The following is a 70,789-nucleotide window of genomic DNA, read 5'->3' as shown; positions in this document are numbered from 1 at the left end:
GGTGACGCAAGTTGGAAGTGCAGGTGGAGGCAGTCAGGTTGTTCTGCCGGGGCCCCCGCTGACCCTTCAGCAGGTGCAACAGCAGATACAACAGGTGCAGCAGGTGCCCGCCAACGGACACGGTCACGGTCCGGCTATGATCATTCCTCAATACATACCGTTCACGCAATTCCCAATGCCAGCCGGTAGCCACGTACAGCCTAATGTCTTGGCCAACGTTAATGTCAATGTGCCGCTAGGCCAGGTACGTACACACAAACAACTCATGGTATAAACTCAAAACAAAAACTAAATGAAAGATCTTGTTGAAGCTGCCTCTCTTTTTTCATTTATAATATAGGCAACTATTGTGTAATTTGTTCTTTATTGGCTACATACAATACAGAAAAAGATACGACTATAGCAATTGTTCATAGAATGACTACGTACTATACCAACGGGGTGGGTTTTCAAGTTGCATACTATTATTGCTTCAAAAATGACTGGATTCTTCATGCTGAGGGTCGTAGATAATTAGGCTGTATGTATATATGGCCTTGCTGCTTTGTTCTTATATAGAGTTAGATACACTGACCCTTACCAATTTTTCAATGACTTAAAAGTTTTCATATATAATTATCGATTTAATATGTAATTATTGTTGTAACTAAATCCGTTTTGTCAGTTATTTTAGAAAATGACACCATAAGCTTCCGAAATGAAAAAAAATTAGGTCAAGCACAAACATTTTTTGGTTTGTTTAGGGCCGGTTTTTATAGAAGGATGTTTTGCTTCACAGGAGTCGAACTTGTGATTATTATTGTGATATAATAATGATTATTGTGGTTCTGCTGTATGTAGGTGCAACAGCAGGTGCAGGCGGCTGCCGCCGTTCAGGCCGTTCAGGCCGCGGCGGCAGCACAAGCAGCCGCTCAGGCCCAGGCTCAAGCGCAGGCGGCACAAGCGGCACAGGCGCAAGCGGCGCAGGCACAGGCCCAGGCTCAAGCTCAAGCTCAGGCGCAGCAAGCTGCGCAGGCCGCGCAGGCCGCGCAAGCTCAAGCTGCGGCTGCCGCAGCAGCTCCGTTTATGCCTGGCGAAGTTCTCAGGTCTTCGGGCAAGTTTGGCAAACCGGCCAAAGTTCCGGGCCGCAACTTCCTCAAGGACGAGGTCATTATACGAAATGCTGACTCCGGAAAAGGTGTGAGCTCAATAAGAGCAGTGATAAATAAACTCACTATTTTTCGGCTCTGGTCTGATTTATCCAAAAATACATACTTAAAATTGTTTTCGCTAGAATATGTTTGCCTTGTTGTCTCTAAAATATTATGTAAGCACTGTTAATATTACATACTCCTTTGATACGTATAACATTTACTTAAGAACTTGCTCATATTGTTTGACCATGTTGTGCTTTGGTGAACCAAAGTTATGGGAATCAAGGGTCGCCGTGTGCATATGATAGAGGAGCTCAGCGATACAGTCATCTCGTTCCAAAGAGGTACGTCAAAACAATGATTTCCGGAGCAAATTCATTCAGTCAATCCTATACTCGTTATACAAATTAAAAAAATGTTCTATATAAAACTATAACGATTACGCGTATCAATTTACAGTAAGTCCAGGGGCCCGGGACCGGCTGGTTCAAATCACTGGACCCACCGAAGAAAGCATTCAGTAAGTATCTCCTAATAATTTACACTCACACTCTATTCCGGTGGACTAAATATTGTACCAAAACATTTTAGGAATGATTGCTTTGCTACTCTCAAAAACTGTACCTTTTTTTCCTATGGATAAGATCTTTGTTTCGCCACTTTTTCTACTACTATACCTCTATGTATTCATCCTCTTTATATCTTCTATATGCAGTCAAGCGAGACAACTAATTGAGGAAACGATCAGGCGCAATGCATCACCGGTGCGCGAGCCTTCGTCTCAAGAGGAGGAATCGAGTGGGGCTGGCAGTTACGACGGTGGGCCGCAATCGCCTCCGGCTGGAGCTTCTTCGCCTTCGGCGGGGGCCTCAAGTCCTCACGAAGGACCATTGTCGCTTGGTTCTGGCGGATCGACAGCTGGAGGCAGACTGCCGCCACCTCTGCAGCACTCACTCAGTACAGGAGACGCCACAGCTGACCGCGATTACACCTACATGGTGCAGGGCATTAAGATCAGTGCACCTAAACAACAACTTGCTCTCGTGCGTAAACACCTTTTCTGCTCAATGTATCGCGGTAAATCAAGTGCTACTTACATGACAAATGTTCCTCTCACAGTGTTTATTTTTTTGCAGGCAGCAAAGGCTGTGCTTGAGCAGCACTTTTCGGCAGCAGCCCTAATGCTGACCGAGCCAAATTTCATTCGAGTTAGTCAACAAGGTGGAGGGGGTCAATTGCCCCTTGTGGCAGGCTTGGCTACGGTGGGATCTCGGGGAGCCGGAAACTATTTCGATGGCAGTGGCAAGGGCAAAGCGGGTGACGGCTGGAGCAGTTCGAGCTCCAGTGACGAGGACACTTATCGATGCGACAATGTGACACCAACTGTCAGTACCAACTCTGATGGAGATCGCCAAGGTGGCCATCATAAACCGGCGAGAAATCGGGCCAGGTCGTTGGTATCATCGGAGTGCATTGGTGAAGTCGAGCCGAAATGTGAGGCCGAGGTCGAAACGACCGAAAGCAAAGAGGAAAATATTATCCCCACTCGTGGAAGTGGGAAAGCCGCTAATCTTACCAGGGACCAGTTGCTCGACCTTGCCGGATCGGAGCTCACAAAAAAGGCACCCGAGGATCTCGACAATCTTGACCCAGACTTTGCCGTCGTAATAATGCGACAGGTGGGTAACTGTTTGCTACTTGCATTTTTAAATGGACCTTTGACAGGATAACGAATGTTCATTTTTTTTTAATTGGCAGTGAGTACTAATGGAACTGGATAAAAATTTAACACATAAAATCTAGCACATTTTCTATATCGTTGGTTGTTACAGATTAGATTTGTCGTTTTATTGCTTCTTGTTTCTGTTATTTGCCTCTCAAGGATTTAACAACATTTGATGTCGAGGCGTTCCGCAAGTGGAGTCCGTCTGGCTCCGGGCCGTCATCCGCCTCTTCGAATTCTGGTGGCCATTCTGCTCACCACAATCAGGCACAAGCCTCTCCGCCAGGAAGATCCCCACCTTCGTCAAATGATTCCGAAGAAAACACCTCATAAAAGATCAGTTTCCCATCAATAAATACACAAAAGTAATATATCGACAAATACTATACTACATAAGTATTGACAAGACAAAACGAACAACAGCTGAAATACGCAAACGTTACAATAACAAATACACTATGAAGCTGCCATGAAATGATCAACGAGTCAACGGAGGCAGGTGAAACTTCAAAGCGGGCTTCTTGTGTCTTTATCTCCACCCAGCAGTTTGAAGTACAGACACCTTGATGGCTAAGGTCCTTGGCTGAAGACACCCCATTTATCGTGCCCCCTATCGTTGCGATTCCGCGAATGCTTGCATGCACACAGCACAAAATATTTTACGTAGTGTTCGTTTTTCCTTTACAAGAGCAAACGCAATTCAGCGATGTGCCAGGCGGTGCTCTGCTAGGCTGACGCTTCAGTGTATTGTTCAACGATTTGTTATTACGAGTTTGTATTTTTTGTGCCGGAGTCAACGTAATAGATGCCCTAGATATTGTTAATGATGCATTTGATTTTGATAACTTTGTTATTCGCTTTGTTTACCTATACACAGAACATCTCCTAATGTGGTCCTTTACACCCCTTCCAACGTTTCTCCCGCACGACAGCCCACCATGACTTTATGGACGTTGTTTCCCTGCTTTATTTATCGACGATGTGCAGTAGGCGTCGAAACGGGGGCAGTTGAAGCAGCACGTGGGCGACCCATTAAATGTAGGTGCCATTTATTATAGATGCATTGCCATCGTTTTTATGGATGGTGGCTTCAGCTGAAGTGGCAACGACAGCAGTACTAGTAATAGTTGCAGTAGTTGTAGTAGTAGTAAGAGAGACGTACTAAAGCTAGATGCTATCTTATTGTAGCAGCTGTGCATTAGTGTGATCATATCTAGTGAGCGCCGGAAAGATCCAACAGTCAATTTGTAAGATCGAAAAGGGCTGTGCTTCTGATCGGACAAGGTGATATTCTTTCCTTTTGTTGTTGTGCAGAGCATGCCCACATGTGGGTGTACATCGGTCGGCATCTATCACCGAATAGACAAAAGTAGAGTCGAAAACGACCTGTGCAAGACGCGTTTTTTTGCACCCTACTACGAATTCTATCCTTACATTACACTTAATATCCTAGTAGTCGGACGTATAGCAACCGTTATTGTGTGTATGTAACAGTGTGTGTATACAAAAAATCCAGTGCAATTTGGCAAGAAACAAAGAAGATTAGGAATACAAAATATAAATATTTCATAGTGGACACTATAATGTCGATGAACAAATGCGACTCTGTTTTCACATTTCATCAACAACCGCAAAAAACACAAAAATCAATTATTTGGATAAATGTCTAGTTAATATATTGTTATAAAAAGAATTAACAAACAACATACGCTTAGCACCCATCAGCAGAAAAAAAGCATGTTATGTTTAAATAAACAACAAAAAAATATGCCATACATATGCGAAAAATGACACATTGACTGCGGACAAACACACAAGTAACACATTACACAAAATGACTAAGGTTTTACAGATGTTCTACATATATATATATATATATATATATATATATATGTATTTACTTTATTTGGACAGGAATGGTGTGACGACCCATCTGCGACTGTCGTAGTGATATCTAGAACACACACACACACAGGCGTCGGATATACAAACAGTAGAGTAATATGTATCTGATCCGCCTGCGCGACCACTCTTTTTATACTACGAATATATATATATATAAACATACAAGGTGTATGTGAAAATGAAGGTGAAAAAGATTAAGATATATATATATATATATACATATATATATATACATGCGCAATAAATCCCGACGAAAACTATTTGCTGATCATATATGAATACGCGTCAGCGTGTTATACTTCAAGGTGGCGAAGAAAGGCGGGGGCCCAGGTACGAACTCGTGCGTTTGTTCGCGGTGTCTCGAACGAACCTAGCTAATAAACGATACGTGATGAGTTCTAAGGATACATAAATTAATATACTGATTGAATTTACTTAATCAACGCCATCTCATGCAGCACAGCCCAGTGCGGTGTCACATATTTGTATGCAATAAAGTAACACGAATAGATGGCTGCCATAACGATTGCTGCACGAATCAATGTGTAGCATATCGCAAAAGCATGGCGGCACATCATGCATCGCTTGGTATTCGAAACGCGACTGGGTAATCAATCATGAATCTAGCACTGTTCTTTGTCACCTTTCTAGTTGCTTGTGCCGTAGTCAATAGATTGTCACTCAGAACCATATATACCGCAGGGCTTAGGGCGGAGATGTGGAACAGTCGGTCAGTTGCTTGTCCAAGGATGTCCTCGTTACTTTAAGAGTCAGACTATTTCTTCTGTATTCAAATTATCTCTATTGTATTAAAAAAATACGGCACTTTCAAATGAGCTAAATAATATCGGTGGATTGTTCACCTGCGACGCTCTTAACGAAGGACGATTGGGAGTTGACCTTAGGCAGTACAGGCAGAAATCAAAGCCTTCGTAACGCGCTCGTGAATGTGCCTAATAGGGCAACTCCCCATAAAAACATGCACCATTTTTCGTGTTTTGTTCTAAAAATAATTAAAACTCGTACTATTATCTCAAATGGCACCCAAAGGCAGCAAGTCAACCTTTCCTCTATTTCCATTTATTTGCCCCGAAACATTGCCGCGGTGAACTTGACCTGTATTACAAAGTCAATGATGATAACAATAAAAATATTGAAGTGGCCTCGGATTAGTATACGAAAACAACTTGTTCAACACATGCAAGGGTGCACATATCATGTTCACTCTTCAGTGGCATGTCCTGTACTAATGGGAAGGTCAAAAGTCGATTAAAAAACTCACTTTACCGACTCGAAGATCCAATCTCCCTAAACTTTCTCTTTGATTGATTGTTAGAAGCAGTATATGCTACAGATAGTTGTTATCATCACATTCAACCTCTGCTGACTTTAGAACTCTTTACTCTATATTGCTGCTCTATATTCATAACAACGATGTAGTCGAACATCGATAAATCGAGGGATCTTACATAAAAGAATAGCAGCCATAATGTGCTATTGGTCTTGAGTTACTCCCTGAAAATATTGTATCGAAAAGATAACGAAACTAACAAACCAAAATTTCAACCATATAGGGTAACTTATTATCAGAAGGCCCGTTATGGAGATAAACCTTCACTGCTCTTTTTTGGAAAATTTCTGATCAAAAAGCCTTGAAGCTGTCATCTTTTTTTTGCAAGTTCAGTGGTACCAATGATGATCCCTTGCTTGAATGAGGCGTTTCATTTTTATCTTGTAGCGTTATATTGCCCAGTAGCATATGGCTGTTATTGTTTTAGATTTACAAAACCAGATTAATCCAAAATGGAAGGTACCATACGCGGACAAAGCGAATGGGTAGCTTAACTGCTCGAAACGAAAAATGCAACGATAATGTGGCGGCAATAAGTGTAATATTGTTTCAAGATTACATCTGAGATGATGGGACTACCGATATATATGTGGTGCTCCTTAACTACTAACACTAATGGATGCAAAACTGTTGTGCGCTAGTGTTTTTGACAACACGTAAATAGTATGAGGGACACCGATAACAGCTTGGGAAATACTCGGTCCTTTATCGTATTGTGCACGGAGCAACACGGAAGTTTAAAAGAAAAAGGCAAAGAAAAAATACGGGAGAATGACAATAGGCGAGCAGAAAGCAATGAACCTTTCAAGTATTGCAATAAAAAGAAATTAGGGAGTTTTTTTTAGATCAACACCTATCTGACTGTGTTTTATTTGCTTATTGACGTTATAACACTAAAAAACAAGATTAATGAAGGGCGGAAGACCAAAGCGAATCTAGTTAATTTGAACTTGAAAAGCCTCGTTCGCTTATTATTATTAAGTAAATTGTTAACAATGACCTATTTAAGCGTGGAATGTAGTACTTCTGCTTTTAAACAGACCACTCTCGCAGGTTCCGTGTCTACGTGTAAAATCCACCACGAGTTATGAAAAGGATCGTAAAAAATTAATTTTTTAAAGCCCTAATAAGATCGGTATCGTATTCACAATGCAATGTTTAATAAGAACGAGGCTGCCTATTACATTTTAGTTGAATATTTTGATCATTCATAGACTATTTTCATAGGCCTAAAAAACTACACCACAAAAATTTATGTGATGAGTACATCCATCGAATACAACACTTTACCTTTTTATGTGTAACGTACCAAGACAAACAATTGGCACATCTTCCGAGTAAACGAATTTTCGTACGTTAGGGTTTTGCAAATCATCGTATCTAAAATTAATTACAATTATATTCTAATTCCATTTTATCGAAGTTGACGTGTTCTAGTTGGAGGAAAACGAAAATACAAATGAATATCATGTTAATACATCTTTTAGACAAACCAGAAGTTTTGCATTAATGCTTGCTGGACCATAATATAAAAATCGGAAAATTATTTGTAAGAGTTGTTTCGGGTACTCACCGACAATGGTAACACTACGCCCTAAGTGACGAAAATCACTTAGGTTATACACGACGAGAGTGCTCGAGATTAACTTAATATATGTCCAAAAACAAGATTTACTAAAGAGCGGTTTAACAAATAAGCATCCTTTATGGTTTCTAGGTGAGTTTTTAGTCTTAGTCTCCATGATGGCTTTGTGGATAAAGTATTTGCTTGCTTATTTTAGGGGCACGTTGTGGTCTAAGTTTGCATCCGAGCATAGGCAGGCTTCGTTTTGTGTCAAGAGCCAGCCGTTTTATGGAATGCTTAAAGGCCATACCGGACGTGGAACTCGAAACATAGAGAGGTTAACTAACCAATAGTACATAAAAAAAAACTTCAATCAAGGGATGTTCTTTAGTGGGTTTTTCATATTTCACGCCTCGTGATTAAGGTAAGGAAGTATTGTTCCAGACGGCTTGCTGCTTAACATGAAACAAAGTCTGTTTACGCCGAGATTTGAACCTAATCCATGAAGTCATCTTCATTTTTGACATACAAATAAGATACCCACTGCGTTAAGAAGGGGATAATGAACATAATAACGTGCATAAAAACTAAAAATTAAGTGCCAGACAGAAACATCATAACTCGCTACTGCATTTGGAATAACATCTTCAATGCAATCGAAGAAGTCTTCCCCAGATATAGACAAGTCAATCATATCTAAGCGAATTATTTTTGCCTTTCCTAAACAAATAAAATATCCAACCTATACAAATGTCCTGAAAGTGTACAGCTCTTCAGCAAGCATCTATTAACGGTTAAACGCATACGACGCTAAAAGGAACTGAGCTTTACAAACTGACTACGTATCTTAACAAATCGCTCCAACATCAAGATTGTCTTCGTTTAGTTAAAGAATATTTAGTACTTAGCGGTAAGTTAAAACGCACGAAGAACTTCCTTGCATGAGATTAATATATATAGCTAATATATATAATAATAATAAGATATAAGGAACGAAGCTCGTTTTGAGAAGGCAGTTTAACTTCTTATATATATATATACCTTCTCAAAACGAGCTTCATTCTTTCAAAATCAATTGGTCTTCCGCAAATTCAAAGAATTGCGGGTCTGCCGCTCAACGTTGAATTCCCAATACAGTACGCATATCCCCCCGTGTAATCTTATCATCGAATAAGCGGTGGGGTTAATTATACCACACCTAATGCATTTTCATAATGTTGATATCTGTATCTATACGGCAAAGACCATTGTCGGCAGGCGCTGCCATTGCCGATTTACTTTTTGTAGCGAGCTATAACGCTCCTCCGAAAAGGTGGCCTCTTCCTGATCTTGCGCCGGGTGCAAGACAAGTAAGAACATCTATATACAATAATAGAAACCTGTGTTTCAGCGGATATTTGTTGGGCTTTTAAACGTTCACCCACTTTTTAATGGTTGGCGTCTTTTTCGTGATATGACTATGACAAGAATTGAATCATGAAAATTCTTTTGCACGAATGCTTGTGCTCGTATAACTTTCCCTCAACTTTTAACAACTGCTATTATTATCGGATATAATTAGTACTATTGTCAAGCTTGTCGGACAGTAATTTCTGAAATTTTGCTACTTATGTACTTTTTCTGATTTACTTTTCTTTTCTAAACTTTTCTCTGCTCGGTGCCGAAGCGGTCTGCATTTTGGGTGGGTCCGTCAGGAGCAAATTTTAGCAAAAACACGGCTTTAAAATACCGCGTACTCGACGTCGCGTTCCTTACGACTTCCTCGCTGGAAAAACATATATAGGAAAACAAAGATCGTCTCTGAGACTGGCAGTTAATGAGCAATATTGGGCAACGCTTGCCGAGATCAGTTTTAACATTTCCAAGTTGGCGATTCCAATTCTAACCACAAACCATGCTTTAAACAGCAGTAAGAATGTCAACAGTAGGCTCTATAGCATAAAAATTAAAGCCAAAACGTTAATAGCTATTTATCTCTCTCAGGGAAGGTTGAACCCTTGTAAAAGTTTGCTGTACTTGAAATGATTTAAAAACAAACGCTTGGTCGATTCAGTATAATCGTATCTTAGTAATCGTATCGTATCGTAAGTTAATTGCTACCTAATTACTTTATTACTTATTCCACAGATAAGAAGCTTCTGTGGCCTGAAGGCCGTCGAAGCGCCTCTATTTACTTTAGTCATTGAGCTTCCGTTAAAAATGATAGACCTTGCACTAAAGGTTTATATGGCTTATATATACTTATTTTCGGGACCTCTAGGGTGCTCTTCTGATTAGAAAATGGGTAAACGTGCATAATTATTATAATGAATCTATTACTGTCATGTACAAAGTGGAATTACATTATGTTATTGTCTCGTATGACCTTTATGAAGTTATCTTCTTTGACAAAATCGATCCTTGCAGCCGCTAGAAACTCACTTGTTTAGAAGCAAAGTATCAATGTAGCCGTAAAATCATAGTAAACTGAAATTAAGAGTAATTTGTGAAACTGCTATTGATAGCACTATTTTTGCATCTCTGTCCTCTAAATAGATTCGAAAAAAAGGTAACAGTGTTGGGCAATATTTTGAAAAATTTTGCGATTAACGTCCTTCAATTGTACCAGAGACGGGGCTATCCCTCATCACTGAAAAACGGAGTCGGAAGCCGAGGCTTCAAAGCAAATATGTTAGATTGACTAAGATAGTTTTTACAATGTCCTCTTTTTAACTTGTTGGTTTAAATTGATTGACTTACTCGTATATATAATTCTATGAGCGCAGTTGAATTCGAAAATGACTTAAAAATAATTTAGTGTTACATTTACATGAATATTTTCTGCACTACTTTTTCACTCATGCTATGGCTTGACCGGAATACACTTCAGAGATTGTTTTAAAGAACTGATTGAAAGAACGCTTAATGTACTTCTACTGCTGAAACTTCACGGGTGTCACGAAGGACCGTTTCGACACGAAAATCTCCGTCGTAAGCGTTTAGCGCGAAACATCTTAAAATTTTGACCTGTTTCTTAGTTTTAATCAACTAGCAAGGATAAAAGCTCGACCCAGAGTCAACATTATACATCTGATGGGGTGCAAGAGAAACCCAATTTATTTCACTAGCACTTATGTGATGCCATATATAATCTATGCGTCCATAAACATTTAAATACTTAGCTATACATTGTTTTTCGGTAGATGTTTGTATAACAGGCAAACTTTATACTCAAATCTACCTGATGAAACTTCTCCTATTACATTGGGCTGATCTTATCTAAAGATAGCAACATAAACGCTATAACCGTTGCTGGATTTAAGTCAAATACGCGATGGTTCTAAATCTCCGAAATTAGAACATATCATCATAGTAATATATCATCATGATAAAAAAAACAGTAATAACAATAAAACCACCTGATAACGGTCACCGTTCTTTTGTTATTATCGTATTTATTTGAGACGCTTTCACATAAGCTCAACATGTTGTAACTTTTGCTTCGTGTCGATATCACGTTCGTTTTTAACAGTATCCGTATATTCAAATCATTATGATAAAACTATTTACAACTTCGCGAAAATATGCTATGCCACTTTGGCTGTTGTTAAATTGCATCAATGACCATTTGATACTCAGGTAAGGCTTGGTTATCTCGGGTGTCTGTCACTTTCGAGCATAGACACAATAGTTGCAATTCATAGAAACATGCTCAGTTTAACAGGTCTTAGTCTACAAAACCTCTACCAGAGAAAGGCAATATGCACAAAATTTTTAATGTTGTTGCTGGTGTTCAATAACTTGCTTACTCCATTTTCTCGTATTTTATCATTTTATCATATTTTGTGTCCACTACACAAAATATGATCGTCGTTAAACCAGAAGTCAAGACCAGGATGGAGCCCTGAACTTTCCATAGAACAAATATGAAGTGCATAAACCTGGTCTAAAGGTCGAGCTTAGCATAGGTATATACCCCTATATCATGAGTTGCATATCGGACGCGTATACAAATAAATATACTTCATCTAATTGCTTGAGGTAATGTAACGACATCTTTTTAGGACATAATATAGATACAGGTATTCTATTCTGTATAAATAGAAAAAGCCACCATGAACCTTAGTCAGAAAACGGCCAACTGTTGTCTATCCTCTTGATCTCAGTATTTACATTTTGATGTGCACCTTCCATGCGCGATTTGTATGGAAGAAGGCGTTTTAAGAAATACAACACGGGTATAATAATTCGTAATAATAAGAAAAATAAAAACGATAATATCTCAATTTAACAATAAGTATACAACCGAGCAATCTAACCCACATAGATCAACCAACGACATGAGCCGCCCTCTCCTATACACTCATAATCACATCAGGGGTTACATAAATCAACGAAAATCGTATCGACAGATATCCCATAGTCCATGTTCGTTTTTGCGGAAGAAGTGTGCTGTATTGTCGGGAAAGACAGTGACTGTGGGAAATGGGTTTTGCTGGATGAACTTGAAGGTGGCGCGAACGTTCATGACAAAATGCGCGGGCTCAACCTCAGGGGAAGTCGACAGGTTCTGCAAGATGAAGTCGTCACTTTGCTGCAGCCACAGGTCCACACCTGATACAAACACAAGCATACCGCAGTTCCAATGCCATGTCACATACGCATTGATCAACAAAAAAAAATTAGTAATGATAGTGATATTAATAACAACAATGTGAAAAGCAGGGCCAAATAATTGGCGAAAACTTAACAACAGAGAGAAATACACGGATATGAGAGTTGAATAAGTGTAAAACGTATATGGAACGAACAATGATACAGAGGTCTGCTTTCAGTAGCTGCCAACTACTAGTGTTATGGATGCTCCATTGAACAATACGCAAATTTATAAATATGTAAAGTTAACGCACTCGGTAAATTAATGTTATATTATTGTCGACACATCGCCTGATAGGTTTAGTTAGAAATATTACAGAGTTACTTAATATATGATAATGCTTTAGTCACTCACCCCTCATGGGTTCATAATTGAACGGCCCAATCTTCATTAAGCCTAGTGAACAGTCGTACACATCAAACATTACATGCTTGACGTCTCGCGATCCCGTGAAGAAGACGGCACTCCTAAGATCTAACTCTGGACCCTTATCAGGAAATGAGGCAAGGAATATTTCACCGGTTTTGATTAGCACCCCAACACCTGTCACGATCGGCCAATTCAACGCATTTCTATGCGTAGTGTTGAGTTCACCAACGCACATTTGTACCAAATGTAAGCGTATGGCCTGTTTATGCAGAGCGTATAGCACCTGCATGCTGATTTGCTCAGACAATTGACGCTGATCTAAAAACCCTCCAACAATGGTAACCTCAAAACGATTTTGCTTGCTTTCAGGTTGCCCATACTGAGAAACACAAGTAGCCAAAGGAACGCGTTATAGCAACAATATTAAGAAATGCTGAGAAACGTTTCAGACTTTCACTTAAACCTTGGATCACATTTCGGTTGGTAAATTCAATAGGTTTTTATGGCAGAAGGCATAACTTTTACGTCGGAGAGGTTATTTCTTTAGTGAGAAATAGTTGTCTAAAGTGCTATATGAATTTCAATATACAAACAACGACAAAGATTCAAGCAAATTTCGAAATTCTGCTTACCTGGTACTGTTCGTGCGACAGATCATGCAATTTGTGAATTATCTTACTGACGCCATCCTCAATACCGTTTCCATCGAAATGACCTAAACCAACTGCTCCATTACCCGTGTGGCGAATAATTACGCATTGACACGTCGTCATGTCGTCCGTACCTATGAAAAATGATTCAGAAGCACTCTGCTTTCAATTGACTTTGTCGTAATAAAATTTCAGATTTTGTGTGGGTAATTGTGTAACGTTCACTAGATAGGTCTTTAATAATATACAGTTAGTTTAAAAGCATCTAATTGGCTTCTAATGCTTTTTTTGTAAGATGAGCTGCTTCTATTATTCTGTCGAATTTCAAAGTGTAAAACGATATTCCCCACGTTTCTTTGCACCGAAAAAGAGTTAATCCAAATCTGTGATTTAATGAACTTCTGAAAATAGCGGTTTTAGCTTTTTACCAATGATTGAGACATGTTTATCAGATGCAGCGGTTACTGCCAACTCCCGTTGGTGTATGTACAAGAGTCCGTGTGGGCTAACCACTTTAGCCACTTGCGATACCAGGAGTGAGCTCATATCCTTGAAGTGTGGAAAGCGCTCGAATAGGCTGTGTGTATCCACTGGCATGAAGTCGAGAACCTGGTCGTTAATGACCAACGGCATCTTGTCTTTACTTAATCTCGCGGTATTCTATTGTATAACCACTGAACACCGCTGAAAATGATTGAAAGTAGAGCATAAATTCGTATCTCAGAATTTTAATTTATCTATACAAAACCAACTTTAGGTAGCTCCTGTAATATGCATAAAAGTTAATTGGTACCAGGAAGCAGATAAGGTTATATTAAGCGCTAACGACCACAGGTAAAATCATTATATTGTGCTACCATAGTCACTTCTTTATGTAATATATGATTCTGCATAAATCGAGCCAATATGAAATTTTTCCCTGATATTTGCTACTCTTGAGCTTGTCTTTGTTCGGTAAACCGTGACAGAATGCACGATTTTGGTTTGAGATAACGGATTGATGTGTAAATCTTCACAAGTAAATCTCTGTAATATAAAATAGGGCTGATTGATTCGCCAAGCATACCTAACCCACTAGGCCTCTGCTTAAACCGATGAACTTTTAGAGTACCATAATACATTGCATATTTCACTGCATTTCCAAGACAAACTATATATCCTTTTTCCACAAATAAAACAATACTAAAACAAGCTGTAATGGTTTAAATTACAAAAATATGTATAGGCAGTAAAACTCTGTAATATATCATAAAAATTTAACAGGCAATGACGAACCCATAGCCAAAATGAGAGACTGGAGGCCACTGTTCTGTGTATCTCGTCAAATTCAGGCTACAAACGACGTTCATTTCTCAAATAACAGCGCGAACGTTCGAAATGATGGAATACTTGCTGACGATACGGCTGATTTTGAAACGAGCGGCACACAGGATAACAGAGAAACACGAAGTCCTCCGACTGAATGTTATCTATTCTACCTAGAAATGTGTCGGCTTTGTACCGTGCACACGCACGGATACCTATTATATTAGTAATAATTTAATTTGGGTTGACTAAATCGATATGTGCATCACACCTATACTGCAAGTTCCTCAAAAAAGTTGATGTTGTTCAAGGCGTCAAATTTTGATTGCTACTTTTCACAAAACTCTACGATAAACGTACACAGACAGAGAAGTATAAGCACACGCAATCCTTTACACTATAGATACGTAAAATAGCATGGGTATTCGAATCACTTCAAAGCGAATGTTTAAATCCTCTGTTTTCATATCAGGAAAGTTGGTCAGTCGTGACCAACGAATTGCTATCAACTGTCAATTGTGCCTGACTCATGAGCCTTTCCCGGAAGATCAGTGATGACTGAACTCACTTGTAAGAGCACCTGAACACTCGCAGCTGCTGTTGCCGCTCGTTCGCAATTGTTTTACGACCTTTTGGGAATTCGCGCTCTCCTCTGAACTTATTTAAATTCCCTTCTGCTATGTGTATTGTCCTATAAAGAACTGAATTAAAAAATTAAGGTTGTCCTCATTCAGACTTCAACAGTTCGGCGACTGTCTGCCAGTTTCATCGGGGTCGCTTCCCCGTTGGCGCTGTGATGGCGTCAGGTCATAGGTCAGCTGAGCCGTTCACCGAAAAAAGGAATGTCTACCCAACCCTGCCGTGATGGCGAAGTCAACCATTGTGGGACGATCAACCATTCGCCGCTAGCGGCTTCGTGGGAGAGGGCAAACAAGCTTCTTCTTTCCCATATGAAGAAACCTCACTGATGTGCACATCAGCTGATGCTTCTAAAGTGCTCCCATCGGCACGGTCATACTAACAACGATGCATGTCAGTTACCCTTTGACAGGCCTTGCGAAATTATTTCAGTACATAGTGAATTTAAATATAATAAATATATTGTATCTACTTCATTTGCTTATTAAGAGGCCTTCGCCTACATTTTGCAGGTAATGAAGGTTAAGGGTATTTGACGTGTGACATAGAGTTAGTTAATTGAGTTCCTTCCAATTGACACAAGTTTCAAGGCATTTTATGTCTAGATATGACTACCGTTATGACTCATATATATAAATAAAAAAGATACATGAAAAGTACAGTTTGACACGAGACTTTTCTGACTGAGCATATTGTTTGTTATCGTTTAGCTATCGCACATCTTTATCTACTTCTAATATTCACACTAAAGGCCATTTATAGAAAAAAAAACTGTGTCTACAGAGCTGACACGTCTACCGTCCTATCCGGCTATGATGTTCTGCAGCAGAGAATTGCCGTGTTTTCTGAACGTGTTCAAAAGTGTCCGGTAAGATCAGGCACCTTGCAATATTAAAAAGCTCCACGCAGCGCTCGTCCTTTTAATTAATCAGTAAGCAGACGCATTGATAATTTTGGTGCACCGATAAGCAACTGGAAAACTAAAATCTTAATTGGCGCCAAAAATCTGCTAATGCTTAACAAACGGGAAAGTGTTTTATTGAACAAAGCATTCACATTTAGAACAGCTTAGTTACACGCTAGAAACGAAATATAGATTTCGTAGTATAATTTTCTACCTATAAAATTATTATCTTATTTTACACTCTATACGGCACAGCGTCGAACAATATAAGGAAAGAATTTTTAGTCAGTCCTACAACCTAATTGCAATGTTCAGTTAGTATCATCATCTTTAATTGGCGGAAGTCGGAAAATTCGAATTCGATATCAGCTGGCAGTGTCTATTGACACAATTATTTTGTTCTCGAGAACAAAATGTACGTGCAACCGTTATGCGGCTATTGACTGTGTTGTCCTGTAGAACTTTTTCCAAACCCTGTGATAATTTACTCTTAGTATTAGTAGTCAGTGGTCATCGTCAAGTTGAGTAATGGCATCGGGAAAACTCATTGGAATAGAAAATTCTGCCATTTAGGTTAAGAAACGAAAAGTCGAATAGGATACAAATAGCCGACTTACTTCTGGCTTGCCACCAGGAAGGTACACAATTGCTGCTTGACGTCCTCAAGGGTAGGCAGGAGATTTTTAGGAATATAATTTGAAGAAAGACAAGACTATTAAAGCAGTGTATGACTTTGCATTTCAGCAACGATTTTGAGAAGATGTGTGGTTTGGCGCAGATACTTTCAGATAATTTTAAATTGATTTTGTTTTATTGCAAAATTAATCAAACTTAGACTATCACAGCGTTTTGAAATACTGCGATTACACGCCGGTGTGTCCTCTTAGTGGTGCGGGAGTAACTTGATCTAGGTCGAGCAGGAGGGCGAGATTTAGCTAAAGAAAGTATTCCAATAATCTCAAACGGATAACTAGTTTATTGGGGTCGACGAAGTGAGTTGCGCGTCCTGTTTTGCCGACTGAGATAAGCGGTACTTTCGGCGTTATTTATGTCCTAATCTCTGGATATCATCACGCAAGGCATTCAAACATATAAAGAACTCACTGATGCAAGAAACGCTGTTAAAGTTTGGATAGAGTTTGGAGAAAGTTTGGGTAGATAATAATAAACCTTTAGTATAATGACTGACCCTTTGTTCTTGAGTTTTTTTTATCTTATGCGGTGAACAAATGAACTTTACGCTACTAAATGAAAGGCGTTTGCTGAGATCATGTATCGTAAAGTGACCTAGTGCATATGTACTTGCGGCCATTAACTTTCCGGGTATTATTAACTATTGTATTCATAGATAGCATAGATAGATAGTTAATCGTCATATTAAAACAATCGAACGTCTAGTCGAAAAGTCTTTATCCGTCCATATACGTCAACTGATTCATAAATAAACAAGAATATTACAAAACGAGGCAAAGGGAATTTTTTTTTAATTCAGTGCGTTTTTTCTTCAATCGGCTTTATTGGAAATCGTTATCACTCAAGGCGTATTTGATAGCTTATAAAGAGAGATAAACTTTGCAGGTTTCTTGCGTACTACGTTACGTAGAACGGTTTGCAATGTCGATGAATTACCACATTATCGGAATGTAACGTTTATATTTTTCTAATTTAATAATATTCGCGAAATGTGATTTTAGGATTTTTGCACCTGTTAGGCAGCTTGTATACTCAACTCAAATCGGTTAGATCAATCTGATTTTAGAAAATCGTGTAGAACGGTTCATCTAAGGCAGTACTGCCTGCGACGTAAAAGATGCCAAACGCAAGGTACCTCTAAGACTGTCATTTCTTGAATGGTAAAGGCTTTTAGGGCACTCGGATACTTTGAGATAATTGTAGTGTTCTTCTACTTACTGTATTTGTTGCTTTTTGCAGACTAAATACAGGTTGGGTGGTGAAAATAGGTTGCCGCCTAGACTACTTAAGCCCTGTACTAGTCGATTTAGTGTCGGTACTTGAATCTTCGCAAATGCCATGAGACTGCCACTAACATCTTTACCGAAACTACCTTCGAAGCGCAACACACTGAGTCCGGTGAATTAATGAGTCTAATTTGCACGAAATCTTCTGGTAATGCGAAATGTTATCATGATGCGTTAAACGCCGTTTCATTTATTAACTATAATCAGGGTAAATCTATAAATGTAACGATCTAAGAGGCGACAACAAATTAAAACTTAAAATAAAATATTTAAAGCTAAGTGTACAAGTTATGAAAACATTTCACAAGTGTTAAATCTTTAGAAAGTGAGCAAGATCTAAATTTGCAGGAAATAGCCTGGTGTTCCACATTTATTTCAGCGATTATAGCAGATTTTTAGAAATAATTCTGCGCTATTTTGAGAAATTTGAAATGTATAATAGAATGTTGGAGGCTTCTTTAATACTTATAGGCAACGTACTAGAAAATTAAGGTGTCTAACTTAAGAAGTAGTAATGACACGTAGAAAATTCGTACATCCCGTTTGTTTTCATTATAAAATAATCGCAAGCAATTGCTGTGGCCTACTAGGTTGTTTCCAGAAGCTTAGTGATATTAGAAATTTTCGTGTTACAGTACATAATCATTTCGCTCACAAATAATATTGGCCTGTACAGATATACATACATATATGTATACAATCAATATGAATAGTATTTCTGTCTGTCTTTTTTCTTAATATATATTTGTTCACTGGTCTAGTTTTTTTGCGGTACTTTGATGTTCTTAAAGAGATTTCATCGAAACTAAAGTAATTAATCACGTTAAACTGTCCAAAACTCAGATCCAAATTCTGAATTTTATACTGCGTTCCTTATGCGTATGGCTGGGCTTACATGCTCGAAATGTTCCTCGCACGGCTTATGGGGCAATCCCACTAAGGTAAACATTAGCTTGTTGACTAGCTATTCGGAGTGTGCTAACTGCTGTAATGACTCCAATTGGCATTACGACAGTCGAATAGCTTGTTAATATACTGGAACTCAAATCTGCGTTAGATTGGCTTTGCGAATTTTATAGGCTATGTTGTTATACTAATATACTCCAAAGTGGATTCCTAAAAAACATGCCCACGGACAGTAGATTTTCTGTGCTGAGGGGTTTCAGAAATGCACAAAAAAGAGCTTTCAGTACATCGAGAATGTTGCGGCTATTTGCATGTAAAATCTAAAACCGTAAGAAACCACTGACATATGATAGCGCGAGGTTGGGCAATGGCCAATTAACTAGAATATGGAGAATGTATTGTTAGCGGAGATGATGTCACGAAAAAACTGTATTTTTAATTTAAAGTATAATCTTACCATTTTCTCACATTATGTCAGCTAACATCTTAAATCATTTTCTATGAGGGGTAGCTTATGGATAGAGAACGTCATGCCTATAAATTAGTTGAAACAACCCGAGATAAACCGTATTTATCTGAAAACCTAGAAACTACCAGGCGTAAGTATCATATACAATAAGTTCTGGGTGCTATATGCTTGATTTCTACTTGTTAGAACTAGAGGCATCGTTAAACCGTTATCAATGCACAAACTGGTACCTGTTATTGGTTATACCATAGCTAAGTAAGTATTATATGTGGTCACACATGGTTATATTTAGCTTAAACTTATTTCCTAGGATTTAATGCTTGAACTAAAAATATAGGGATTAGGGAGGTGCCTGTATTCATTGACATTTTAACTGCTTTTTATATAATTTACATGTAATCATATTATTATTATATTACACGTTATCATATTTAAATTGATTACGCATTTTGCATGAAATAGGCGTTAAATCAGAATAAAAGTAAGCCAAATAGTAAAGCAGATAAGCAAATAGGTACTAACCTTTTTGTATTACATAAATACAAAAAGGTTAGCATAAATAAATACATACAAGAAGCATAAATCGACAACTGAATCTACTAGGTTGTTTGCCTGTGTCTTCGAAACATTACGTACAGGAGACCGATCAGACATAGCATTACATTTCCCTAATGCAAAATGAATAACGTATAACTCGGTTTACGAAGCACTAACGTTTTTCAGCGAGTTTTGCCCTAGCCGTGTGGCTCGAAACGTTCGTGTTCGTGCATCGGGGGCGGATCGGCTGGCTAACAATTCCAGTGCGCGTAACAAATATTCAAGCAAGTGCCCCTTGGTTCAACCATGGCGCAAGCGAATTGAAGAGTTAGCCGTTTTTAGCACGAAACTAACGTCCTCCTGCGTGTACCAGCGATGTTTTCAATGTTCATGCTAGTTCAATTATGGCCAACATTCCCGGCTTGCATGTTGTGTGATAACTTGGTCTACTCTCATGGCTATCACTGTAAATCAGTCAGACAGTGTAGTTGCCTACCCTTTTTAATTCGTCGTCCGGCCGAAAGTGGCGACGCGTGCTTTTTTTTGCGGTCGAAACGCTAGCTGCAGTTAACCATCTGGTGTCATCGATAGTGAAAAATAGTCATGTTCTCGATGATGATGGTAGTGAAAGCAGCTGCTAGAGAAATTAGTTGCTCGCGATAGGACGGTAGCAAACTGTTCGATTATTGCAAATGCAATTAAACTTTCTATGAGATTGACCGATTGATCGTGGGTTGAAGCTCCATAAGATCCATTACGAGTTAAATGGAACTACACGTTGCTGACAGTGCTTGTTAGGCGCGGAAGTTCATGTCTCAGCCAGTCTTCAGGAGCTGTCGTTAGACATATTTACGTTTAAAAGTAGGAGAAAACTTTTAGTGACACAAACGGGTGCTTTCTGACGAACGTATAGCCATCTGTTTCTACTCTGTACTGTGAGTAAGATGTCTCTGTCTTAAAGAAACAACTGTTAGTTCTTGTTAAATAGCTTTGCAAAAAGCTTTTATTTTAGTTCACTGGTTAGTAGTATCAGTTAAGTTGCATTTGAAGGATATTTGTGCTGTCGATTTTATATGTCTATTAATTAGGAACTTGCTTACTGGAGCAGACATTTGTCTTCATTACGACTCGTGTTCGTCACCCATCGACTGTGCACGCCACCAGCAATTGAATCGAACTGAGAGAGTGACTATGTAAAAAAAACTGAACTGTAAAAACCCTTAATAACGGTCATTTTTTTTATTTTAATTAGAATTCCCTTTTTTTTGACTCACCCATTTTCAAACGTTTTCAAAAAGTCAAAGCGCATATGAAAACATAAATTCACATTTATGAGAAAAAAAATCAATTTGTCACATACTATGTAATCACTTCGCTCATTCGAAACTATGTCAATTAATGAACTTCGCATAGGGAATTATCTAGGAGCTCGGAATGTAGCTAATTACTAGCAGTTATATAGTATCGATTTAGAGGGTACAAAAATAGAATTTTTTTGGTTAGTAAGAGTTGCTTTAGGGACACGATCACAGACACAATGTAAGAGGAACTATGATGCCCGATCACAGTATTATACAAGAGAATATTTCAATTTTTTGCTTTTTCTGCGATGGTTGCCTGCAATATTGCTTCTCTTGTGGCATTACATTTCATTTAAAAGTGGCTAACTTCCATTTGCTGCAGAGCTTGAACCTCCTGGGAAGATCTGGGTAAAAATCTATCGCTTGGGCACACTAGAATATATAACTGAATTATAATTATGCTTAATTGTATTATCTCGGTATAGTCGTAGAATGGTGTTGCTGGCGGTTACAGGTTTAGTTCAGACATTTAATGATCATACGTTTAATAAATGCCTGTGGCCTATAAAACCGATATCGTTTTGTTTTTGAATGCATATGATGAGAGGTATGCTCGTTTATTTCTGCAAGTTTGCCGTAAACACAGTGTTCAATATTGACAGGCACTGTTACACAGATACTATCTACTATGCATGTAGAGGAAAACTTCCAATAGCGATTTGTCGAAAAGTATGAGAGTGTTTTACAAACTTGAATACCTATGATCTGAAGAAACTACCAACTAACTATACGTAGTTTGTTCGAGGACAATAACATACGTTGTAAAAGCCGTAGAGTGGAAACGTTTTGTTTTAAGATCTTGCGTTAAGCTAGCGTTTCCCGTTAGGTTATACTAATAGTAAATAACAAAAAGAATTGCCAAGAAAGTATAGACAGATACAGATGTGATGAAAAACTTTCCCTCTATATTTATTGATCCATTTAGTGGTATAAAAAAATAAAAAATATACAATAAACACGATAGCATTACTCAAATGAAAAAAATACATTTTATTCACTCATGTATTTAGTCAAAATAACTTGTAAAAGTATTCCGATGTATTTTTTTCTGTTCAACATACAAATAACTGATTTGTTCACTTGTTGTTAATTTAAACGTATGTTTTACAGACAATGATTTGTATTTTTGTTAATATTCCAATTATTGTGATTATCATGTAACTGTGCCTAGATTGCTCATTATTCTATTTTGTAGAATTTCATAAATAAGAAAGTTTGTTAGCCGTTTTTTTCCACCTTTGCCATATAAACTTTGGCTGAAGTTCCTGTATTTCCTTGCGGTCCTAGATGACCTCTAGCATGCACACCCAGATAATTTTAAGATAACTGAGTTATCGCTCATATATCTACTTGTACCATATATCTAATAATAAATCTAAATGCAAATAAAACAAATAGTTAAATATATAGTAGCTAGTACACCATATAAATAATTTCAATTGGGCTTACGTATTTTTGTAAAGTGGGTTTTATAAGAGTATATTAGCGTTACAGCTCGACAAAGTGCAAAAAAGAAAGGCAGAAGACAAGCTTAAACAATAAAACCTATGATAATGTTCACAGCGTAGATTTTTTTCATGGCTTATTCGTAAATGTAAAAAAAACTTAGGTAAAACAGAAGCACTTATGATCAGTGAAGTCATGAAGTAAACTTCTGCTCTTCTACAATTGATATTAAAGTCATCATGGGCCTATTATATGAGCTATTGTTGTATGCATAGCATGATGATGCTGTAGATGAGAGATCAATTTTTCAGTATACAGTGCAAACAAAGATTTTATCTAGATCGTTTATTAGTATCGCAAGCGAAATTATGGGGATCTTAATTGTTGGAGAAGGAATGGTCAATAAATTTACAGTAAAAGAGTGACCCTTTTGACAAAAGAAGTTTTTCATTTGGCTAATATGATTGGAAAATAGAGCCCGAAAGGGGCTAAGCGATGTGCGCCAGTATCCTAAAATATATGCAGACATGAACATACAAGTACATTACGACCTCTTAGATATATCGTATTTTTATTTTTAAATCATAGGTAGATTATTTGTTATTTGCTGCTACGTTAAATGCTCAGAAAATGGATTTCATTCTACGTTAATCAATCGTTCATTATACTCACAAACAGGTTACAAAGGACCTTAGTTGCGTAACAAGGTCTTCGCCATGAGATCCAAAACAAGCTCATGCCAAGAGCTCCTGCGAAAGCTGTGATTAATGTAATATGGTAAACACCGACAGGATACGCAAGCAGCCCCAAGAGGCCAGACATCCTGTAAGTATTATGGCGCCTAGGCGCATGACTTACAGCGGTTTCAAGTCGAAGTAAATCCTTATAGCGCATCCTTGGATAACACAGACAATACCGCGAAAAACGTCAAATGAATCAAATGGGCGGGTTCCAAAAAAAAGTTCTGTGGACCAGTTCCACTATTGGAAATATGAGAACCAGGGTGGTTGTGAAAAACCAAATAATCATAGCGCCGAACTGGGTTAACCTCGAGTTTTCTGAGTTCACGCATAATTCTCTGTCGCCCAGGATCGGCCAATATTCCCCTACGATCTCGGTCGCGTTCTGTGATATCTTTGAGACACTGGCAGTCTTCTTCAACCCAGATTCGAGCTGAGGACCTGATAGGGCGCTTTTGACAACCAGTCTTCCGAACAGTCTGTAGCTTGCTTTTGGCTGAATCATCGCGATGCGTTCCACAATAACATAATTATATTCTATTGTCATAGGTACCAGCGACAATCGAACAAGTATGCTCCAAGTTAATATCGCAAGATTGGTGGCACTTGTTGCTGAAAACTATAAGTTACCTAAACGTTCAAGAAAATAGTAAAAGAAGAGCAGAGAACACCTCATCACAACTGTTTCAGGAGTTTTTCCATTTTCATCATTTTTGAAGAACTCGGCCACATATTGGTGAGCTAATTGGCACTTAACCATGCCACTCAGCATTAAACAACACATGCATGTACATTCAGCGCCTGTTAAATCTAATAATGTGCTCAGCCAGACTAAAACGCGCAGGTGAGCTTGAGATTTTCATCAGATAAGGTCTTTCACTGTACATTGACTCATTTCCACAACTTAACCGGATGAACAATACCGAAATAAAACAAGAAACGCTGATCTTTTTGAAGCTGAGTAAGCAATGCTGCGTAGAATAAGACAAGAACGAAGGCAGGACACAGGCTGTGAAGCACCCGCATCATCTGGGGAACCAGCCGTCCACACAGACGCACACACGTGGCGAAAAGAAACACTAAGTTATTTTAGGCCCAAGACTGGAGATAAAACTTGATTGGCAGTTAAGCACTCAGCAAGAGTTGTCAAGCCGCACGAAAAATGGCAGGCGAAACGTGACCGGCAGAGACAACTGACAAGTCCGCTTGCTAGTTTTGCTAGGAGCATTGCATGCGTCAGCGTTAATGAAGTGTTGTTCAAGTTCATATACGAAATATTATCAGAAAAAATTGAAATAAATATAACCTTGGAAGCGCATTAAATCATCATCTGTGTAAAAGCGGTTGGTCAACATGCGTTAACCGTAATCCCCAACAGTTACAAATATACATACCTAATCTTGTAGCAAATTACATAATTATAGGTCTGGGCGAAATACATTTAAATAACTAGTACTTGCTCACGCTGATGAAATAAAAAATGGAAATTTAATTTTTAGTGAAATTCTTCATCCGTACGAGTTTTTACACTACTTTTGAAACTAAAGCTATATATTATAATTTACACATGATCAAGTGTTAGAATCATGTAAATAGGTCACTTTTGACGGCTTTTATCGCAACCAATATGCAAATGATGTGAAGCCAATTATCAAACATTCTATCTCAAGAGGTGATTTTGACAGATAAATGACATGTATATGTGTATGCCCATGAAAACTTGCTTCCGTCAGAAGGCCGATCCCCGTTAAACAACTCACATTAAAATCAAATGTATATATATATATATATATATATATATAAGGTTATTTGGTATAAAACGTAGCAAAAATTAATCCTTTATTTCAAGATGACGCTGCTTGAAACAGTGCGATATTTCACCACATTTTTTTTTAATTCAAGAGGCACTTGTATTTTTTTTTAATTCCGGGACCGTTTACTTGGATATCGTCACTTGGACTTTCACTGGACAATTTGTATTAGGCCGTAGAGAATAAGGAAATTCGAGTACTTCATGAAAATTGGACTGCGGCAGCGCAAAACAGCTCGTCATTTAAGCCTTGTATTCAATTAAGGTTCTAGTAGAAAGAAGTATGAGCCGCTGCTTTTGAAAATTCCGGAAAGGAAATACCCGACTAACATGAGTCTCGTGGAAAACCCCCTGTGAAAGCGAATAACGGAGTGTTCAGAGCTCCGGGGGAAGCTAACCCATCTCAAACCACCCGGTATTGTAGCGCTTAGGTTCGATGTATATGGAAATACCATATTTGCTTATCTCGGTTAAATTAATAGAATAAAAAATTGACCAACTTAAAAACACAGATGTAAAGAAGCTTACTTCTCCATATTCTGACTTTACAATAGTATTTCCTTCTTGCGCCGCATCGCAACTTGTGATGCAAAGTGCATCCTTCATAAAAATCGTAGTCGGTTACACCATAGAGTGGGTACGATAAAACAAGTAAGACATAACCTTAAACCAAATGTACCACTGCAAAAGCTTATGGTATTTGCTTCATTGTTTATAGTTGAGGTATACCGTTAACGGCTGGAAGAGATAAAAAGAACTTCAGAGTAAGCAGCCAAGATTAGTAAACAGACCCAGACTACTTCTATTGTGTAACAGTCGACCTCACAGTGCAAGGGTTACAGTGGCAAAAATGCAGGGGGTACAATTGGAGCCCTCTGTCATCCACCATACTTGCTAAACGTTATTCCGATACATGACTTTTTTCCTTTATCTCAATTTATTATTTAAAAAAAAAGCCAGCCTGTGAAGTAAGTTTGAAAATTTAGAGTTCACTATGTCGCGTTTCCTATTGAACGACCAAGCATATATTATGTACATATATAGCCTTTGGCCAATTATGTAAAGCCCGAATATCTTAGAAATTATCAAGTTTGATCAAAGAAAACTGTGCACCTGCACTAAATATTTGCATGCGTTTTTTGTGCAACAGCTAGCTCTCCTCTGCTTTCCAACGGTAGCACACGTGACAACACTGTCGCTAAAGGGGCATTTTGAAAAGGCTGCTGTGGGAAGGAAGGAGCTGACACGTGTGGTGAAATGGCTGTGCGCCATAAGATTATGAGCATTCGAGAGATTACGTATAACTTATGTAACCGATTTCGCTTCCTTCCGTTCGTGGAGAGAGATGGATGACTCGAGATTCAACATAGCAGTTGTCGTTAATCTCTTCTATTCGATGACGGCGACGTCGTTGCGACCACAGATTATTCCAAAGTGAATTTTAACAATTTTGGTGCTTTTGTGACTATGTACGACTTCATAATGAAATTACGTACACTAATAGTCAGTCTCATACAAAAAGAACGATCGTAAAAAGAAGTTGCAACTTACCATATTGAAGTGTGCCGTTGACAATGCAACCCAGAAGGGAAAGAATGTATTAACCTTGTTGTCAACAAAAATAGGGAAGAAAAGTCAAAAGCGATGCGAGGATACCAGACAGTTCTTACCACGCTACAAAAAGACCAATTGGTTACGGTTTGTCAAGTGCGTCAGGGTTCGTCAATTGAAGAGTAAGAAAGAGTTTGTTTCTAAGATGAATCGGCGTTCTCGTGAGTCCTGTGCAATCGAACGGGCGCTGTGGGCGTTCAGCGGTTCCGTCTAGTATGCCACCGTACCACGTTTCGAAATGTACCTTTCTACTTGTCTAATTGTGTAATGTAATCTTAATAATGTTGTCCATGATACTGATATGTAATGTACATATATAATATATACCCTACTCGCAAAGAAGTGTATTTGACTAACTTTTTGTACCCATCCTATTAGATATTTTGAATGGCCTTCGTAGAACAAACATGAATAACCCCAAGTCGATAAGATTTAGAAGAAACGAGAATAGGATAACGAATGCCATCTGGATAACGAATTCCACATTATAAAAGTTTTTTTTTTGATAATGCCGTATCGAATTATTGAGTCCAGCAAATTATTCAAAGCCAAACGTTGTTTTTAAAAATAAACAAAGGTTTATAATTTGTATCGTAAATGTTTAATATTTATTATAATTTTATACTATTGTATATACTATGTACATTAATATTACTTATGCTATTAATTGTCATCTTAAAAAAGTCATCTGGAATTATTTTACTTATCATTGAACAGATACCTCATTCATTTCAGTTTTTACAGAATGTGCCTATGTTGAAAAAGCATTGACCCGAAGTTAGCTTCTTTTGTGTTCGATGTCATTTTTGCACTGCCGTTTCTACCGTCAGTATCCTGAATAATGGAGAGCTTTGGCCAAATGATGTGTGTTATATCTAGAGGTCTAACTATTGAACATTTCTTGTCCTGTCATTTAAGTCTATGAAAAGCATTAAAAATTTGACAATATTTCCACAGCAACTGTGGGTTTTACGAGTATCTGCACTGTGGCTGTAACTTACGATAACGATGTGCGAACCTGACGTGCCTTTCATTCAGTATCATACCTACTGCACGGGACGAATCGCAACGACAACGACACGCTGCGCGGAGTTACGTGCATCTGGAACTTTCATAAATTCATGTGACACAGAGGACCGAACATCTTGATACAGACATAAAAGTCATTATAATTTCGGCAGTGCTACGGAGAAGTGCTTGCTTAAAGTTCACCTGTAAGATTTGGTGAACCAATTCGACCCTAACGCAATAATACGAAGTATAACCTCAAGAATATTTATCAAGTTTGGCCTAATGCACCTGGACAAGCATCTTGACAATACAAGTGACCCTTCTATGACACCGATGATACCCCGAGGTCGCACAAGGCCACATCTCACTCAAAAACAAAAGTAAGTAACACGACTGCTGCAAGAAATCATATCAACTGAGATATAAGTTGTAAATTGGAAAGCATCGTGTACGCGCGGTTCTTCTCAACTAGGCACTTTATACAAACATATAATAGATTCTTGTGTAGGCAAAAAAACTGTCTGTGTGGAGGTCAGTTAATTACGAGAGCGCAAGTGCTAGATTAACGGAACTTGTAAGCGCCATTACAAGTTGCAATTTGACAGTTAAAATACGCCATATTATGAATAGAAGCATATTTGATTTCGATCTCCATAAATATAGTACAACTTAGATATCGAATAGCTTTTTTACCATATGTGATCCTACTATCAGCTCGTACCACACTCAGTGCCTTTTTTTGAAATAGCTATGCGAAAATGTGCTTGTATACATAGGGATTTACACACACATCTCACTATTTCTGCAACTAAATACGCCTCTGTTGAGATGGTAGTAAAATACCAGATCTTTCCCTACTAGCAACATCCTCACTGCTGATGTATTGTGCTTTTATTCTAGTATTTTTGAATCCATTATTCCCTTCTGAGAAGACGGTTTGAAGACGGGTTTAAGTTGATGTCTCGGGTCTGGCTTAGGACAGAGCATCTGGCTGGCGCGTGCAGTGTGTTATACTTCGAACCTTTTGCATATGAAATGCATTAGTCTGGGGATGCCCTTAGCGCGGCAAACAAAAAGTAGTTTGGTATAGTTGGGTCTAATTTAGTATAGTTTTTTTTTTTTTTTTTGCTATCCTTCGAGCGTTTTTAGGGCGATATTTAACGTAGCAGAATCCTACGTTGTACAGCACAAGTCGAGCGTAGGAGATATCGAAGGTTTTCGGCAATACATATTTAGGTACAAACACTTAGCTCTAAAGATTTCAGCCGAGCAAATTAGTCGAATAATTACCGCTCAATAATTTGAGTTTAACTATATTATAAAATATTTACCAACAGATCGACTGAGTAAGTAAAAATGAATTGCCTTAAAAACTTGTGAGCCCTATTAGACATTTTTTATTATGTTAGACAAGCCATAAATGGTTGAGTAATGAAGGAAAAGATCATATGGGGCACTAGTAATGTTTCATAACCGTTCAGTCTATATATGTATCTTATGTTATTATACATTGTTTCTTCTAAGTACCTTTAATCAGCAATCACCTATAGCATATATATTTAAGATGCGACCAAAACCATAACGCCGTGAAGGCACTTTGTCACAATGCAATAAGGAAAACCTGCTGCCGCGCAGAGATGGGCAGCTTGTTTCACATCTTTTTGGATATATTGCTTTTAATAGGCTAATTTGGAAAAACTAATTCCTTACTTAAAACCTGGCAAACCTATTACGTCTGAGCTGTTTATATGAATTGCACGAACATTCATTACGTTACAGTGTAAATACTCGTACGTCCGCTTATTGAAGGTCCGCTTACATCAGTGCCCTACTTCGCAACTTCTGCATGAATTATCCCTTTATTAAGCGTCGATATAAGCCTCGACATAAGCTATGACCTTTTAACTTCAATGAACCTCTTGATGCTCATTAGGGTGATATTGCTTTTGTTTTCAGAGTGAAAACTGAACTTTGCAGAAATATAGCAGAGGCAGGAAGGTGCCAGTACCAGGATCGTTGTTTATTTGCCCACTCCGAGCGCGAACTTCGACAGAGACCCACCAATCCCAAATTCCGCAAAGATAAATGCAAGTTAGTGTTGACAGAAAATGCACGCACTCGAGAGTTCTTGGGAGTTGTGCAGATTGTTTTTAGTAAAATGATTTATTGAACCTTATGTGGTGCAGAAAAGCGTTCGTCAAATCTGCTAGAGCACACGACTATCACTGCAGTACGAAGACTTTAATATCGATTTAGCCAGAATGTTTACAGTAATGTCCGTCATTGAAAGACAGCTGGGCACGTATTAACGGAGGGGACAATCTACTGGGTTGCGTATAAAGTAAATCTTTTTTTTTTTTGACAAAATGTCATAGTTCTAAAAATATCTGGTAAAAAGTTATTTGCGTCACCTCGCTGTCACACGCCCGTAGCCTAAAGATTCATCCAGTCCTAGGTCCTACTAAAATCTGGCGTCCATTTCACTATCACTAACACGCTTTCGACGCGTCCTAAGCACTATACCTAGCTCACGAAACGAGTGCATGATTTCTTAAGTGATTCGTAACTATTCCTTAAACGAAATTTCAGGTTTGATCAGAATGTCGTTTTCCTTAAACATCTAACACATAAATATAAAAGCAAATCTGGCAAACGAAAAGTCCTGCAGACCTGAGGACCCTTCTATTGGTGGTAAAGTAAACACTGCATCTCATCAAAATAAGATTTTTGATTCTGCTCACTCCGCTAAGCAAAGACTGACAAACTCGTAGGACTCCCCGCGGTCCTTTGCCCGGGACAGCAATTAAAAGGTTTCGATAATTAAAACACGTGGAAAAATGCAAATTGGCGTTGCTAGTGGATTTACGCTAATTGTTACAACATTTGCTAGGACTTTGTTGGTATTATACATATTCGTTTTATTAAAACGGATTAATTGGTACAAGATGGTGCTAGAAAATTATCGGTAAATTAAAGTTTGTACGTTACGTACACTGTGTCATGTACCCACACATATCACAGTACATTCAACGTATACACTCAACTCAAAAAAGAAAGTTTTTTTTGTAATTGTTCATAGATGGTGTGACACTAGGTATACATACAATAGTCCCGGAGTTACTAACGCCCCACGTCTGGTAGAGAAACCATTGAAAAAACAATCCGATTGAAAATTGTCTTTTTAAAATAGAAGCAGATTTCACGGCTACAAATTTCGTATTTTCTCTTTATGGACATTTTTACGTTTCTTTTATATATTTTTTTATCAAACGTAAATTTCAAATTTTCTTTCAGAAATATAGTCGAGAGAAATATAATAAGGAAATATTTAAAAGTGAAAAAAAAACATCAACTTTAAAAGTGTTTAACATGAACCCACTCGTGAAATTAATTTTGCCCCACTGGTACTAGCGGATATGTAAGCTGCTTAAAAAAATAATCAGTCATATGGGGATGTTTGAAATGGTAAGTTTTCCTTGTAAGTTTAAAATGTCAGTTAATCATTCAACGCTGAGTATGTAATCTATAAGGAAAACGAGACTAAATATTTGCCTTTACACTACTGTTTTTCTAGAATAATTTTGCTTAGCCAGAATACTGTCAGACATAAACGTATAAAATAGAATGAATGTTTACTTTGTTTGCACACATACTGTTTCAGAACTTTCCATAATGAGGGTTTCTGTGGTTACGGAACTCGTTGCAGTTTCAAACATGTAATACAAGACGAACTGATCACCCAGCTCAACAAGATGGTCGAAAACTTTTGGCGATGGAAAGAAAGCACTCAGACTTGTAGGGAAATGAATCGAACAGAATTAAATATGGAGCCTTGCAATCGCCGCTTTCAATATGCGCCAAAAAAAAACACCGAATTCATCGCGTTGAGTAGAAGCTGAAAGATATTACTGCCGAAACGTGAACAACGAGCAAGGCCTCACCTAAAGTTTAGGGTTTTTTTTCATAAAAAATAATTTAATCATACAAAAAATTACTGCATGGTTACAAAAATACCCCCAAGATACCGATCCTATAACATGTGGTTCTATAGGAAATATTACAATAAGTGACGCGGGTTTCTACTTGTAGTGTCGTTTTAAATAGTTTTAAAAGAATTGTTAGAAAGTAACTGCCCAAAATTCCAAGAGCCCCTCGACCTTAATCTCTAGTATTCTTTTCTAAAGAAAATATTTATAAACCATATTTAAGTTCAAATCTGACTCTATATGTACTTCAAATGCTTTAGTCTCTTGACCCTTTACCACTACCACTATCATTACTACTATTACTACTTAGTTAAAGCTATCCTAACTTGGCAAGTTAAGGAATCCGTATGCTGTTAGATAGCTATATATATATATGATCATACATTGTAAAAAAGTTTTTACTTGCTGATGTTTATAAACCTACATATTAGATCAACTAATGACCTATTGGTAATTGAACATAATTGAAATATTGCTTTCAGTTTCTCTGGAACAATATGTAGACAGAGAAAAAAGAAAAAAAACTGTTTTAAGCAAATCTAGGGCTCCCGTACAGAACCTGGACTCAAATGTTGATTCACGAAAATGAATATGATGCAATGTTGACCTTCCTAGGGTTAAGAAGCCGTAACAAATAATTGTTTTTCAAAAAGTTGTCCATTCGTTGAACGACAGCTTCCGTTCAATGAGTTTTTTTTATCTGTTAAGTTATAGGCTACGGACTAGCATCAAACAAAGGATTCGATCGCCGCAGACGTAGGAAAAGCGAACACAGAATAGTAGTCAAAAGTTGGCAGTCCATGTTGTTTTCGACTAAGTAACGTATGATATACACAAAGAAATATTTATAACAAAGTATATACTTAGTTGTAAGTGGTATCCAGCATTCGTGACACACAAATGCGAAATGTTACTTCTCTCTATCATTAAACGCTTTGGTACTTTGTTCTGGCTTGATATCATCCTCAACTGAGTCGCGCCAGATATCATTACAACGGCAGTATTAATACCATATCTTCACTTAATATGCCTTCATTATAGTACGTTATTAATATAGCGGCTAGATTGAATCCATTTGTGTATTACATCACATTAGAATCACTGCATAAAACCGGTCCGATGACCCAAAACAGGGGGTGAAACTTAGAATACTGTAAGTGCACCGAGCTGACACACTTAAATCGAAATGTTCATCAAAATAAAGGATTCATTTCATCCCAAGGAACATGGCATCTTTTTGCAAAACATTTTAGCACATCTTCAAGTCATGTCAAAACCGCCTCTATAAAGTCAAATATTTTAGTGTTGTCTATCCTAGTAGACCAAATGAGCTCACTGAACAAAAAAAGAAAGATAAATTTATCATGGAGCTCATAAGTCAAACAGAGTAACATATCTACGAGGCCAAGTTGTAGTTTTTTTTTGAAAAAACTTAGGTTCCAGGTTATTCGAAAAAGTTCTCATTATTTTCTTAAGCATCGACAACTATATGGATAACACTTTCTATGCCACTTGATTGTTCTACTAACTTGTGTCCAAGGATATATATTTACAAGATGCTAGATGAACGTATTCTGTAGGTGAACGTACACCATATAGATGTTTCATATTATAAAGAATAAGCTTGCACATAGGCAATTTCGGACATAAATTGTTTCGAGCTGTGTATTTGTATTACTCCAGTTATATAATAAGCACCACATAATTCAATTAAGCTTAAAACTATTGATTTTTACGGATAAGCAACTAGAACTTACATTTACATAGTAAAGCTAGCGTTTATATACTTACGAAATTAGTTATTGATGGTTCAAGAGATATTTAGCAAATGAGTAGTCATTTGTATTGCGAAAATAAATCACGAGCTCTGCCGTGCAGGCAACAGTTCTGTATGTTCTTGATATCGTCTGCTGTTATGTTTTGATATACCTGAAGGCATCAGCAAGGCAAGGTTTATCTAGGTGTTCAAGAGTAAAACAAAATACCAAATATCATAAAGGGTTTTGGAGGTTCGGTTGACAGGTGTCTAGGGATTTGCGAGTATCTAGATACAAATTTAAGCTAGAAGATGCTAGATATTGTGCTATCTCAAAATTTTATAAATTTAGTGCTCCGGGCTTGTACATGGGTATCTGCGCAGCACGAAATCTTCCATGCAATATGCCCGCGCACATAGTGTCGAGAGTTCCGTAGATTCAAAGTTTAACTGTATTAGAAAGGCTGCATTGCATAAGGTTAGAAACGAGGGCGATGATCAAGAACGTATGTTAAGTAACGTATGGCGCTGGTGTGTTCTGAAAGCCATTTTTCCTATACCAGACTAGGATTGTTCGCATATAATCTGAAATGGTAAATAATGTGACAAATATAAGCATTGATGAAAGCTTCGATATGCGATACATGATTGCCATATGTAAAGAGGTTTAGTGTTATATTTAATAATATAAGGCCATTGATACACGGACATGTTCGAAGTAAAATATAGTTTAATTCGAAACGTCAAAATATAGTAAGGTCGTGTCTTCTAGGGTGCTGGCCATAATTTTAGTTTTATTGTATATGAAGTTCAGAGCAAAGACAGTGGTTTTGCGAATGTTCTGCATAACTATACACTAGCAGTGATCTGAACAGTGCGAAGCGCGGTCAGTAAAAGCCCTGCTGTGTTTTTAGAGAGGCCGGTCTCTCAAGTTCTTACATATTTTTAGTTAACCTTAGCACGTTTACCATGAATTATTTGCCTTGATGAGGATCGCATTTTTTAATGAGTAATATGGTAATGTCAAAGACGTCGAATAACCGAACCTCAAAAATAAAGTGATGGTAGGCTGCTCGAGCAAAAGAGGAAAAAAGATTAAAAGTAGTGAATTTGATTTAGCTGAAGATAAAAAAATCCGGGACTCTATGCATTAATTCTCGAAGTATGTGGCGCAGTAATTTTCTTCCTTCACATCAAGCTCACGGGTACTCTATCTTAAGTCAGCTTAGGAAAGGTGCATTTTGAACATTCGTTGAGTATTTAAATAAAAGCAATACAACAGGAGAGCAAAACGCAAACGCCTTTAACGCCATGAACAAATAAAGAGTACGTGGCTCTTTAGGGGTATATATATTTAAATAACCTGAACTACACTCTAGTAGCAATCTAGTAAATATTTAGCTTATAACTATATCTTATTTAGGTGAATGAGTTTGTTTCTGGGAGGCACTAATAAAGTCTATGGAGCAGGGGGTAAAAGCGTTAGGCAAAAAGGTTTTCTGCGCAACACCGGTCTGGGGCCATCATTTTAGTATTCGAAATTGGAAAGCTGAAAACCAGTTAAAAGGTAACCACACGTCAGGACTTTTAAGTACGGGTTCTAAATTGTAATGAAAACATTAAAAATAAATAAAAGAGGAACAAGTGGTTTGTCACCTTCGAAGTTTGAAGGGCACCAGTAACTAATCATTTTTCTAAAGACCTACTTGCCTGATGTTTTCGTCAATACTTGATGAATTTCATTCTCCCCGTTTTCAAGAAGTAAAAGCTTGATTACAAGGTGTTGATTTTTGGTGTCGAACGATACGTTTGCTTCTAAACTAAATGGCTTTGACAACACTCAACCAACGTCTAGCGTTAAACTGTAACTTGATGTGAAAATTTTTTTCTATTAAAACACTCGTACAGCGCAGATCTGTTTAAGTTAATACCACGGGTGGACTGAAGGGAGTGGCATGAGCCACTTGATTTTTAGGGCAGAATTTCTCTCCGTTTTACATTTGTTAAATCTGACCGATCAGGCCTTCAAAAGCCTGTTTTTCCTTCTAGATAAACTCTGGCCAACTTGTTTCCGCTGGCCAAACATTCTCTATATGTACACAGGTAGAATAGAGTACCTCTCAATCGTTGTACATAGATTTTGTGATTACCGATAGGTTAACCGGGCAAAGCCGATGCTCTGCAGTGAGCTAACGTGTACAGTGAGTCATCCTAACGTCCCCTCATGTACAACCCACAGACATCCAAGAAGTCCTTCCCATATTCGGCATAGATAGCTTTGCAATTGCATGACTTGTAAGAATTTGGGTGAGAGCTCTTAATATCTGAGATAATGTCCCTGACCGCGGATTGTGGTGCGATCCGGAGAATGGGCATCCTTTCTTTTTGCTATTGTTTGAAGATGTCTTCTCCTGCATCTACTTCTGGGTAGCCCAGGTTTGCCGCCGCTTCTTAAGATTAAGGTCCTAAAAAATCGTTCTTGCCAGGACAAGTACTGCTGATGTGCTAATTGTTCAATATGTCTGAAACATTTGCAAAACTAAGATGCCCTATGCGCTCCGACATAGTCTCTTACTCAGTTCCTCAAAGTGATTTTAACTAGATTGGGGTCCCATGAGAAGCAATTCGCTCCCCAGTTTTCAGAATGACCCTCTTCTTTGACGCCGTGAATATTGCCAAGCCAATCGAAATTTTTTTCCACTTAAGCTATAACGGTTCTTATTTGTTTTGAGGTAAATTCTTAGCAAATGTTATCTGCTAGCACTACCCAGTTTAAAGGTTCACCAACCTTTTTGACTTCCTATGTAACCCGAAAAACCAGATAATCAAGCAAATGAAGGAAGAATCAATTAAGTGAAAGTAACAATTGGTTACTTATAGAGTTATAATTCTCGAATTCTCTACAGGAACGTACGAGTAATTTTTTATTAATTTTTTTTTAAATTTGCGATATTATTACATAACAAGGGTCTAGTCGTATAATACAGTAGCATACAAATATACATGTAATGTACAAAACGGTTATAGTTCTATTTTGGGAGACATTTTGCGACATCACATAGGCTGGGATTCTGTCCTCGACGATATAACGTTGGCAACACCATATACCGAGCGATTATATTAGCAACTGGCTCGTACAAACTGTCAGAGGCTATCTCCAGTGGGTCAAGATGACCTGAAAACATTAGAAACACAAAACTTATGAATGTGCTTATCAGAAGTATTAGCCGTGAGGCGATGAAGATGACATTTTATTTGTAAAAAATTATAGTGCTTCAGGTAATTAGGCCTCAATTGTGCACTTTCAAAAAAGATATGATTTATTGTACCCTGTGCACATATTTTGCAGAAAAATGTTACTAAATAAATAAATGTATGTTCTAGTTTAAGGCGCTCGAAAAGTTCTGTTAGTTGTAGCCAAGTATATTTTTAGAATGAATATTTACTCCTACTTCATCTTTTTATTGACATCGTTTATACTAGTTGTATATTAAAGGTAATTGTTCTGTAGATTTCGTACCATCTACACTTCAACGGGCTTCCCCGCGTTTCATTCACTGTACTTGAGAAACCGTATCTCATTTTCTGCAAAACTTGCTTTGGCTATACTTTGCTAAACCCAGGTAATAAATGGGTGATGATAAAATTTGATGCGGAAGACAAAAGATAAACTACGCAAGCTAAGGAAGGTTTACTCGTAGAGTTTATGGTGCTATGTTGGATTGCAGTATGCATGACCATTGGTGAACTAGACTCCAGTAGCTAACGTAGATCTAATATCGACCTAAAATGGGTAATTACATTCAACAGCAAGCTACTAAGTTTTCTATGAAAAGAAGGTAACGAATAGCATAAGCATTAAACCAAGTTTTCCAATAAAATACATTCTGAATTTCGCGTTTACTCGAAACACAATTTGTGTGGCGCGATGGGTTCAAAACTGCTTAGTGCATTTATAATTTGCGATGTGTTTCAGCCAGCGATTACAATGCTATCGCATGCACAAGTATTGAGCCATTAGTAATTATTGATGACTCACCCTCTCGTAATCTTTTCATAAGCATCCGGGTCTCCTTTTCTATTGATTTCGATCGTTCTCTCATTTCTTTCAGTAATTGAAAATGTTCGCTCTTTGCCTTCTGATTGACTCTGCTAACCCGAGGATCTCGTATTCGCTCAACTTCGCGTAAGTTTGCGGCCACTGCTTGTTCGATACATTCGATAGCGTCCATACCTAAAGCACAGGCAAAATCATATATTTCACGTATTAACTATGACAGAAGGAGGTATTTATTTACCTAGATAGAACCAGTCATTATATTATCATTTTCGACCGCACAGAATTATACAGAGATGTATTTGTTGCAATATTGATATTGTGAACTAAGTTTATATAAGAATCAATTAGTTTACTACATTATAGTTACTTGTTAACCTTTTTTTTGCAATCAGCGTATACATCAGCAGAGTTTTCGCAAAGGGTCACCAAAGGCCTATGGTGCAAAGTACAGTATGGGTACAGTACTTACGTGAAACAGAGTACCTGCAGGCGTCGCCTTTAAACCTAAGACTACTAACCTACGTGATACCGGTTTTGAACAAGCTCTACCAGGGCTCTGGAAAGCCTTGATCGCGCCTCAATTGCGTTCGCCCTGACCGTACTCGCCAGCTGAGTTTTGTCGTGAAACATAACTTGATACTTCGAGCTTTCTTGACGACTCTTAATTAAGAGCTACAAAACAAATATAGTAAAAACAATAAAACACACGCTAAATAGAACCGAACCCTTTTTTAATGTGTAGGTTTCCAGGTTTAAAAAAAAAGTTATTTCAATTTTTTTGCGTTTTTGCCTCTACTGAAAGTAGAAAGCAATATCTAGATGAAAAAAAAAACTTAAATAAAATACACAATAAAAACCTTCTCCAAAAACTGGGATTCGGTATAAGTCCGTGGTGTGATTTGGCGAAGTACTGGAGTGACACCCGGACCCAAGTTTTTAGCAGCCTTCGATCATTCGCATAGCATATGTATAAAGGAAAAGGTAAATACTTGGCTGCTTTTATCCTATTTATAATGCAAAATGTATTATTACACATATGCGGCACTCTGCTGCTGAATTAAGATATTTTTGAAATAAACTACTTTAACGTATTCAGAACAACTAGAAATATAATTTATTTACGTATGTGTATTTCAGATACACATACAAATTGAATAGAAAATAAAATATTCTATAGTCAACGTGTGTATGGGCCTATTAACGATGTAGCCTTGTTCCGTACACAAAAATTTTTCATGCTAAACTTTAGAATTAGTCATATTTCGTCTCTTTTATTCTAGATCTGGTGGCATCAAATGAGTGGTTCTAAGGACGAATTCTAGCAAAGACATATCACCAGCGAATAGTGCAATTTGGCTGCATATTTCTTAAGTAGCTGGTATCCCCTATAGCACTAAGGCTGTGACTTTGAAAAATGTGAAGCTCCTAAGAATAATTTTTTGTTTTTTTTCTCTAATATCTTAAAAATGGTGTGAATACCACCAAAAAAGTTTACAATATATATAAAAGTTGTGTACTTTGATGAAGCTTTCCTACTGGTCAAAAAAATATTTTTTTTTTAAATAAAATAATAATTTGAGTCAAAACATCTATATGTCATAAATAGAAACCTGTTTAAAATTTCCTTCCAATGGAAACTTTTCGGGTTGGTAGAAAATTCCCGTGTTTATACAGCGGAAAACAATAAGCTATGCAACTCCCATCTTTATTCACGACTTTCCCCTATTTTTTTCAACCAAGTGCAGTTCTTTTAAAAGGTAGCGGATTTGTCTGGTTGAAGTTTTACAAAGTTTTAATTCCGAGCTTTTGAGTTCTTGACTTGAAGGCGGCGAAAGTGACTGATAGAAAAGCGGAACCCCATCGACACAAGAATATGTGAAGGGTGCATCAAAACCACGAAGTTTAAGACGACAGCTGCCGTGTGTGGCCTGGCGTTGTTATGTAGCAGGGTGGGCTAAGCTCATATGTCGGGTCATTTTATCTTGAATGGTTTAATCGACTCTCTAGTTCTAGATTTTTACTGAATCCGGCCCTCGCAGTCTTACTAAACGCAAAAGGTGATTTTATTCAGATGAATATCTGAATAAACCCTGGGTCTTGGCTTCTCTGACAAAACCAACCATTCTCTGCTTCATGTTGGCTTACTTTGTGCAAAAACTGGTTACTGTAGCGCGTGACATTTGATGCTGGGAAAGATGTTTAGATACAGCATTAAACTGTAATTCGCTGGAGGAACTGGAGAGTTCATGAGATAACCAAGCTCCTAGATTTGCTGTAAACCCAAAATGTGTGAAGTGTTTATCAAGGTCGAGTGGCTGCAGGCCTTCTCTTCGGTCAATTCCTAAGTTGTTTGTTGGCCGCCTTTTTTTCCAGATGTCATGAGATAATCATCATTAAACTCTGACGGTCGGTCGGAGTAAAGGGCATCCTCTAGGTATCAGATACCGCTTTAAAATTTAGTAAACCACTTCTAGTTTTAGCGATAGCGTCGTTACCATATAGAAGGCAAATATTATGGGTTGTTTCGGCAACGTTTTGATCTAGCCAAAGTGCATGACAAAAAAACGTGTCGAAAATGCATTGTCTCCCGTCTAAAATATCTATTTTTGAGTAGTTTTTTGAAGGTGTATACAACGCAACAAAGAAAAGAGCCTTCGAACAGTACATCAGATGTAAACAACAAATGAAAGGAATTTGAAAAAGGTTTTAAAGAAGGCAGAAACTCTAACTTTCGTATTGAACACATTTTCATAGGTCTCATTGTTTTTGAAATATTGTTAAACAAATATATTGGCGAACTTAACAAATTTGTATTTTGACAAGCAACATTTTTTAAACTAATGTTATTACACTAATGCTAGTGGGCATCACTTCAGCGTAGAAAATCGTAAAGAAAATAAAATTGATAATCTCTCCTTGTAGGTGCAACCTGCTCTTTCGCTTAGCATTTCGAAACTGCTTCGTTATGATTACAAAAAATCACTATCTATTTAATATATCAATCAAGTATAATACTTTTCTGAGTAAAGCTGGCTGTTTACAATAGGATGTTTTAACTAATAACTAAATGCAATAAACTTTATATTACATTAAATCATGGATTACTCAATTACTTTAAAAGGCCACGATAGTTTATATACATTAGAATCATACGAAAGAGTAAGCTAATTTGTTTGTTACCGGCCTTTTCCATTATTAATACTGAATTGTCAGAATGGATTTGTTCGGGGTCTGCTGTATCTAATGATTTGAAAACCCCAAATGTAAGATCGTTACCTTCATACCTAATTTATCATCTAATACGATGTTATATGCATATGATACCTCGTTCATTTTCTTTTCGGCCTCTTGTAAACGCTCCTTGATACCTGATAAAACTCCATCTTTAAGCATTATGCTTCGTGTAAGGGACCCAATGCAGCTTTCTGCGGAACATATACGCATGTATTGCTGCTTCAAATCTACAGTCAAATTCACCAAATTATAAATGCTGCATTAGTATTCGGCGGCCGTGGCTTCACGAAGGAAAACCTCGTACAAGCTATTTTTTGTATTACAAACAGATTATGACATCTAACTTCTAGCGACCGCCGCAGTGTATATTCAGCGAAAACCTATTTAGTTTCGAAAATTAGCATGAAGCTATATTGAAGACTAAAAGACTTGGCGAATTCGCTTAGCTGAGAACTATAGATTCGCTTGGACCAAACGAATGGCAATATCATTAAAACATACCCTGTACTTCCTCCTCAAGAGCTATGAGTTCGGTTTCTTGGTCATTTTGGAGATGTTCCTGGACGATTTGGTTCTGCAAAAGCACCTCCTCATTGAGAAGGTCTTCAAACTCTTTTTCAAGATATGCGTATTCTTCGTTAATACTCAGTGCCTCATCCATAGATAACGTTTCACATATTACCTATCGAGAAAATGAGACCTTATTAAAAATGTTATGGCAACTCAGAAAAGTATTCTTCTTATCTGAATAAAATTTTCAAAGTTCAAGCAAATGCCAAACTGATAATCACTCTTACCACTGATGAAAGTGATGCATTTACGTTTGGCCAGATTGTCGAATCAAGATTCTCCAAAAAATTTTTCGCTGCTCCTAGCCATTGTGCTCGATTCCATTCTGGGTTAGTTGCTGGATTTAGGTCCTTAAGAATGTCTCTCACGAAGGAACTGGCCAAGTCTTTGTCGGCACCATATAAATCTGCGCATATATCAATGAGTTCTGAAACGCTAATCTCCATACAAATGAAAATAAAAATATCGTTGGCAATTTTACAAAAGTTATTTCCATGGCTATAAAAACGAACAATATGTTAATAAAGTTACTTTATGGATGCCGTCTGCCGCCTAACAGGGCTCGAATAGGCCATATCAAGTTCATATTAATGACTTAGTTACTTTGTATATAACTGCTACTAGGCCCATCCAAGGACCTGTTTACGATGAGCTACGATAACGATCAAAACAACGAATGTTGCTTTAAACCCAGGCTTAGCTATCAATATCCCCTAATTTATCAATCCAAATATTTTTTTAATTGGTTAATTTAAAGAATATTATTAATAGTGCTGCACGTCCTGTACGTTATTGGAAATGCGAACATATGTATCCGTATTATCTATTTAATTACATATATTTATAAAGCCTCAGGATAATGAAAGTAAATTTAAGATTAACAAATTGACGTACCTTGCGTACCTTTAGCGTAAACATTTTTATGATATGCTGCTTCAATTATTAGCCTGCCATGTACAATATATCCTTTCGCTGGACAGTATGTAGCTTTTCGGTGCCTAATTCACACTTTTCAACCAGATTCTAAATATCAATATAAGTTTAAATTTAGACGAAGCTAACTTTTTAATTGCATTCTGAATACCACATATACAACTCTAACGGCTAACCTCGTTAGGTGTCGTGCTGAAGCCACCGTACATCGGAGAGCTTCGAAAAGTTCATATGAATGGGTAGTAGCTATAGTCTTGTCCAATAAGCGAGTCACCGTTCTTCTATTTGATTCCTGCCCTTTTAAAGCGATCTCATCTTCATCCTGAAGGCTCCTTCGAGAAGAACTCGTCCACCGGTATTCTTTAGTAATTTCCATCCTTGAGTTGAACATTATAAGCAAATTAATGCGTCCCTGACAATCCGGAGTACAGCATTGGGCTCCTGCAACGTCATTATGAAATTGAAATAACCTCTTACGCGAAACTGGATCTTCCTCACTTCTTGATATTACGTTTTACAAAGGGCTTCGCGCGTCATGATATGCTACTAAATAAAATGTATTTAGATATGGTTGGAATCATGCTGCTTATCAAGTACAACATTTAAAAAGTCAATTTAATAAAGCTCGATATTTTAAACACTGCATATGAAATTATTAATAGTTTTAGGCCGCTAGATAGCACTAACTAAATGTTTTCCAGGATCGAATCCCTTTAAGTAACAATGGTGGCGGATCAGATCAAAACAGCTGAGTAAATAATTTAATACTACAGAAGGATAGGGAAACACGTTACTACAGGCAAAATAATAGTAAGAGAATCGTCATGCACGCTTCAAATGTGATTTTAAAATGCAAATCTTAAATAAATTGTAAGATTAGCTTTTCAAACTGCTAATTTATTCATCTTTGATCAGAAGTTTAGCTGGTGGCGGTTGAAGAATAGTATGCGGATACTATTAGCATATTCAAGAAGTGGTTTGATCCGTTTTGATATATTTTTTAGAGTTCAGCTCAAGTATAATACAATCATTGCCGAGAAGCTGCAAGTGAATATAAAAAGAATTGATATTTAAATAAATTTGACAGCATGCTTTAGATGAGCATGTTACAAAAGACTATACCTGTGCCATGTTTTGTTCTTCTACCGGCGAGGTTCCCCACCATTGCTTTCCAGCATCTAGGATGGAGCACCAGCACGCAACCTTCCTGACAGAAAACTCGGACAAAACCGGAAAAATCAAGCGATCGCTCGAAAATCTCCGGTTTGGCACAAGTGTTTCTATTACAACAGACGTGATCTGCTTGCGGGCTATTTTCTAGTTGTGCGAGCAAAGATGAGCACGCTTTTTCAAATGCTTCTTGATTCACTGGATGCAGCACTACGTCAGTGCCGGGCATTACAACGATTTCGAATGAAGCTTCCCCCAACGATCTGCAATATTAAACAATCAATGTTTTTCAGGGTATTACATTGCAAGAACTTTTGAATTATATGCAAATATTTATTTAATAACAACCTCAAAACAATAAGAACCGAGTGACGAAAGAAATCTCACGTTAAGCTAAATGGGTAGTATAAATCATATAAGGTGAGTGCCTTAGAAAATAACATAAGGGCCACTAATTAGGTAACCATACTGCCATACTTGTTGCCAACCTTTTCGCTAAGTCATATTGACAGGCGGCTATTTCTAGTTCGGCCGTCCATAGCTGGACCATCCCCTGATGAATTTTGACAGACTTCAGTAACTGTCTTGCCCTGCGCATCAGATCTCTATCAGAACTACGCAAGGCCGCGTACCCGCATACAAGCAGGAGCTGTTCTTTCAGGGCGGCGTCGTTGTCATCGGTTTTCATCAGGTCGATTAATTGTCCTAAGACGGTAACCGCTTGATCAAAGGAGTTCTGCATTAGATATGCCCCGACACGCTTGCACAAGTCATCTTTACCCGGCTTCTGCAGTTCGCAGGTGTTTCCTGCAAGAACTTGATTTTATATTAAAAGTTGATTACTAACGTGCCTTTAATCCATTTGAAGTTAAGGAGAGCTTAAAAATGTATTAGGTCTACAAGCCCAACTGCGCACACAGCCTACTGTTTGGGCTGTGTGCTCAGCAGTCATAAATTCTAGGCGGCCTTTTAACTAACCCTAAGAAAATAGTTAGGCATATTTCATTGTTTCACTACAAAGTTCCTTAGGAGGCTACAAATAGAAAGTTGATATGACAGATCCCAAGCTTCTCGCGTGATTACTAATGTATTAAAAGAATATTTGAAAAAGTGCTAGCAAGGAATGTGCTAGCGCTAGTTGGTTATATTTGATTTACATGAGAGACAGATTTCGTTTCCTACCAAAAATATCGTGTGCACTTACCTTCGACACGCGACCGAATTTTCGTCGACATAATGTTGTTCTGGCCATATTGGCGTGACGGGTCGTGGTGACGAGTATGTTTAAAGCCATGGAGCTCTAATTGGCCATTATCAATATCTTTATTATCACTGTTGTCGTCATTGTTGTATCTACCGTGAATTTCCAACTGCCAGATATAGCAAAATGTTTCCGACTCCGTGGCGTAGTTTGAAAGCAGAACAACGATGGGTAGTGATAGGGGTGCCAACTTCTGCATAGATGTAATTACTCCTATTTGACTGGGATGAAGTAGCCCCTTTGTCAACCCCTGTGTTTCCAATAACCCAACGGTGTACCCTAACTCTTCCGGGAGCTCCGCGTACCACTTGTTATACAAATGCCACTGATCATCAGTCGACTGCAGTGCCACTAAATAGAACAGTGTACCGTATGTAATCTCTTCGAGGACGTAATCCTCTGCCAATCTCAAAAATTTCGAAAACGTTAACCACAGTTTCGCCTGCCGAGCGCTCTGAAGAAGTTCCCCAATAAGATCACTAATGATAGTCCCCTGATCGGGCTCTGTTGTCACAAGACATTCGGCTAACACGTGCGTTAGAACGACCGCTGCATCACGTACGTGCGCACGGTCTTTAATTTCGCTAGGATCGTCCCGACCCTCTCGACCGATGTCGTAATTACGTAAAGAAGGAAATTCGTGAAAATTTTCAATAGCTAGCTGTAGGTGGCTGCGCATTGGTATTGCAAACAGATCGGCGTGCGCCAGAGTCCGAATTTGCAGAAAACGGTCCAGACTGCAGAGCTTTCCTACCAGGTGAAAAAGTTTAAGAGTTACAACATCTGCGTTAACTGCTTGGGCAAACCCCTGAATATTTATAAACGCAAGAAAAATACAACTGCCTTAAACTGAGTGTGAAGGGCGTATGTTACGTTACGGTTGTCTTTTACCTATCACCTGCTGTATCGTTATGCTAGCTACAGTCCTAGATAACTACAATGTATATATTTTTCTACGGTTAACGAACGCGCTACGTCTTGTAATAAACGCGAGTGCGATGAACCGTCTGAGATGATATCAAGAATCAACGTTGGAGCAAGCTATACTATGATCATATGCCGAAAGAGCTTCTCACAACATAAATACCCAGAAAAGGTGTATCGACGGCATGCATACATAGAGCTGTCCATGAGTTAACAGACTCGCTGTGTGGACTCTTTAACATGAAATAACGTTAAGTTATGTACGCTGCCTAACCACGAATGAAGGATATGCTATCGTGTGTTCAGAGGAAACGTACCTGTTTTTTGTACATCGCCGTACGTACTTCTAGTGCAGTTGCAAAGGGTCTTTACGAAAAGTTCAGATAAAAAGTCAACATCAAGCTCTATTCCCTTAAAAATACCTTGTGAAGCAGCGAGACCCACAAAACGCTTTGAAATCGTTTCGAGATCTGTTTTATTCCGAAACGACCACATATCGATTAGCTGTTCGAGTCACTTCAAAGCTACCGCAATTCTGAAAAGTTATGTTGAGATAAGTATAGTGCATAGACGGGAATTACTTTTCAATTTAGTCTAGTATGAAAAAGTTGACTGAGCGAAGAAAGAGTTCAGTTTCGTAGATATGTAAAACGCATTTTCGTTATTTCTGTTTTTATCACATGTGATATAGTCGCCATGTCTAGGACAGAAGAGTTGTTGGACGCTGGTCACTCAAGCGATGTCACACATTTGTCATGCAATTTGTATTAAAATAAAAAGTACACTTGACGACAAACATGTTCTTCTCATATAAAGATTCACTTCTTTATCGCTTTTTCAAAAATGCTGCGTAAGGGCTAGAGTTATGGGTCAGTAGTAAAAATACCTAAAGGAAGCTTATTGTTTAGGAATCATGCGCATCGATCGTAGTCACCTTGCATAGAAATCTAGGATTTAGTTTTAGGTAGAAACTGATTAAAATAATTGTAACTGCTTCCAGCTTGGCTAGATTTACCGGATAGCTGGATAAATTTACTAACAGCACACAATTGCATTATATTGTCGTTTTGAATTTGAGTCATTGTGTCATCGCACCAATAAAAACAGTACTAAGTTGGCTAACTTGTTGATACATGTTCTAGCGCGTTCAAACAGTCTCGCTCGAAGAATCAGCTGTTTCGCTAATTCTCCCATGTGTACGTGCTGCACTCTCAGCAAATGTCAACGCTAAGCAGACGATTCGCAAGGACGAAAAAGGCGGGCGACTCATACTAATTAGGCATATTTATGTGTGTAATGAGAATTGACCGAAGATTTAGGACGATCGTCAGGAGGCAGATAGTTCAAGCGCTGATTGTATTTCATAAGCTAAGACAAGCAGCTGATCCAAACTATGTTCCAACCCTGTTTAGCGAGGTTTAAATGGTCACCACCTTTTACGATTCATTCAAAAGATTTAGTCTTATGTGAGAGACTCTTTTGACGTAAACATTTGTTTAATATTCAAATTTCATCACTCGGTCATGAACCAATTATAAATATAACATTTTTTCAATCAAAGGTTATCCATGTTATTTTTTGGTATACCACATGTGTAAGGCTGCGTCGCTGAAAATGATGGCAGTGAATATTGAAGCTCGTACTCTTCGCTCATGATAAACTCCGTTGTTAGCTTACTCCAATAAAAAAAATGGTATATTTTCTGGTGCCCTAGCCTCTAGTGTGAACACCGCGATGAAATATCTAGAAACGTACGAAAAAATGGTTCATTCTGGGTTGTCATCCAGGCCGTGTTCGGTTCAGTTAAGCCAGTGAGACGAAAATCTCCTTCTGACCCTATACTTTGTTAACATTCTCCGTATGAAATTCGGTAGTGCGGCCTGCAAGCGATCGGTTTTCCGCTAGTAATATTCCACTGGTATTCGAACGAACCGTGGTCTAAAGAAACGGCGTTGGTATGTATCGAAAATTTACAAAAACGATAAATTGCAAACTCACATAGCGCCATAGTTTGGATAACGTAGCCCTTAGCGGCGAAAGAACAGAACTACTTTTTGGAAAATCTTTTAGCGCGTATTCATTTAGCTTTTTTCATGGGGATTTATAGAAAATAATTACTCGAAGAGTTAGCTCTATTATATAAAAGCAACTTCGTTACGCTATTTCGGTTCTTCACAGTACACTTTATTTGATATCAAATGTGATGGACGGCCAGCTACGACAAAATCAAAGGTAGAATAGTGAAATTTGCTGTAGGTAAGCATTGAAGTCGCTCAGCACTGATCATTGTCAATAGAACGTATTGTTCACGCTGTATAGTTTCGAGTTCAGAATTGATTATTGTTATCCGTGCAGGTCAGACTTGCGCAATGGCCTAGAATCAACTCGTCAAATAATTCGAACTAAGTCCTAGTTGGGAATTCATGTTTACGAGTGGAGTTTGGATACGACGGAAGTCGTTCAAAATTATATTGTTTTGGGTTTCGTAAGTGTATCAGAGCACTGTTTTTAAGGCGGGCTTGTTCAAAATTTATTCAAACCCATATATAGGTATTTTGGCAACAATGGCGAACATTGTATAACAAAACACTGTCACGCACCTGTTATCATTTTTATTGTAATTTTTAGGAAATATCTCCTTAAGTGAGCTTAGTGGGCAATATTTCCAATGTGTAACTATATCCGTTACGTACTCACGATGACATGTGCGTTTGTTTGTTAATGCGCAGCCACGATGTACGTATGTTACGAGAATTAATTTTTGCAAAAGTAGAACTTTTTCACACAATAAGATTATTATAGTAATAATCAGTTAACTATGTTACCCATTTGTGTCATAGGGATTCTGCACTTTCTTCAGGTTAACGTCGCTCTTCTGTTCGTACCGCAGTCGTATCTGTTGTCGACTGTATCTTATAGTTTTAGAAAAGCAAATTGTAGTTGTAAAAATGTATTTTTTTGGGGACGTCCTAATCAATGAGTAAGAAATTAAATGTCGATAGGTCTGTCTATGTTATCGCTACATTACAACATTCAGATAAGGGAGCGCACATTTCATGGAGGGAGTAAAGCAGAAAACATAGCACACGGTTAATTTGCGAAAACTTATATCGTCATATTGATCATTTGGCATAAGTTATTGTTATTTTTATTAATTGTTACTATACGAAGCTTTATTAAGCTCTATCTCTATCTCTACCGCATCTTAGCTTAAGACAATTACGACGTTGCGTCAGCGTTCTGGATTTCAAATGATGGTTTAGGTTGACGTTGGGAAGCGCAGATGGCCGATGGTTGCGCTTTGGTTTCTTAGCCTCTGTTCAACTTAACTTTTAGTTGAGGAATTGGTGGCCACACAGTATACAATCATCATTTCAGATTTTATCGTGTTTAGCTGACTCGTCCATTTGTCTCATATTGAATTCATGGAAGAAAAAGCACCTGGAAAGCTCGATAGTACGTCGGGGTTTGATACTCTTCGCTGGATTTGGGGATCGTCAATAGCGAACCCGCCTTCCCAGACAGCATGCAGGGATGACGATAGTCCAGGTTTTCTTGCAGATTCGCCCAAAGTGACTTAAATTTATTGCCAAAATGCTCTGATTGGCTAATCATCAGAACTTTGAAAAACTGCATTTAGCGCTTGTCAAGATCCCCGTTAACGCTGGTCGCAGAGTGATTTTTAAAAATATCTATGAATTTTTTAACTTGGTCGTTCAGTTCCGGCTGGTGCTCCGAAAAACAATGGTCATCCACGTTGTTTTTCTTGGATAATTTGTCAATAAACTTGCCTTGAATTGTGATCCACTGTCAGTGTTGCGTTAGTAGTTACGGATGGTGATACCAGGCGACGTAGATTGTCGACATAGCCGTATTCTAAGTAATGGCGAACATTTCGGCTCGCTTCAAATGTGTATCGGCGCTCCCAAGATAAGAAAGTCAGCAAAGACGCCCTGGAAAAGTAACCGGTTTTATCCACTCTTAAGGCCGAATTGTAACAGCTACTTTGTAGTAGCTTGACGGATTTTCGATTCACCAGAGGAGCATGCGGCGCAAGTGTACGGTATATTCACTATCGCAATCAAGCTAGATACACTTGCATAACGAGTCGCTTCATATTGGCAGCATTGGGATGAGCTTCATACGATCTGCCTTGTACTTGCCGGGGTCGACTTAATGCGCCCACATATGAGATATTCTTGGGTAATCGATAAGGATTCGCGAAAATGGAAGAATGTACGTAGGTTATTCGGCTATGCGCTGCGAAGGCACACCTTCACTTGTGATGGCTGAGGCTTTTAAGTGATATGCGTCGTGGGTTCATCATTTTTGAGGTCGCTTTTCAAGGTGTGTGACACCTATACCCTTCTCTTGGTACCTGTGGAACAAAATAACTCAGATATTATAATTGCTCGTAAGCTTAAGTAAAAGCCGACTTTAGAATTGCCTCGAGTCTAAGAAATGCTTATTGGCAAGCAAGTTGCTTGACGGCATGAGGATGTCACCTCATTTCTAGATATGTATGCTGTAGATGCGCTTTTATAACAAGTAACGCGTGCGCAACTGATCTACTTCGCAAGGAGCAGGCACACATATAAGGTTGTGACTTTTATCAAAGTCACAAGAGGGCTTTTATCATATCGCCGCCCGGCTTTATTCGAGATAGAGTCTCACCTTTTCATCAGTTTGTTCAATCATCTTTTTTTTTTGGCTGTCACCTGCTAAACTGACAAATTGTAAACAAATAGTATTTTGTTTATTTTTTCGTATTCGTCAAAAACACGACAGTAATTACAGTGTCGTCTGGGTACCCACCGTAGCAGAGAACTCCGCTGTTACGGTATTCGCCAACTGTTAGAAGTTCTTTGGGTCCATGTTATTATCGAAAAACGGATGAATCTATTGAGGGGAACTTTTAAGGGTAGTACTAGTTACATACCTTCGCTTCTGTATGCTTCTACCTGAAGGTACGCTTCTGTGAAATTTACTATAGAGGTTTAGTAGTCGACAGTCAGCTTCATGTAGATGTCCTCCAGGATAGACAGCAGATACATGATGTTCTCACTCGACATTGGTGCTGAAGTCAATAGAGGCTATCCAGTTTTCACTTTAGCAACGACGATTAAGACTGCATGATCTAAATGCGAATTGAGGATTGGAATTTTTTTGAGCAAGGCTTCTCGTATACTGCTCAAAACATCTTTTTTTTTTCTATTTTTTCGGACGACAGGAATGGCACAAAGCTTCGGTAGCTGAATGTTTCTTGGTTTGCGCACTGTATTTCGATTTAGGGACTTCGAGGTCTATATCATTAGAGGTTTGTCCTTTTAGCCCAGTTGATTCGTTCCCTTTGAGTTATGAGAGCGCGGTTTAACATATCAGTACCACTTCCAATCACCATTCTGTAGTAAAAGTACTTGATGATTCCAGCGTGCGAATCATTTGTCCTCATTCGTGCCATCAGTGAATTTGTAGTGCCTATGTAGCGGTTTTTTAGGCGTTTCTTAGTGAAGTTTTAGGAAGATCGCCAGGGCTTTGTTTAATAGTTCTAATTAGTTATAATTAGCTATAATTAGTTGTTGCGTGATTTCTGCATTTGTCTTCTCTTATTGTTGCAGAAAAGGATCCATTTGTAATGTAATGTAAATATGTTGTGGATGCTTTTGGCTAAAGTAAATTATTATGTACTATAATTTTTCTGCCGCAATTATCTGCCAGCGCTACGACGTCAAATTACGCATTGTATCAGTAAAGTCATTTGGCCGATTTCCCCCAGCAGCGATTATTCATAATAAGAGCGCCTATCGGTGGAACGGTTATTCTAGGTTCTAGGTGGCTATAAAACGCATTTGGCTTTTCCTATCAAGGTGGTACTATTACGGTTTTACCTGTTTCTTTCATCTGTTACCTATAAATTCGCAGTATGCAGATGCTTTTCGTAACGTAATCAATGGTGTTTAGTGAATAAAATCCAATGATGTGTACCGAATTCTGAAGTAAGGAAAGGACTAATATATATTAGCATATATATATCAATTGACTTTTGTAAATAACGGTTATTAATTGCAACCACTAAACATATTGGGCTTAAAAGTACCAACGAAGCTGCGTGTATATATATATATATATATATATATATATATATATATGCAGTTTCGTTACGGAAATGTGAGTAGGTACTTTGCCTATCGAGCTCAAAGCATCGTATCGACGTTACTTTATATTATTGTACAAAATTTGATAGGGTATGTGTTTTTGGTAAGCACGGTTACACATATAGTCAAGGGCTAGACGGCATAGCTGTTAATATTATCACCTTGAGGTATCGAATCCATTCTCGAACTAGCAAGAATGTTTATATATGTGAGCTCTTGATATTAACTTATAGCGTAGTTAGGCTTAATTGGCGACTTTAATCAATAAGCTGATATATCGATGTTTTGCTTTAGGTAAAAAAAGAGTTCGCATGAGATTCTAGATAGTAAAGACTTGACGAGAAGGACGTATACAAATAAGTTCGCCAAACAAGATATCTTTTGACGTAATAAAGTGTTCCCGAATTGTGACCATAAACGGTTTATAATGTTACTCACGTTGTAAATACTGACCGGCCTTCATCTCCAGATTGATCCTTGCGACTATTCGAAAACGTGAACCTGACCGGTCGTCCAAATACGCCTATTATCTCCTCAGGGCTCTTCGCATCTCGACATGAAAGCTGCATAAAAATTGCTAACTGCTAGAGAAAATAGCTACAGCTTTAGGTTTTTACGGCTTCTTTAAGATTTATTTAAATTCAAAAGAAACGAAGTCGGACCATCAATATGACGCGAAATATCCTCCTTATATTAAAATGTAACCTACTTTTAGTTGAGAATAGAGGAAGACGCCCTTTTAGCAATGGTCTTTAGTATTTACTCAACGAAATGCATATGAATCATTATTTTCTGATAATTATTCACAAGGCTCATTCTTTACTACTTTCAAATGTGGTAAATAACCAGACTCAAACATTAGTCTATAACAGTCAGCATTATCTTCATAACAGTAAGCACATATTTGGACACTGATTTCATTGATCTGGACGTTTTAGACGTCTACATTTTCCCTACTAATGGCCATGGGCCTATCGTCGTATTTAGGCTCAGTGCGGCAGGCCCTGTCTACACAAGCTGCAACTACACGTAACGTCCACGTTGTCATTGGGAATGAAGCCTGTGACCTCGACTCGGCGGTCAGCGCCGTGGTATGTTTTCCGATTTACCCTATTTGGATCTAACGTGCGAGCTATCATGCATGTCAATTGTAACTACAAGAACTTAGTGATCTCGGCTAGAGGAGGTAGAAGCTGACGAAGGATTTTATGTATATACCAAAATAAGGATGCCGTCCTAAAATACCGTTGCGAACAACACAAAAAAACAAGGCCCACGGCCAATATTTGCGGAATATATTTGAATTATGTCAGAAAGGGGTATTCGTACACACTCTTCGTTCTAATTAGAAAAATTAATATAGTAGGTATTTCACATTCCAATTCTATATTAAACACATTATTTTAACGCTCTTGACTTTTCGTTACAAAGAAAAAAAAAAAGTCAGAAAACTAATGATTTCCTTCTAGATTGCGTGAGTAAACACCGATTGTAACAGACTTCTTGTATGGAGATACTCATTGCTAAGAAGTCTTACTGGTTGTAAGACTTTCTTGTTAGTTCTAAATTAGCGCTTTACCTAATTACGTGGATAGTGATTAGGAAACAAACGGTTACGTGTTCAGGTCTGTACGAGTCTTAATAAGTTACGCTACATGCAGGTGGCTGGTTATATGTTGGGATCGAAGACTGAACGCCTTGTAGTACCGATGCTAAACATTCCTCGATCAGACTACCCTCTCAAGACCGAGGTTCAATTCGTATTTAACAGGCTTAATATAACGGAAGATCTATTGAATTTCTTCGACGACCTTTGTCTTACTGGCTTGCATAAGGCCAAAAAGCTCGAGGTGACCCTCGTGGACCACAACGTGGTTCCAAAGTGCCTTGAGCCCATCAATGATGCTGTTGTACGGGTCATCGATCACCATAAGTGGGAAGCATCGTTTACCTCACCGATAGACAAAAAGATCGAAATGGTAGGGTCGTGCGCTACCCTCGTTGGAGAAAAGCTTCTAGCAGATCATCGCGAGCTCGCTGATGAGACAATAACAAAACTGTTGCTATCTACGATCATCGTTGACACAGTGAACTTCAGCAAATCAGCCAACAAGGCAACGCCAAAAGACGAAAAAGTATTCAAAGAGTTGTTATCGTTTGCTCCAAATATAGACTGGGATTCGGAGTTTGTCCAGATTAAAGAGGCGAAATCATCCGTTTCTTGGATGGCTGTTCGCGACCTTCTTAGAAAGGACCTCAAAGTAATTTCAGAGAACGAATTGACAATTACTGTGTCGACTGTGCCGGTGTCGTTGAAGAGTCTTTTAGCGATGTCCAACTTTCGAGCTGATCTAGAGGTTTTCCGGCAACAGCAAAAGGCCAATGCGGTTATTGTAATGACGACAACTACAAAAATGCAGGATAGCGAACAGGACTGCATGCAACGAGAAATGTTAATTCATGCGAAAATTGATCCTTTACGTGAGGCGTTGGTCGATTACCTGAAGCGCTTCGACCAGCCGCTTCTTGACTTAGAAGAAATAACTTCTTGTTCAACCATCTACAGTCAGCACCCAGCAAGTAGCGTTTTCATACAGAAAAACGTCGGAGCCTCTAGAAAAGTTGTCCTGCCTGCAGTCCGCTTATTCGCAGCGTCGTACAAAATATCGTCTGAACAGGATTCCGCTTAAGGACACTGCCTATATACGTTCATATACAAATTTTATAGTAGGCGCAATAAATGAAATACGCTAAGACTCTACTAGCTTCTTCCTTTCTATATTCTAAGCAGGATATGTAGAAGTTCAGAATGCGGATAGGATATGAATCAGTGCGCATTTAGCGGCTTTGGCCCGGTCCTAGTATGCACAGACGATTGTCTGCTTTGACATGGCTTTTCAACGTGACATCGATAAAGCTGGTAACTTGATTAGCCCGTTAACTCACTGATGGCTTACCGTCTGCTGAAAGTAGAGGAACTTCTCTTTCGGCTCGATGCCACATAAAAGCCAATATCTTGTTGTGCTCGAGACTATAACTCTCAGAATAGAGTGTGCGATCATTTGTAATTTGCCCTGTAGTGGGCACTGCAAATTAGATAAGACTCCTCTAAATATGCGTCCTAATATATATCTAAATATTTTTTGATGTATTACTTTTAACACCATTAACCAAGAGATCTCATTGATTCAAGCTTTTCGATTTGGAGGATTATTTTGTAATCGCTAGCTTATGTCTCCCATAATAGAACTCGGGTTACGCGGCTGGTGAACAAGCGCCCTAGCTCCTCAGATAGTGCTTTTCGAAGTTTAATTAGAATTGGCCTAAAATCTATTATTCCTTTATCACTGGTAAAACGAAACGTTCTATGTACCTCTGCTTCATTTGAACATAAAATAATGAATATATACATCTTTTATACAAATTTGTGGGTATTAGTCGCTATAGATTTTGGTTAAATAACTGTGCTTTTGGCCAAAACCTTATTTAAAGTCTATTGGTGGATCATATTAACGGGGCACAGGCTCGTTCAAACTTGAGTAGTATTCCTTCGCGGCCTCCATGCCCTATACGTCCTTTTATTTTTACGGCATATTTTTATAGGCATATTTTTACGGTAACAAATAGTCATGATTGACCTGGTTATATCAGTGTTCTGGCACATGTATAGTAGGTCCTAACTACAAAGTCGACTTCTATCTACGTACCTATAGCTAGGACGGTCGGAAAAATACACTTCTACATTGGATCAATTTGCTCATAATTTATCATTTCCTCAGCAGTCGATAAAAAGTATAAGTCCTTGACCAAACTTCAACAATTAATATCTTGGGAAACGGCTTCAACTGACTTAGCCTGATACAATTCAGGATGTCATAGAATAATAATCACAGACTTCACTGACTAGCCTTACCTTTGTCACTTACTGTATTTAAAAAATATTTGGCCTATTCTACTTAAACTATGAGAAACTATGTGCTGTAGAGTATTCAATATATTAAGTAAAATAACATATTAATACCGTTACTTCAGTGTTAAAAATTGTATATAGGTTTCAATTATGATACGGTTGATACAGTGATACGGTTGGTCTTATAGAATCTCGTAGTGGTTTTGCCCGTGACGTTGGCTGTCCCAGTTATTTGACCTATTTTGCTACTTTGTTCCGATGCTGTATTGGTTACCTAACAAAGCTGTCCAACTTTATGCCTTGTATTAATTTATATGACTCCCTAGTTTTAAACAAACCTGATTTGATAGATGGAAATCTCTTCCTTGATCCAATATCACATTGTTTTCATATCACGTAAGTTACTGAGTTCATCTAAGGCTGCCATATCGAATACGAATGTTTCAGTGTATCTTTAGAACAGTGCAGCTAACTAACGTATTATAAGTAAAACAGGTTAAGTTCAATGATAAACACTCTTCTTATTCAATGAGACGTGGCAGGAGAAGCAGGTATAATCTATTTCCTGATCGGCTACGGGTGACGTTGGCAATGCTATGCTGATATATTTATGTTTGGAGATCTTCCTTTTCGCTTCAGTGCCTTGCGAAAAAAACTGCTCGCGTCGTTTTTTCATTATTTAGCTTCGAGCCCAACTAACATGTATGCACACTTTGAAAATGGGAAATGTCTACGAAAAAAAAAACAAAAAAACTTACATTCCGCTAATGGTCACCACCCGTATGTACAGTAGTAACGTGGAGAAAATAAAGCTAACGGTAACTTCTTTTGTACTGGTATGAACGTATGTGTTTTTGTATGTGACGCGATGCTATAGTTATGCATTAAGGCCACGCTTTTAGCAAATGGCAAAACAAAGCAGAATATTCAATCGGACACCTTTATTATCACAAAAAGCAAATAAGGGATCAGCAGTAACACAAGATGCCGCCTGGAAATTTATTGTGTTGATTTGCTACCGTACTGCATTTTAGTTTTCAGCTGGAACACAAAGTCCACGAAAACAGATTGGTTGTGTCATCTTCTAAAAGTCTGTCTGATTTTTTGGGGATGGTTGAGCAGGATTTTACTTTTCTATCTTTTACCTGAAATTCAATTGCCCGAGAAACAGCATCATCAAGGTAAGAGTCGAAGGGCAGCCTTGAAAAGCCACTATTGATAATGATGGAGTAAGAAAAATGTGGTAGAAAACCAGGCTAGAAATTCAAGGTTGAGAAAAAAATAAGAGGATTATCGACGGTTTCAACTGTTGGTAATGAAACCCATTGCGCTGTTTGCCGAATAAAACTTAGCTAGTACACTCAACGAAGCGATCAGCGTAGACGTCACCATATATATATATATATATATATATATATATATATATATAGGAAATAAAGATTGGAGAGATTCTGCTTCGCTATTATTTTGTACTGCGTTGACCTAAATAAATGAATGTTGTGCAAAAAAGCTCTATTAGGTTGAGAACCTGAGAGGCGCCTCCAAAGTCACTTCTAAAAATCGTTGCGGTAGGGTTATTATTATCATAAAAGCTGTAATTAGCACAAGGTCTTGTTTGTTATGGCAATACATTTTTATTCGCTTCATTTTAATTGATAATATAGCAAGTTCATTAATTTCACAGGACAGTTCAAACGAATATAAAATGTATGTTTATACGTAAATATATTTATATATAAACACTCCGTTACTGGTGAGAGAACGATTTGCCAATTTTTACCATCTTTCCTCGACGGCCTTTAGGTATAGCACTGTTGATCATAAAATGTATGTTGACAAGGATCTGGGTATCCAGTATACCAGATACCTCTGAGCATCCGCATCAGACTCGACAATAACGATATGAAGTTTGCTTGGCAATCAGATTACATTGATGTTATTACATGTAAATCGTATGTGAAGAAAGCGTGTGTTTTGCTTTTATCGAGGCCGCAGCAAAAAAAACGTATGGGATGTCTCAAAAAATCTACACATAATATAACTGACATTTGGTTTCTATAAACATGTAATTTACATTTAAATTGCAATAAAAAGGAAAAAATGTGGTACTTTTTCTCCTGTCGCAGCTGTTCAAAATTATTACCGTTTTGGTCAATAGACCGCTGATAATGGTGGACTATAGATTCAAAAACCTGTATTATTGGTATTATAGCGCGCTCTGGGTCAATGTGGCTTTTAAATCTTCCAGTGTCGTCGATTATCTAGCCTAGACTGGTCTAAAAAACAATTAAGCTAATCTATAGGACGCCTTTGTTTAACCCATCAGTTTAAAAGATTCTCATGAGGCCATGCTGTTAAACTGCAATAATAGTATGCAGGTGCTTTACCCTATTGATAGTGAAATTTGCCATTTTCACCAAAGCCCTCCCGAATGCATAGCAAAACCATTCCTGCAGTAGGTAAGTGGTGCCACTCACTAAATTATTAAAAACAATAAAAACAGTGTACACACTTTTGTGGCCCAGCCTGTATCATAATGGAACGCGATAATGATAGTGGACGTGAACCGTTTCTGGGAAAAGCGTCCTTTTAACATTATGACACAACGTAAGAAAATAGCAGTGAGCTATGGAATACATTTTTATTTCTTCATGGTACACAGGTGCACACACGCAGATAAGCACAACCGTTATAGTGTAATCGGCATCGAGGCCGGTTCCCGTCACATCTCAGATAAAAAGCAAAAAAAAACCCTTCCTAGCTAAAAATAAATACTTTCTAATTGCGCTTGTAGGGGTTACATCCGTTTTGTCTAGATTTTTAGATCACACGAAAAGAATGAACAGAGTTTGCCCTCTGTTTACTTCATAGCTTGTCGCTTTGCCTTCTACCATTGTGTCAAAATTCTTTCCTGTTGGTCACTTCTTCTCGTTTATATTTGTTTTTCGTTGGGATGATGACAAGACCACAGCTTCTGAGGCTATGGATCCAGCGAGGCATATAAAGCATGAACGTCGACAGGAGCAGGATAATGAAGTAAATTATTTAAGATACTGAATTTAGTCAAGCCTAGTTACGTGAGTTCTGGAGATTAACCAATTCAAATAGGCTGTTGACTACCTAGGCATAGACCTTGCTGACTTGCGATAAGTATGCACTTATCTATATTTGTTCTATTGCGGAACCTGCATTAATTTTTGTAAGAAAAATGCCTATAAATTATTTTTTACCAAAAGATAAAGGGTAACTAACTATATGATCAAGTATCTACTGACAATAATAGAGTGGGCCGAGATGGAGCCCTATTAGTGCCCCAGTCTGGGTGCTCGCATTCATTTCCTTCACATAGGTGGTCTGGGGGATGGCTCTCACACTGTCGTACCTTTGCCACTGCGCATTGGAGGCTCACGATTAGACCCTTACCTTCGAAATCGTTCCGTTGCACTACGTAAAATATGATTATATGTTCCTCTATTTTTCACTATAGACCCCTGTAGGCTACTGAAGCAGTCGCTTTTTCCGGCTTTTGTTTCTACTCTTAAGCTGTACCGTAGGTACTAATATGGCCAGTATCATAGCAATGAGCCTTGCCGACAACTGGCTTGAACGTCAACGTCAGCGCCGTCGTTATAGTCTTCTGAAACGGGGCGGTTATTGCTGATGATTATCCGCCTCGAAGGCAGACAAACTAAGGGATCTTTTTATCGTCCTATACTTATCAACGGTTATCGTAATTTTTGGTCAATTAATTTGGCAAATTTCAAGTTCGTAACTAAGAAAATATCGTAAATGGTTACTATGGAGATGTCCATTGCAACTGAACTGAACGCTATGCGATCTGTGCAACGGCTAATCGATGTTCGAAATCGCCAGAAACTCCATCTAATTTCGCTATATTTGTAAAAAATTGTTGCTATAGATACACATGCTTGGAACGCTTTGCGACAGATCTGCCGGTTGTTCCAGCTTACCCACTCAACTCTATAATATTATAGTTCATTATACTCGTAGAAAATAATTGCTGAGTTAATGTAGCGGGCTAATATTATATTGCAGCCGATCATACTGCTGCAATGGTGGCTCGGTAGTTTCCAAAAGAGCATCAGCTTTTTTTGGAGATTGATCATCAGCTGAATGTAGCACTGAAGTCCATGAAGTCGACAGACAGCAAATGTCAAACCTGCCGACTATGAGAGATTTGCGCTGGGCATTTCATATTAGATTCTGCGGCGTATCTGTTTTCGGGTTTTAGGTAGCACAAAATGAATTGAATGCAAGTGAATCATAAATCAGTGATACTGATGTTTTTCATATCGGTGACACTTTTTTTTTCCTAATTTAACTTACATTGTCATTTGATTTATGCACCGCTTCGTAGAGTATCAACAGTATTCGGTTTTGGGAAGTTTGTTTTTATTTTCCCTATAAAGTCCTCCGTCCACTGATAAAAACTAATATCAGCTCAACTGGCAGTCGAAATCGGACATTCACTAAGCAAATGTAGCCATAAATACCAATCTATCAGATAAAAAATAATTGCAGTGATCGAGTTTATAGGGTCAGTGGCACAGAAAGCCGACGAGCCCCGGCGACATCCATGTACACCGACGCGTGCGACAACCTGTGACGTGTACGCGCGTGCTACACGTCAAATAATAGTATTCCTCATCAAGGTCTTTACTACAGGTACTAAATTTAATGCTTGATCAAGTACCTTCAAGTCATAGAAATCTACGTACACAAGCTACAAACAATATTAGAATACGTAGTCTACATATTCGAGGATAGTGCCTATATGAATGATATATACGTGTCATATTAGATGATATAACGTAATGATATTAAGCGGGGTCGAAATACGTCATAACTGTTCTGTCAAACGATTTTCAAATAGAGTCTAGTACGTAGATTTTATCACAGATGCAATTGGCCGGAACCGGTTGAGTTGGGTGTGGCAAAAATCTTACTTGTTGACGTTAGAACGACCGTATAATGAAACAACTGTAGCAAGATAATAATAACGAGTTTGTCAAAACAAAAAGAGAGCGTATAACTGCGCAAGGCAAAAGCGGTTGTTGATTTTACAGGTTTGCAGATAGGACCGCCGTAACTGTAGCCTTAGTGCGCATCTAGGTCGTTGCCAAAAAAACGTTTGTTACTTGAGTAGGTTGTAAGTCGTGTTTTTCAACATAAATGATCAGAATATCGACGTCTTTGTTGGACAACCGAAGTCGTGTAATCCGTTCTGCTATAGCAGAAGACTACACAACAATAATACGCAGGTGAGTAAACAGTTTGGTTGGATCTTGAAGGCGGTCATTAATTTCCATGTGTTATTTTTCAAATTTACGTCCTCAAAAATCAACACATTGAGTGAAGGTGTATATATGCGTATATAAAAATAAGAGGAACCAAATTGTCTGTTCGGTCGAGCCAGCAGACATTTTTAATGAATGACTGTACAGGCCACTTAGACGACAAACGATTGTTGCACGGTTGTTCTAAGATGGTCTTGGCCTGCACAACTACATTGTGAAATACGGGTGCTTAGATGCGGAACAGTACCATGATATATATAAAGTACTAATCCTTAAGACAGCACTTATTTTCAATTCATAGCATTTTATTAGAGAATTTTTACGTTAGGTTAGGCAACGCAATCTTCCACAGTAGGGCCCACCGCTTCCTCTACTGAGTTTATCTAACTGTTGTATAGGTACTGTAAAACTAAGACAATTTGTTTGTGTTATTTCTTACAAGTTCGTTTCAAGTCTTCTTTTTTAAGCCGTTTAACACTGTTCTAAAGAAAACGATTTCGGAGCATTTCCTCTTTCTTTTTAAACATACGACTTATTGGCCAAACGGATAGTCGAAGCTAAAGAGCGACCCCTGAATGAATAATCGCTCTTGTCATGAAGCTCGCTCTTAATGCTCTTCAAAGTATTACATACATCTTATAATTGATTGTTGGTACGTCGTCTGTACGCCACACCGAAAAACGTATTCGGAATGTTTACTACCGTTCGGAGATTTTTTTATTTCCATTTTTAGAACTCTGGATGAACACTGTCGATGAGCAATAAGAGATTACTTTGTGAGATCAATTTATGCTTGTAAAAGCATCATGCAAAGGGTCTTGAGATTCATGATTATTGTTTGTAAACTGTACGTTCATGTAAACGGGATATTGTATCGGTTAAGACGATACGTCCTGTAAAGCGTAGCTCTTTTCAAAGGTCGTATTTTTTTTTGAGCGTTTTCGCGTGTACATCGATCTGTACGGGTATGATTAATTGCCTTGATGGAATTTGCAATTTTAAAAAAATAATTAGATAATCTCCACATAATCGTCTCTTAGTATAAAATAACAAGCTTGAAACAATTTTAGTCTCTATCTGTCGTTATGGAAGATATTTTATCGGAAGAAGTTTCAAGCATTTTTAGAAACTTCTGTAGTTTGAGGTAGTTAACAAGCTTAAGAAATAGTATTCATTGCACCGTGGAGTAACATGCTTAACGAAGCACTACAAAACGCGAGTACCTAGTTTGAAAACGAAGCCATATTTAATCCAGATGAAAGCTCTATCAGAAAAGCGCAAGGAATCGTTGATTACGTGCTCATTAGAAAAATTTTGAAATTTGGTAAAATTTTGTCTTGTATCGTACAATAATTTCTAATAATAATCACAAAAATCACTAGTACGAGAGCCGTACATTTTCTGACGGTAACTAGTCAAACGTTAACGCACCAGGGTATAATTGTTGCCTAAGGTATCCTCTACTTAACCTGTGCCCCTGAGACACAAGGAAAGGACGTTGCGAAGCGGTCAGCCAATACAATGACTAAAGTTTCGTGTAGATTTCCACATTTTATTCGCTATAGGAAACATTGTCAATGGGAAAATTAAAGCTCAAGCTAGTGCAAGCGGGCCGCGTACGGAATTTCTCACGCTTACAGGGCTAGATTCAACTCGTATCGTTGCTCAAAGCACAGCATATCAACGCAAATAGAACAAAGTTCGGACAGCTTACTTAAGCCTGAACGTCAGCGTCTGATCGTGCAACTTCTCCTAATTAGCTGTGCATGTATGTATTCGTTCTCGCAACTGTCACTGTTGTCTCTCTCTCTCTCTCTGCCTTTTTTGCTTTTTCTGTCACAGGTCTAATGGATTTCTCTGAGGCATTGTAATTTAGCCACCTAACGTGGCGGTTGCTGGCGTCATAAAATCTAAAGCTTTACATTCGATTCGTGAAAATTTACTTTGTCATTGACTCTAGCGAATCTCTCGATGAACTGCAATAGGGAAATGAAGGTAATACAATTTGGTCGTCAAGGGTGGGAAAAGTGTAAGTCAAGAGTTTTTTTTACCTGACGAGGTTCGTGCATCCAGCACAGCAGTGCACTGGTGATAGGTCCTACACATTTACTCCATCTGCGTTCATTCCACCCACTCGAAGATCTGCATTAGAGAATGAGTGGCGGATCGCCGCTGTTTTTTTTCGACTCAAGACTTCAATGTTTGCACAGCTACAACAGTAGCAATAATCCAAACTCAAAATGGCGAATGATTTTTTTCACTCTATTGTGAAAGAATATTACATTATAAAGCAATACACTGTTGTAGTGATGTAGCCAGTCCCCCTAAGAAGGCCTATAGTCGGCCATCCACAAAAACAGCGGGTGGATTGGATGCGGTTACAGTAAATAACATCAATCTAACTGTATACACAGTGTTGCCCTTGCTGGGTCTCTATATAATTTATCCGCCAAAAAGGTGCCTGTTCAACCTCTTTGGATTACTGAGCGCTACTTCCTTGCCAACAGACCGAGAATAACTGTCGAATGAGTATAGGCAAATATGAGACACGTACATTCTTTGGCGAAACGTAGTACATGAATTACACTGTTGATCGATGGCAGAGGCCACGTCATAAGTATCCCCCAGACCGCTCTGTCCATGTTGCCTATCATCTATATTTAGTGCTAGGGCGTACTTATATCGGATATAGGCAACTTCGTGGTTTCAGAAAACCTACTTGGCGTGTCAGCAGTCCTCGACGGACATGCGTGTCCATTATTTATTATCTTCATTGTCGTCGTAGGTTCAATTTGGTATCTAATTTAAGGCGCGTAAGTCTACAACTATAGCACAAAAAAATAGTTCGCTTTTTGCCTCCGATGCTTTCGGCTGAAATAATAGCCATCAATCACTGCAACGCTGTTTGTCATTAAACCCTTGTCCAGGTTAGCGGCAGGCATAAAGACCCACTGTAGAACGATAAACCGAAGATCAACGTTGGATGAAAGCAAAAGCGTCTCTAGATCAGTGTGAGCCTTCTTCCGCAAGGTCCGCTGCATGATCATTGTTTGCTCAGTTCTTCCTTCGATTTAGCTCTGTTAGCAAATTAAGTTTAGGTGTTACAGCGTCCGCAATAGAATACACGCTGGGTCTTAGGTAGAACCAAAGCAAACGATTAAATGTTGTGTAAACGGAGTAGATTCTAGTGTCGAACTTGAATAGGATATATAGGGCAGCTTCTAGCTATTGATCGTAAGCTTCATTCGTAGCAGTATACGTGGTAAATATAAAGGGTTGCGCTAAAACTAAAATTCTACGTAACGCTTTTCATAACATACGAAGCATGTGTCTAGCCTATTATGTATATTCAGGAAATTTTCATTTAGGTTTTAACCGTGAGGGGTCGGTGAAGCCGTTGACAAACCGCTTATACCCGTACATCGTGGGTTTCTATCATATGCCCATTGTGTAGATTTGGTAAGGGTACAAAATATTTGCGGTAACGTGAATCCCAAGTACTTAACTTCTTTTCCATTGTAGAAAACCTACACTGTAGAGAGACTATCTAAATACTTCTACCTTGCTACCGCAGTAGACCAAAGAGATAAAGATAATTAATGGTATCTGTGTGCTGGAAACATTCATGCGCCTGCTAAATAGTCTTATCACTAATTACTAATCTATCCTTTAATATTTCATCTCTCTATGGACGTCATCTTACAATCCAGTTACTCAGTTATTACTGTATTCGTAGTGGACATTAGCAACAAAATAGGGCTGTTCACTTGAATCGTATTCATCTTGAATCGTATTGAACGGTTGCCATCGTTCGAAATTCGAAGGGAAAATGCGCTGCGAAATTGGTCAAGCACGTTAGATTCGACCAGAAAAGGTTTGCGCCTTAAGATGTTGGCCGCTGGGCCACCTGACAGGGCGGTTTTCGATATTGACGTTTAATTTTTCTCTCCGTTTTTATGGAATTGCCCCTTGTTGGAGAAACTAGAAACGAATGTCAAAGATAGTTTCCTTCGGTGTATGGCACCATCATGTAGCATTATTCCCGCTTGTACGCAATCATAACGTCACTATCGTGCTATCTTAACAGCTACGTATCTTAGGTACCCTTTCCTGTTATCTCAGCAATCATTCTACGGACTAATCTTAATTAAGAACGTGATGCTTATAGCAGAACTATCAACATTTCCTTCGGTTACAGATTCCATGGTTATTGCAAGCTTGATAAAGAAATACGTTGCACCGTTCATAGCGGGATACTAAATAATCTCGTAGGACTCGATCGCCTATATTTAGGCCTTTTTCTATAGCTCGTCATTCCTTTTTTCTTCCGGAGTTCATGTTAACTTCAGCCTGCGTGTCTCCGCTATTCACTGCAGGCCACCTTCAGTTTGTGTCTACTCTGAGAAAAAGACAACGTCCATAAAGGATAAGCAACTGGGTCCATTGATCTTCGGTGTTGTACACGATTAGGAAGTTAGCGCTGACAAAAATGAGATGATCGCTACTGGGATAACGTTTGCAGTAACTGCAATACTTGAACTAATTGTTGTTTTCTACTATTAGGCTAGTAAGATAAGTAACAACTGAAAATTGGAATACGAGCATACTAATGTTTTTGCTTTGTGTACGTTATTATAGAATGTGATCGAATATCGCCGTAATGCGCATGCGGGCATCTCAGAGTGCTCAAGGTTTGTTTCTTACGTGCCCCATGAGGACAACGAGTAACATCAAATCTTTTTAGCGCCAGCTTCGTTATCGTCGTCACAACTGTACCTGAGGTGTTTGCAACAGACTCCCTTTCTTGTAGGTACGTGAAGTATGACTGCTTATAAACATGGTCTTCTATACAAAGTTTATGATGGCAAAAAAAAACATTTCATCAAACCACCGAGCCCATGCATGTATTTACGATTTAAAAAAACAGCTTACGCTACTTCAGGCATGTAAATGCCTAAACTATGGTTTGAGATTTCTACTAAGAAAGGAAAGAGATCTGGAAATGTTACTTTTTGCAAAAAAAATGCAGGTGGAACTAAACGCGAGGCTCGAACCTACACAAATGTTTTACTTCGCCCGTAATGAAGCCTTAGATGAAAGCATCGACAAACATGTTTTATTAGCTCAGAGCCTTCCCCCGAATTAGACAGGTTGCTTGTGATAGGTAAATTAAAGTGAAAAGGCTTTGTTGACCTAAAGTGTTTTCCCATGTTTCCTTAAAGACTATCGCCATTTCTAATTTCGCGCTGGCTTGGCATCAAGTAAAACTTTATAAAAGCACAGAAAGATGCATCACAGTCCACCTCTAACTTAAGCAAAAAGGACGTGACTCGCCCCATTTATTCCCCACCCCTTGATTACTTCACTATCCCCTTATCAACGTACCTGATGGGACGGATCTGATCTGCGAAACTCCTGCCCATACCTGCAATAGACTCGAACCCCAAGCGGCCGAAGTGCTTATTAAAAACTCTGGTTTTGCGATAGTCGCACGTCGCACAATAGTGTGCATGTAAAGATTTTTTAATAAAATATAGCCGCTGGCCTGAAGTAACTTGTTTTTAAATGACTGCGAACAGAACAAGTTATAATTCTTCAGTTTAAGATCTACGATGATTAAATAAACGACGCTGGTATATCACGGGTATACCCTAGACAATCTCCGTCATTCTAAATTAATCTTGAAACGTATGTAGTGAAAACGTTGCTGAGTACCTGACAGCAACTACAGCCTTCTATTGATAGCTCAAAACGTTTATCACACATAGTCTTCTTGAAACAAATTTAGCCACTGCCAGCATTGCTAGAAGAAAACGATGAGGCGTTTCTCATAATTTAGGCGCTTGCCCGTGCAAGGCTTTAACATATGTTGTATAGGGTTCCATATTGAGAGCGATATCGTTTGCGATGACTCTTTAGATCGATCATTTAAATGGCATTATTGAAAATAAGCTTGTTGTAAATTCGACTCTAGAGGACTCCTTTGCTTGACGGTATCTATTAGAGCATCAGGTCTCTCAACACAGACGAGTACGCGTTCTTTTGCTTTTTATTAGGAAACAAGGCTGGACTGACGCGGTTCTTGAGCAGCAACCTATTGTTCCGCACTCCAGATCCTTTGAAAAACGGATATAAGAGATTTTCACCTATATTCTGTCTTAGCTCCTGGCATTTGAAGACCATTCTGAGCTGGACCAATCTAACTCTGTGAACGATACCATTTGCATAGCGAAACGTTACTACTACTTTCCATTTTAAATTATTTTCCGTCATTTATTAGTCGTTTTTTTAATTGGTAAAGAACATTTTAAGCGTGATTTCTTATCTTTGTAGCGATATATATTGTTAAGAAAACGCTGTGCTCATTGCACTTATGATAGTAGTCCTGGTTTAGTCCTAAAGAGGGTCAGTTTGTAAACACAAGAGGTGCAACCAAGTTTCATACAGTGCAAATACTCCCGTAAAGCGTTGAGAATGATTCTCGTAGCTATGCAAGGGCCTTTTTTTGGGGACACAGATTCCACTGCATAACGCCTATTAATTTAGTTAGCAGATCCGCAATGTTATAAGATCCAAATTACTTCTATAAAAATTCAGGAATACTTGCTGTTTTATTTCACACTCAAGCAATCATTCGTCTTATAATGCACCGGGCGTTACTCAACAGTATTTAGCTTGCGCTTCACTCAGCTTCTAAATGTAGGTTCATTGAATTACAATTCATTGCAGGATCCGGTTTATTTTATCAAAGCTAGCTCTGTTCGTCTACGACTGTATTCCCGCTGCAGTTTCTCTGCCATCCTATTTTAGAAGACCTATTCTATTGATCGGGTCGTTCTCGTTGTTAATCTCTTTTAGCAGTTCCATGACATAGCTTTCGCTTTGTTTTCCTTGCCATGAGGTTTAGTTACTCTAAGTTAAATATCCAATTTTTTTTATCTATCTTATAACAAATGTCTTATTTTTTGCCAAATATTAAATTGCGAAATTGAATAAATACCGTGGAAACATTGAAACATCTCGTTTGTTATTTAGAGAAAACATGATATTCGATTTTATCCCCCGAGCATTTCATTTGGCCCTATTATGTATTGCTTAAAGTCAGACGGATTTCCACTACCAGTTAATCATAGATTTGCAATTCCTGCTAAAATTACTGCCTAGAAAGGTGTTTTTCTGCACAGTCTATGGAGAAGCTTCCTTATATTTTTAATCGTAAAACCATGATCTCATATATGCCGTCCTTAGTGTTGCTTTTCCACGACAAATCAAGCCAAACCTACATGTCTGCTAGATACATAGGGGGACGCTAGTTATGGCAAAGGTGATTCATCGAACAGCGATACCAGTCTAGTTAGCTTCAGTGTCTATTTTTTACTCAGATATGCCCTTAAATAAGGTACATGGTACCTTGTTGTTTAATAGCCGAAAGAATACGGACATCTTAATTGATAGCCGCCATACTGTTTTCTTGCATAACAACGACGAATTAAATGTTCCTCTATAAAAATTTACATATTCAACAATGCCTTTTAGCTGGCTACACGATTTGCTGAAAATCAACTATCTACTGCGACTTTTACCTATCAGGTTCAATCGTAAAGAACGACACACCCGCAACAGAGTCAACTGTAACTTTATTTTGCACGTGCATAAATAACTTAGCAGTTACCCACATTTAATCGATTTACACCACACACATTCATATTTAGTACGCCAATATATAATTTGACAATTATACTTGTCCCTGGTAGCGAACAACTCAACCAAGAGGTGGCATAAAGCTAACAATGACATTATTTTGAAATAGAAATAGAAAAAAAATATAATCAATCCTCTTTAAAGCACTTTCAGTTTGCGCATAGCATGAGTTTGATTCAGTCGAAACAGGATAAGCTCCGTCCCCGTGTCCATTTTCGAGTCCAGGCCTGACGAAAACGTTTAAGCCTACAAGGTAAAATTACCTAGTGGCCATATCCGTGACGGCAGACAATAGTTGAAAACAAACAGCCAGAATCGTTGAAAAATTCTACATTACAGAATACCGCCATTCATGTTTGTTTATTCTTCATAAACAACTTGTGTCTCTGTTGCTCGATATGATCGTCGTTTGCCTGAAGCCCGTTTACTTCAACTATAGTTTCATTTATCTCCGCATTTATCATGCCTAATACCGTCGAGGATAAAATGTTTAGTTTCAGATAGACATTCGGCAAGTCCGCACTGCATGAAAGTCGATCTGAATGAATGTTTACAACGAAATAACGGCTTCCGAGTTCTTCGTTCAGTACTTTGGCATAAGCAACAGATTTCTTAGTATAGAACATCCTACGCGGAACCCTAGTCAGATGCTTGAACGAGAAGATTAATTCAGTTGGGATGGCCGCACGCCGATGTTCAGGCAAGGTCAGCTGATGGAGCACCGACTTCACCCATTTGGGTATCACAACGCGACGATCTACGAACGGCTATTGTCTCACATCATAAACTAGAATATATCAATTGAATCGCTGAATGGACAGTACGACTCAGCTATGTAACCATTATAGAAGTGTTCGAGTCATAATTCAGATGATGTCAGTAATTTTTCTATGCAAATTTCAAATTATCAAGGAGGTTCTCATAATGCAGATTATGAAGAACTCAATCTCTATCGTCTATAATACTTCAATTGACAGTTGTCTCTCATTCGAAGATAAACCAAGTAATTTGTATGGTGTAAACTATCATGCATGCGTGTCACTGTGCAGGAGTCTAGCACAGACATTTTTTTACCAAACGCATGAAGCTTTACTCTGTTCGGCAAACCCTCAAATGGGGTTCCAAATGAGATTGTACAGCGACTCAACCCTGTTATCTAAACAGGTTCAGTGGCTACACGTTTTTGAAAAGAAAATAGAAAACGAAATGAAAAATATCTAGTACACTTTTAGTGGGTGAGCTTTCCATATTTCTGTCTTTCATTGACGCAATTGGTATAAGGGCAGGGATAAGTGTTGTTACATTTGACTTAGTAATTGATTTAGTAGCATCGTAACGTAGAAATATCGCAAAATTATGTTGCAGGACTTTATCCAAACCTGAAGCTTGAGAGGTTTTCGACTAATGCCAAACTGTTTCAGTTCTGCGACGGCCAACTGCTTGCCACAGACTACGACTGCCTTTTGTCGCACGGAAACCTACAAACGGTCCTCTTGCTGATATATAACATCGACACGTTCTACAAAGGCTATGTATAATTAGCATTTACATTATGGAACCTTGGCCACCGATCGCCAAACGATCATGAGAGCGATCACTGCTGTTATTTCTATTGTAGTTCTTATTCCCATCGTAGTTACCATCCGCAGGCAATTTCAGATCAATATACAACTTGTTATTTTTTTGCGCACGCATCGTTTCATCAACTTGAGCTGTATAGAAGCACAAAATGCTCGAAGTGTGCAAAGTTAAACAATAAAAC

At 38.2% G+C, this 70,789-nt stretch overlaps 5 protein-coding genes and 1 long non-coding RNA gene across 28 annotated transcripts in view; 4 read left to right on the top strand and 2 right to left on the bottom strand.

The window, feature by feature from the left end:
* Window positions 1-6,968, top strand: part of LOC111273578 (uncharacterized) — an 11,423-nt gene extending 4,455 nt beyond the window's left edge. For all 4 annotated transcript variants that reach the window (XM_022855285.2, XM_022855287.2, XM_022855288.2 and 1 more), the window contains exons 5-11: window positions 1-244; window positions 841-1,177; window positions 1,406-1,477; window positions 1,593-1,653; window positions 1,849-2,176; window positions 2,270-2,812; window positions 3,016-6,968. The exon at window positions 1-244 is cut by the window's left edge and continues 14 nt beyond it. In XM_022855285.2, the coding sequence (XP_022711020.1) occupies window positions 1-244; window positions 841-1,177; window positions 1,406-1,477; window positions 1,593-1,653; window positions 1,849-2,176; window positions 2,270-2,812; window positions 3,016-3,189 (1,759 nt within the window). In that variant the 3' untranslated portion in view covers window positions 3,190-6,968. The remainder of the gene's footprint in view (window positions 245-840; window positions 1,178-1,405; window positions 1,478-1,592; window positions 1,654-1,848; window positions 2,177-2,269; window positions 2,813-3,015) is intronic.
* A 4,110-nt stretch (window positions 6,969-11,078) lies between these two features.
* Ntan1 (N-terminal amidohydrolase 1) lies at window positions 11,079-27,069 on the bottom strand. Of its 5 annotated transcripts, none has more exons than XM_022855278.2 (5): window positions 26,979-27,069; window positions 13,760-14,015; window positions 13,314-13,465; window positions 12,667-13,060; window positions 11,079-12,269 (listed from the first exon to the last, which is right to left on the bottom strand). In XM_022855278.2, the coding sequence occupies exons 2-5, from the start codon at window positions 13,962-13,964 to the stop codon at window positions 12,046-12,048; spliced, it is 975 nt and encodes a 324-aa protein (XP_022711013.1). In that variant the 5' UTR covers window positions 13,965-14,015; window positions 26,979-27,069; the 3' UTR covers window positions 11,079-12,045. The 5 variants fall into 5 exon arrangements, with proteins under 5 accessions (XP_022711013.1, XP_022711012.1, XP_022711011.1 ...); XM_022855277.2 differs by lacking the exon at window positions 26,979-27,069 and adding an exon at window positions 15,205-15,895; XM_022855276.2 differs by lacking the exon at window positions 26,979-27,069 and adding an exon at window positions 14,607-14,735.
* LOC111273577 (uncharacterized) lies at window positions 16,538-18,457 on the top strand. Its single transcript, XR_002687940.2, has 2 exons — window positions 16,538-16,847; window positions 18,112-18,457. It is a non-coding gene; the product is annotated as an uncharacterized LOC111273577 (long non-coding RNA).
* On the top strand, window positions 27,020-38,384 carry LOC111273576 (uncharacterized). 6 transcript variants are annotated; one of them, XR_002687938.2, is made up of 5 exons: window positions 27,145-27,278; window positions 28,077-28,429; window positions 30,006-30,140; window positions 37,904-37,977; window positions 38,244-38,306. XR_002687938.2 is itself a non-coding variant. In XM_022855283.2 (4 exons), the coding sequence occupies exons 2-4, from the start codon at window positions 28,332-28,334 to the stop codon at window positions 31,946-31,948; spliced, it is 471 nt and encodes a 156-aa protein (XP_022711018.1). In that variant the 5' UTR covers window positions 27,020-27,160; window positions 28,077-28,331; the 3' UTR covers window positions 31,949-33,260. The 6 variants fall into 6 exon arrangements, 3 of the variants coding, with proteins under 3 accessions (XP_022711018.1, XP_022711016.1, XP_022711017.1); XM_022855283.2 differs by lacking the exons at window positions 37,904-37,977; window positions 38,244-38,306 and adding an exon at window positions 31,711-33,260 and having other exon boundaries at window positions 27,020-27,160; XM_022855281.2 differs by lacking the exons at window positions 37,904-37,977; window positions 38,244-38,306 and adding an exon at window positions 31,711-33,260.
* Window positions 36,666-47,117, bottom strand: LOC111273573 (uncharacterized). Of its 6 annotated transcripts, none has more exons than XM_022855274.2 (12): window positions 46,878-47,108; window positions 46,261-46,478; window positions 44,963-45,769; window positions 44,247-44,574; window positions 43,711-44,021; window positions 42,765-43,029; window positions 41,883-42,090; window positions 41,587-41,659; window positions 41,176-41,312; window positions 38,370-38,523; window positions 37,831-38,025; window positions 36,666-36,966 (listed from the first exon to the last, which is right to left on the bottom strand). In XM_022855274.2, exons 2-12 carry the CDS (start codon window positions 46,436-46,438, stop codon window positions 36,821-36,823), a joined length of 2,802 nt encoding a protein of 933 aa, XP_022711009.1. In that variant the 5' UTR covers window positions 46,439-46,478; window positions 46,878-47,108; the 3' UTR covers window positions 36,666-36,820. The 6 variants fall into 6 exon arrangements, with proteins under 6 accessions (XP_022711009.1, XP_022711006.1, XP_022711008.1 ...); XM_022855271.2 differs by having other exon boundaries at window positions 41,587-41,767; window positions 46,878-47,107; XM_022855273.2 differs by having other exon boundaries at window positions 41,587-41,767; window positions 44,247-44,565; window positions 46,878-47,107.
* Window positions 47,118-47,704: 587 nt separating this feature from the next.
* Window positions 47,705-54,854, top strand: pn (exopolyphosphatase prune). Of its 6 annotated transcripts, none has more exons than XM_022855293.2 (4): window positions 47,705-47,898; window positions 52,568-52,707; window positions 53,037-53,189; window positions 53,760-54,854. In XM_022855293.2, exons 3-4 carry the CDS (start codon window positions 53,058-53,060, stop codon window positions 54,786-54,788), a joined length of 1,161 nt encoding a protein of 386 aa, XP_022711028.1. In that variant the 5' UTR covers window positions 47,705-47,898; window positions 52,568-52,707; window positions 53,037-53,057; the 3' UTR covers window positions 54,789-54,854. The 6 variants fall into 6 exon arrangements, with proteins under 6 accessions (XP_022711028.1, XP_022711027.1, XP_022711030.1 ...); XM_022855295.2 differs by having other exon boundaries at window positions 47,706-47,898; window positions 53,086-53,189; XM_022855292.2 differs by lacking the exon at window positions 52,568-52,707.
* The last annotated feature ends 15,935 nt before the right edge of the window (window positions 54,855-70,789 follow it).

The sequence above is a fragment of the Varroa jacobsoni genome, unplaced genomic scaffold, assembly GCF_002532875.2.
Source record: "Varroa jacobsoni isolate VJ856 unplaced genomic scaffold, vjacob_1.0 scaffold_200, whole genome shotgun sequence".
Classification (NCBI taxonomy): Eukaryota; Metazoa; Arthropoda; class Arachnida; order Mesostigmata; family Varroidae; genus Varroa; species Varroa jacobsoni.
The sequence above is the reverse complement of the archived record's forward strand: the minus strand, read 5'-3'. Positions and strand labels throughout refer to the sequence as shown.

What these genes read in the sequence shown, in the direction of transcription:
- Ntan1 (XM_022855278.2), bottom strand. Translation starts at nt 13,964, where the DNA reads ATGCCGTTGGTCATTAACGACCAGGTTCTCGACTTCATGCCAGTGGAT. An exon ending in TGTCGCACGAACAGTACCAG is followed by an intron (nt 13,061 to 13,313) that starts GTAAGCAGAATT and finishes TGTGTTTCTCAG; the next exon opens with TATGGGCAACCTGAAAGCAA. An exon ending in CAATTATGAACCCATGAGGG is followed by an intron (nt 12,270 to 12,666) that starts GTGAGTGACTAA and finishes TGTTTGTATCAG; the next exon opens with GTGTGGACCTGTGGCTGCAG.
- LOC111273576 (XM_022855283.2), top strand. Translation starts at nt 28,332, where the DNA reads ATGCACCTGGACAAGCATCTTGACAATACAAGTGACCCTTCTATGACA. An exon ending in CATCTCACTCAAAAACAAAA is followed by an intron (nt 28,430 to 30,005) that starts GTAAGTAACACG and finishes TTTTGTTTTCAG; the next exon opens with AGTGAAAACTGAACTTTGCA. An exon ending in TTCCGCAAAGATAAATGCAA is followed by an intron (nt 30,141 to 31,710) that starts GTTAGTGTTGAC and finishes ATACTGTTTCAG; the next exon opens with AACTTTCCATAATGAGGGTT.
- LOC111273573 (XM_022855271.2), bottom strand. Translation starts at nt 46,438, where the DNA reads ATGTGGTCGTTTCGGAATAAAACAGATCTCGAAACGATTTCAAAGCGT. An exon ending in CGGCGATGTACAAAAAACAG is followed by an intron (nt 45,770 to 46,260) that starts GTACGTTTCCTC and finishes TTCACCTGGTAG; the next exon opens with GAAAGCTCTGCAGTCTGGAC. An exon ending in AATTCGGTCGCGTGTCGAAG is followed by an intron (nt 44,575 to 44,962) that starts GTAAGTGCACAC and finishes TATAAAATCAAG; the next exon opens with TTCTTGCAGGAAACACCTGC.
- pn (XM_022855291.2), top strand. Translation starts at nt 48,647, where the DNA reads ATGTGCGTTTGTTTGTTAATGCGCAGCCACGAT. An exon ending in TGTTAATGCGCAGCCACGAT is followed by an intron (nt 48,680 to 53,036) that starts GTACGTATGTTA and finishes TGGACGTTTTAG; the next exon opens with ACGTCTACATTTTCCCTACT. An exon ending in ACTCGGCGGTCAGCGCCGTG is followed by an intron (nt 53,190 to 53,759) that starts GTATGTTTTCCG and finishes CGCTACATGCAG; the next exon opens with GTGGCTGGTTATATGTTGGG.